The following is a 62081-nucleotide window of genomic DNA, read 5'->3' as shown; positions in this document are numbered from 1 at the left end:
GTGGGATTTGTTTCAGTAGCACGAGGGGTTCTGCCGAAATAAACTTCGACCATTTGTTTTTATATTCTGGGGGTTATGATTATGAAACGTCGATAAAACATGACAGTAGCTAATGGATTCTATTACAATACTTTTCTAACTTACGCCCCGAAAGTAAACTTACAGCTTTATTGTAAACTAAATGGAGCACTTTATGTTTTGAAAATACTTTTAAATTATAGCTCTATTAGACTGTGTTGAAGAATTTTTTCTACAGTCTACAGCGAATGTTTAATTTTCCGCCCTTTGACCCTTGGAACACCCCTATGAATCTATTTTACATGACCATTTTGGCACAAATGGTGAATTCTGTGTTGTCATTATGTGTCGAAAAATAAAATATTTTGGAAATCCCTACATATTTAAATCGAGTTTTCTAATTTTTTTGGCGAATTGTATGTAAAATTCATATTTCCTTATTTATCCACACAGCGCGAAAATTATGTTCTGCTAATGAACAATGTTGCAGTATTTTAATTAAGATTCATTTACTGTACGATGGATAGATGAATAAAAACTCTGCAAAAAATGTCTAATAGATAAGGTGACGGTTAGAACTTTTTGTTCATTTTTCGTGTTACGCAAAGGAGTTCAGTCGCAGTCGGTTTTTACTGACGTTGTGTGCGCTCCGTAATTTAGTTTGTTTAAGTGATTTCTTTTTGTTAAAAATAATTTGGTTTCGGGCTTAAAGTCAAAGGTGAGTGCTGTGATGTGCCCATGAGAAAGGAGTCTGCAACAAGCGGCGCCGAAGGAAAGAACATCAGGATAAGTCTTGCTATGAGGCTTTATGTATCGGCCTATTATTCAATGTATTGTGCATTACTTCTTCAGTTCTTTAATTTTAAATTGATAAAAAAATACGGATGCCACGAGAGAAGTAATACAAATCGATACTTAACGACTTAATAAATATGATTGTTTCAAGAAGAACTCACTCGTCAGATATTTATCGTTTAAAACTCACCTTTTCGGCTGAAATAATTTGGAATATCTAACAGGTTTTTACAAATCTTAATTATTATTTAAAAATTAAATCCATTTTTGATTTTTATCTCATTACGGACCTTCTTTACGTTTATTGTTTTTTTTTTTAATTTCAGAATTGTTTTGAAAATATTTTTGTGTTTGGGACATACTTAACTACAAGTAAAAGAAGTTTACTAAATTAATAAAACATTGCAGACAATCACTTTAATTGAAAACAGTGGTCTTCAGTGTTTGAATTTATTGGGAAATGTTTATTGAAGTTTCGGTTAAATTAACTTTAGAATGTTCTTAATTCTAAACATAATCTAGCAGGGTTATTTTTAGTAAATTTTCTTTTCTTGTTTTCTAAACATTCCCCAGTTTTTGGAGTGAGAATATGAATTTTCCGTTTCCGCCGATCTGTTTGTTAGCAAATGTTTAGGCAAATATTTTCCGAAACTCGTTTTTTGGGTATTTTTGAATCAGTTATTTAGATTTTTTTTTTGATTAGTATTTTTTAAATCTTGTCCATTTATTAAACCTGTCTAATGTTGAATTCCACTGTTATTAAAAACTAGTGATGATAACTTCGATGGTATTTTCTTAGTGTATACAAAAATTGTATGTGTTTTTTTATTGCAGTGAGTTCGTAAATGAAGATGAGGGAATTCGCTAAATTGTAGCAGAAAGATGAAGCCTAAGGGTTAGAATTTTGCATTAATTTTAAATTGCGTGTTATTTTTTTTAACATTTTTTATCTTTTAGGAAAGTTATTTTGAACGGTAATTTTGCCTTATTCTTATTTTATTAATTTTTTTTTGACGTCTTTTTGTTACATACTTCGTAAGTATTTTATTGTATTTTTTATGTACTCTTTTCCTCATGTGCGCATGTTCAGACAATTTATTCCTTTGATTTTTCGTGCAGGAGAAAAAATGACGTTTTTTTATTTTTTTTTTCACAAAAGTATTGAAGTTATATTTTATTAATTCTGTATAAACCGTTTTATTTAGTGTTTGATTTTGTTCACAATCTATTTTAAACCAAGCGACTGGCCGGTCGAATTGACGGTAGGTTGCAACAGGTCTTTGCTGCGTATCAACAATACAGCTTCATTTAACCTCTATTTTTAGAATGACATGTAGGCATGAAGTTTTTTAAAGTTTCGGTGTTCTAAGTGATCAATTTCCATTCATGTATACAAAAATTGATAACAGAATACTGAATACATATTTCCTTCACACTAAATATTATCGTTTTTTTGTTATTTTACTTCATCTGCTGCATCTTTAACACACGTTATTGTCAGTAGCGGCTCGTGGTAATTTTTGATGGGTGGGCAAAGCATGAAAAAATATGTATAATGTATACATATATATATATATTAGGGTGATTCAAAAAAAAAAATAATTTTTTTTTTTCGTGCAAAGAGGTTCAAAAGTTTCTTTTCAACGTAAAAAAATACCAGTTAAAATTTGAGCTCTTAATATTAATATTAAGATCGTCCGCATCGCGTTTTTCTATTTCCCATAAGAATAACATGGGAAAATTTTTGTTTGCACCTTCTGATTTTTATTGCTAGCCCGTCGTGTGTCTTGAAAAAAATTCAATCACATATTTTTATAGAGAATTGAACGCTCTACAAAAAGTGTCTCCTATGATTGTGCGAGAAACCTGATAGTTGAAGAGTTATTTTAGGCTAAAGTTAAATTTATCCAAATTTTGACGTTTTTGATGCATTACAATAAATTTGATGGTCTTATTGGAATAAATCACCACAAAAATTTATACACATTTTAAATTTAGTTTTTTAAACAGTAATTGTTTATAATTGTATGCTATAATAAGGCCAGTAAAACTCTTTCCGAACATTTTCAGCATCAGTGGGTTAAAAAATCATAGTCAGGTTTCTCGCAAAATCATAGGAGACACTTTTTGTAGAGCGTTCAATTCTCTATAAAAATATGTGATTGAATTTTTTTCACGACACACGACGGGCTAGCAATAAAAATCAGAAGGTGCAAACAAAAATTTTCCCATGTTATTCTTATGGGAAATAGAAAAACGCGATGCGGACGGTCTTAATATTAATATTAAGAGCTCAACTTTTAACTGGTATTTTTTTACGAAGAAACTTTTGAACCTCTTTGACACGAAAAAAAAAATTATTTTTTTTTTTGAATCACCCTAATATATATATAATTAATCATTTTTGTGAGAACGTGTTTTTGTTTTGGTGCTGCATGTCAATCAATATAATATAACAAATAATTTATGTATATTACATATATGTATATTATTTTATAAATGTTACTTACAATGTCGTTCAGCAAGAACCAACGAGAACGTCGAAGACTGTTGCTAGAAGAGGAAAGAGGAGCAAAAAAAAAGGTTCAGCACATAAATGGATTTGTTAGGAGTTTATAGAACTATAAACTCAAATAATGATCCCAACATGTAAAGATTTTGAAATAACATGACGAGAAAACGTTAAATTTTAAACCTTTGAGATAAGCTACACTTAAAAAAAGCAGCAATTTAGAAAATTATTGTAAACACAAAATTAAAAATGCCAAATGAAACAAAAAATAAATTCTCAAAATACTAACAAAGTTAACAATAACAAATAAAATAAAAATAATTCCAAAATAATCGTTCTGAAGACCACTAATTACCAAAGACTCCTCCAAAAACTTTTTAAATTTATCATCGAATTTACTTTAAGAGAAAGTTGCGATTCATCTTGTCCCCGAAATGTATATTTTTGTGTAGCCAAGAAAATTATCATATCGAATAAACGCCGAATTTAAGAGAATTTTCTAGTTTCACTTCGTTTTCCAAGTAATTTTCGTTTATTCAGATTGGTCATGTTTTTGTAAACCAGTAGCGATATATTTTATATCGCTCTTCTTGTGGAATTATAAAGTGTTCGTAATTTAATTTTATGTTAAATAGCAGACAATTCCAACAGATTTTTTGTTTCACTACCGATCAGCCAATAGGTAATCTTTATTGTCTGAATTTTGATTAAAGCCTTTATTACTGCCACGAGAGTTTGTGATGACCAATTGTTTCATTTTGGGACATGATCTTAAATTATAAACAAATAATTCATAAACATGAAGTTCCATACTACTGAATTTATTTATTAAAAACATAAACTCAATGTCTTTAATACCTTCTTTACCACCTCTCTAATATTAAATATTTGCACAGCTTACAGTCGGATTTGCCATTAAAAAAAATTGCTAAAAAGTAAAAAAGTACCTACTTTGGTACCCGCCTAACCAGGGCCGGCTTAACACGGTAAGCGAAAGATGCACCGCATCGGGGCGCCCATGACAAGGGGCACCGGGCAGCGGGCGGCGCTTATGCTTTTGTGTTAACTCCATAGAAATAAATTAATAGGAGTATTAGATCTGCATTGAATCACTACGTACAAAATATTATAGCAGGAACAGACCAAGGCGCCCATCGAAAACTTTTCAGAAAAAGCTACATTTTAACATTCCACTATGGGGAGTGGTTCACCAAAATAGGTCATAAGAACTCAATTCCTGGCACTTTCTGACTGTAATAATTGAAAAAAAGTGCGCCTTTGGGTTGGGTGATTGACCTTTAGATCAATACCGTCAAAAAATACCAGATTTATGCTTGTCATTATCTGGGTAACAATTTGACGAGACAGAGGTACTACCAAAACCAGGTGTTTTTCTAACATTTGTCACGTTTGTTGGTACCATAAAACTTCTTGTCGGCACAAACTTAAAAATTTTATTTTCCAAGTCTAGTCGGCTGGTTGTGGTGGTTGTTCAGTTTTGTTATATTTTTCACTGTTCCGATTCGTAGTCGAATTTGGTTCTGTGTATTATTTCGTGGCTCTTTGTCATCAGTAATTTTAAATTTTAATTTTGAATAACATTGAGGTAAGTCTAAATTAAAAATAACTTTGAAATTGTTTCAATATTACAAGTGGATTAGGACACATCATTGTTCGTCCCTGGGAAACATATTTTGTTATCAATTTTGAACATAAATTAATATTTAAAATGTTATTTTATTTTGCACTATTTTGTTTGACTTTTGCTTACTTTTCTAATTTTCTCCTGAGATATTTTTAGGATATTAATGATATTATCAATATTGCATTTATTTATTTCTTGTTGTTATTATTGTATTTACATTTACAACTGAATGTTAAGTTTTAAATATACTATATCAAATATTTTATCTACTTTTTTTATACTGTTTGTGTTTTTTATATGTCAGCTTCAAAACGTATTTACACGTTTTGAAACTAACATAAAATACACAAACCATATTTTTCCCTTCAATTATAAAAAATTCACCTTAAAAATTCGCTTTCAAATTTAGCGCCAGTTTTAGTTCCCGACCAACTAGTAGATGCTGACATTGTGACCAACATAAAAGCATTAGAGATCGTGTTCTATAGAGAGGGTATTCTATGACAAAAACTTTTATATATTAAGGTTGATCTCTCTACAGAAATATGTGATTACAAAACTTTGTTTGTTTTTTTTTTAAACAATTTTAAAGGGCGTTGAACAGTAAGTTGCAGCGGGGCGCTTGGTCCCTTAGAGCCGGCCCTGCGCCTGACCGTTTGGTAATTTGAATAAGCTACATTTTATAATGAAATGCACTATCCATAATGCAGTTTCTGATCTGACTGAATTCAATTGAGTGGTGTCTCCGACGAGGACGAACCATGTCGAATGCTCCAGATTTTCAGGGTGGATTTGCCCACCCATATAAGAGCGAACGCGTAACAAACCTGTGCGGACAGTCTGAATTAAATAATAAATTAAGCGTATATTTAACTTTTGTTGACTCTGCTACAGTTATATTTATGAAACAAAAATGCATATGTAATAATAAAAAAATACACATGTCAAATACGTACTGCAATAATAAATGCATTACTTATTCGCATCATTGGTTATTCGGATTTTTAAATTTATAATTCATTATAAAGTTTACACGGTGTCATAATACAAGAATATGGTTATTACAAATTTTTATTTGATATGAAAAAGTATTTATTAATTATTATCGTGTTGCTCTTTGCTATAACAATAGTATTCAAGAATTTTCGCATAACATAATTTTCCTTACCACCTTACCCATATTTCAGTAGAGTCATAAAAATAATTACCTCTATACTGCGGGATGTAATGAAGAAAATCCGTTGGCTTAAATGATGTTTATGACGATAATTATTTGTGTATACATATAAAAGAATTTAAAAAAGAAAAAAAAATCTATATTTTACTTCGTATCGTAAACAATCAAATAAGGTGGGCATTGCCCACCCTGACCACCCCGAGAAGCCGCCACTGGTTATTGTTTTCTTTATTTAAACACCAACCTGCTATACTGTGTTAGGATAATTGGAATTAAATTTTCCAAAATTTTTCGATTCTTGCTTTATTCCATTTTTGTTTCCACATTAATACCTCCTCCCGGGTCCAAATTTTAACTCTTTAATTAAAATTCTTATTTCATAAATAAGATGTCTATAAGGTATAATAATAAAAGATAATTATGACTTCCCGAGCGTAAGCTAATCGAGTCCATCTGACAAATAGCTACTTTCACATTATCTCGACGTTTCACGATCCCTAGAGTACGAAAAAAGTAATCTCCCGTTTCCGTCTGTCTGTCTGGTGTTTTATTAGACACGTAATCTCCGAAACCACTGGACCGATTGTTGCCAAATTTTGTTCGTATATTAGGAATGCCATGTAGATGGTAAAATAGTAACCAAAATTTTTTTAATCATCCCTACCAACAACGTAATGACAACTTCTCAAAATTTTTCATAGTAAGTAGGGTTTAAATTTTCTACAATAATATACCTACTTGTTCTTTATGAATCCGTCTTCAGATTTTCCTCACAACATCCAGATTTTCTCAAAAAAATCGAAATTATACCGCAAACGGTTATACTATTATAAGCACTAGGCGGAAAAATATCTTACGGATGCAATTCCCCAGTTGAAGCAAGGTGTGTTTTACGGCGAGTAGCGGGGACGCTTTGATCTGGTCCACAAGGTCGTAGCCAGTGCGTCGCTAGGAGTGTTTACAGCTTGTTAAAAAACTACTTCTATATTACTATATTACTTCAAATAAAAATACTCGATGCCCTTTTTAATTTTTCAAACACATGACCACAGATTTCTGATCCTGAAATGTTATATTATGTTGATATAGTCCAAAAGAAAAATATATTTGTAATCAAACTATCGCCGCGACAGCACTGGATCGAGCGTATGAAACACAATTCCGCGCGTTGATTATAAGCGTCTGTCAAGTGTTGGGTTTCAAACATGTAACGCGAAAATGGTTTACCGTTCGAATATCGTATAGAATTTTTTGTTTTTTATGTTATTACTGCCATTATCTATTACTTTTTTTGTTGTTCAGATTTCAAGAACAGTACACTTCCATGTTTTATTATTACACTACTTGTCGGTACAGACAGATGTGTCCTTGCTGAAATAATGTTGATCGAAACATTTTCAAACGGGGAAACTCTCTACGCAGGGATAATAGGCCAATTGTCTATCGATGTTGTTAAAAATAAACCGCCAACCAGATTTACGAATTTAACCCGTGACTGTGAAAATTTGCAATTTGACACCTTTTAAATTTAACAAGTTTTTACAGAATTACACCTATAGACTTTATCTTTATCAACATATGTATTTATATTTTGGAGTTATTGTAAATCCGTTTCCTGTCTCGGTCACTCTAGAGGAAATATAAACAAGTGTGTTTTTGTTACATAACGCGTTCGAATGTGAAGTGGCAGGGCATGGGTAATTAAAATATAATACATTAATGAACTCAGAAAAACAGCCACTACAAAAATCAGGAAAAAAATGTACGAGAGAAGTCCTGTCGAAATAACTTTCGTCCATTTTTTTTTTCTAGTAGTTAACTGAAGAATTTTATAATCTATGTTTTCCTCTTTATCATGATTATTCCCTCGCCACTGAAGTGCAACAAAACATACCTACTAGCTTCTTCGAAAACTTATATAAAATTTGATTTTCGGAATTTTATTTTTGTTATAAGAACCCCTGTAAGTTAAAATAAAGATATGTATTGTATGCAGTGTTATTGTTTGAAGATTTGCTTTGAGTTACGAGGAAAATAAATTCAGACCAATTTTAAAGCTATTATAGAATTAATGTTGTTGTAAGAAAAAGTTTGTTTTGCTAGTAACTACTTTATTGGTTTGACAAACTGTGGTACAGCGATTATTATGTGTAGGTTACTTTTGCCCAAAAGGTTCGAATCTGCATCGGCGCCAAAGTTATGGCCAGGTCGGCAACATCCCTTTTGGTTGGAGAAACCTTATCATCAATAGCACTTCCGGGCCACTGCAATCTAACATTTTCTTCGAGCAGCATATTGGCCCCTAATGTTGTTTCTTGTAACTCTGTTATGGTGAACAGCGTGAACAACTCCTGTAGAATACAAACTTCAAAGATTGTCATTAATATATAAAAAAATTACCGAAACATCAACAGTCACTTCTTGGGACATGTTTTCATCTTCACCCTTCTCTAAAGTGTGCTCCAGTCTCAACAGCACAGTTCCATCATCCCACGGTTCCAAAGTCAAAATGTTGACATTATCAGGCACGTCACTTCTCAAGCCACTAAATTGTAGCGTGTTGAGGCTTCCAGATACATCTTTACTAGTGACGAAAGACCACGCTTGCACACTCTTTCGCTGGGCTACGTCTCTTTCAATAGCAGCCAGTGATTTCTCTCCTTAAAATTTAACCAAAACTGTTACACAAATATGGTAAACAAGATCAAAAATTACCGTTTCCAGAAGTAGGGCCCACGACTAAGAAATGTTTACCCCTGATTCGGTTTCCAGTTCCGTATTCTTGCTCATTCAAATTTTCTCCTACACCTCTGCCATCGTCGTGTTGACAAGCTCTGTGTACCATCAGTTCAATTTCGCCATCGTTGATGCTAGCTCCTCCTTCCGACCGGTCTGTTATAATCGCCAATTCTATGTCTTGACTGGCATCCCGTATAACGATTCTATTGTTTACGGGGTAGTAGTTACCGGAAACCGGCTGTTCATCGCTGTAGTCATAGTCGGGTCGTGAGTTTCTTGTTCTTTTCAGGAGTTCGCGACCGTTTGAGTCGGTATAGAATTCTCCATTAGTCGCCAAAGAAGTGGTGAATTTACTGATCACCTCTTTTCCAACTCCATCACTTATATCTAGTGGACCAATTATCCAGTCAAACTCGATGAAACTTCTGTCGTCGTTGTAAACTTTAATAAATTGCTTTCCCCAACTACCAAAGTCTTGTAAGACTCCTTGTGAAACACTACCGGTTACAAGAGTTGTACTGATGGGTCCGTTTGCAATTCTTGATATTTGATCATATACTGGGACAAAAATGTAAGCACCTGAACTATCCTGACTCGAATAGTATTGAAAATCTTGCGTTATTTCTAACCTCACACCGTTCATGGTCACAGCTTGTAATAAACCTGTTTCCTCACTAATTTCAAAACTGGTATCCTTGAAAAAACAAGCTTAAAGTGTGACATTTTAAAGTTTTGTATACTTACATCGTATCCCACCAACACGCGTGGATTAGGCGGTTTTTTAACTTTATGTTGCAAAGCATTCGCTTCTACGCGGTAGACTTTGAAACCCATAGCTGGTACGTCTTTTGCACTAAACTGAATAGTAGTTTTTGAAGTTTGAGCATCATCCACGTAACTGAAATCAATTAGTGAATTTTCAATTTGGTAATCAACTGTGTTATCATCCGGGTCCAAAATATGCCAGTTTGTCTTGTCGTATGATGGAAGACTAATGGGAGCCGTGACTTTATGGCTCAAGGGGTTGTAAACCACCACAGTAAACTTGTCGCCTTGAGTTTGACTGCAAGCGCTTACGTTGGCGGTGAGGCAAGAGTCAAATTCGAAGTTCTCGTCAGTTCCACTAATCAAAGTTCTGAAAAATAAAGTTATTTTTGTAATGGTTACAATCTGACTGAACAACTGGGTTAAATAAGTTGAAAATTCATTTGCAAACAAGGACGCTTTTCTATAACTCTTCAAATAATGACAATGTTCTATTTTGGCGACTAAATAGAAAGAAGTGGTATTTTTTCTAAATATAGTTTATCGTATAGCGAGCTCGTTTTTGTGACGTAGCGCAGCTACTTTTTTGTGTGACAGAGATAGCTATCGAACAAGAGAGTGTCTAGTGGGTTCTATATTTATTTTTCTTAGTAGAATTTAGCCATTATTATGTAAGATAGTAATACTCACGACAAAATTTGTCCAGCTTCATCATTGACATTTTTTACTGCCTTACTTAGAAGGAAATGATAGTTGTTGGCCACATGCTGTTTTTCGGTTCCAGTAATGGCATCATGATGTTGCATTACACCCATAATTTCCTTCAAAGAATTTATAGCTGCATTATCGTATGATTCTTGTACGTCAACAGCCAGTTGTTTTGCAACCTATAAATCATTAAGAACCATTTATCAGCAATTTATAAATCTTAAAACGTTATACTTGTAATAAAGTATTGCTTTGACGTTCGAAGTGCTTAGAAGCCGCTCTTGAGGTGAAGTATCCAGTCCAGTAGGTATTAGAACCGTCAGCATAAGGGAAAAAGTCGTCGGTCTTCAATTCTAAATTGTAATTATTAGTAGTCACATAGTCGTTTACAGCTTTAGTATAACAAGATGGTGAAGAATAAAACACTTTGATTCGTTGGTCATTATAAGTTTGTTCGAACTTCTCAAAACCCCTACAATTTAACCAAAGTCATAACAAATATTACAGCATAAAACAAACCTCACTTGATAAGCAAATCAAGATTCATATAGGTAGTCATTGCTGCTTCGTAACGAAAATCATCACCCATAGTAATTAAAACATTGTTAGTAGGATAGTGTTCAACTACACCTCTTATGTAATTAGCGAAGTCATCTACTCGACGTTCCAAATTATAGTCAGGGCTTTCTTCGTCGTCAATGATAACTTCATCGTTACACACAATGTCGAAACAAAAGCCCCCTGGTGCACTATAATGACTGTACAAAACCGACGTGAAAATATCTGAAGCGTTGCCCAAGTTAGCACTTCCTCTCCATAGCAAGTCCATGGTTTTGTCATTCAGACGACGGTTCTTGTCTCTGTAGTCCAAGCGGGCGAAGAACAAACCGTCGAAACCCATTTGTGCAGAGATGGATGCTTGTTCCCGACTGTGGCCGAAGGGATCGATTTGCCACGCAACTTTGGGACGAGCACATTTTCCGAAGTTGTCTTGTATGTAACGGAGACCTATTTTGGGGTGAAGTAAGCGGTAAAAGTATAAATACTGAACGAACTCGTACCAAGAGTAAATTGGTCGATGGTCGACTGGTAGTGGACAGCTCCTTCGTCGTTCATACTCCACGCAGCGTTGATGAATTCAAATTGACCATTGTTTACTAAGTTCTGGACAGCTTCTTTGACGCGGTCGTTTTGTTGAGCCCACCATTGCTTGAAGAAAGCTGTCTCTACTTGGACGAATCTAATGACAAATTATGTGTAAAAATATTTCTAACTGTAACAGAGTGTCTTTCTCACTTTCTGTCGGGATTTTGCTTCAAGGCATCAACCACAGAACTGATTACAAGCTGTACGTCTGAAATCGATCACAAAATAGAGAAAACTATAAAACTGATAAATAATAATAATGAAGCTTGAGATTTTAATTAGAAATAAATCGAATTTGAAAAAGTACAAATCCAGTAAATTTTCAACGACCCCGTTGCTTTCATGATAAAATTTCAAAGTAGAAAAAGTCGTCATACCTTGAAAATAGTATTGGTCTGGTGTTTTGAGCCATCCCACGTCATCATGCGAATGTGGTATAAGATGTACATTCAAAGTATCCAATCCTGCCTCCGGACAAGCCTTCCAAAAACGTTTTCAAATTTTCAAAGCCCTTTTCCACACTGTATACTTACATCATAGCCGCAAACCGGATCGTCGTCAACCACTGGTTTACCACCAGCGCTTAACACACAAAAAAGTAAAAACAAGAGCACTGCCAACGTCATCTGTATCAAGAAAAAAGCGAAACCTCGAAGATTCTTCTCTGTCCGTGTGGACGGCACTTTCATTATGGGACAACAAAACAACGAAGTTTTATTTATACGTTTATTGTTAAAACTTCACACCTAGTAACAGTTTAGATATCTCTAGCTTATCGTTTAGAGTAGGTATTTTCAAGTGTACACAAACAATCAATTCTTCTGAATCTCAATCACAAAAGTTCTGATTTGCATCGGATTCAAGGTGATCTGATAATCGTCGAGTGCTTGAATTACAGCTGCTCGTTTTCCGCTTTTCCGTCCGCTATCGTCAACAGTTTGGAACTCTAATCTCTCATTTTGGTCCAACCACTGATTGCCGGCTAAAGTGGTCTCTCGAATGTCCAAAATTTCAAAAGGACCGAATAAATTGCGTAGATCAATGACGGCCGGTTGCGATAGTTTAGGGTCTTCTCCTTTTTCTAAAATATGTTCAAGTCGCAGTAGGAAGCTGAAACCTTTCCAGGGCTCGAGGGTTAAGATTTGGACGTTGTTGGGTAGAGATCGCTTCAGTCCCGAATACTGCAATACATACGATGTTTTTCTAGAAAATGTCTATAAATGAGCCATCTTCTGGACCTACCTGTTTTAGGTACTTGGTGTCGTTGTAAGGCGACGAAATGAGTACCCAAGAATCTAGGATTTTTCTCTGGGCTATGTCACGTTCTTGGGCGCTTGTACTAACGTCACCTGTTGTATTTGCATGAGGACCCAAAACCAGATAATGTGATCCCCTGGCAACTAAACCTGCACCAAATGCTGTTTCTACGAGAGCTTCAGCTACTCCAAAAGCGTCATCGTGGAGGCAGTTACGGTGTACCATGAGCTCCAGCTCACCATCTCTTAAACTAGAAAACATATGTCTCGTTTGTCATATTAAAGGATTTATTTTGAAAATACCTGCTGCCTCCTTGAGCACGATCTGTCAAAACTGACAACTGCAAATCTTTAGCTTCATCCACCAGAGTTATCTTGGAGGTAATGGGGTAGTAGTTTCCAGCAACGGGTTCTTGAAGGTTAAGAGTCCACGTTGGACGTGAGTTACGCACGCGTTTTAATATTTCTCGTCCATTTGAATCCGTGTAGAAGACTGAGTTAGTGGAAAGTTCTGTTGTAAAGCGGGTAATAATCTCTTTTCCGTTGACATCTCTAAAAAGAACCGAATAATATCTGATTGTTCACAAAACTGTGACTTACTTGTCAGGAATCGGACCGACCAACCAATCGAATTCTATAAGCTTCTCTTTATTATAAATCCTGATAATCTGACTAACCCAGTCGTCAAAGACCTGATGAACTTCCGATAAAATGTTACCTCTATACACCGAAAAATCTACTTTATCAGCTACAGCAGTAGCGTTTTTGCCCGGAATTGGCCGGAAAATATATGCCCCAGATGATCTATTTGTAGGAACCTCATTATTTCCAACATTTCCTTCATAAAACAGAAATTCTTGGCTGATTGGAATTGCTTGTTCGTTCATTATAACTCTGTTTAGTAGTCCTGTTTGAGGATCAAGGCCGAATCCTACCACCCCGTCACCACTTGTGATTTCTGTGATATCTTCCGGTTTACTGATCATATTTCCGTCTTGTTTAGTTACTGAGTATGATTTGAACCCAAGAGGGGGAATTTCCTCGGCTACAAAAATTAGGTCAACTGTGGCTTTGCTCTCCCGTCCTGGGATTTTCAAAATGGGATCGGCAATAGGAATTAACTGAACCTCTATATCATTTCCTTTTGGATCTGAAACCGAATAGGCTTCTCCTAATACAGGAAGGCGCACGTACTTGATGACAGGTCGGCTTAAGGGGTTATACACCGTCACTACAAAATTGTCTTGACTTTCAGTATAAGGACAAGAACTTATGTTGGTGAACCAGCATGAATTGATGGCGATTTTGGGGGCTGGTTCCGGATCTGTATTGTTTTCACCCGTAATAATTTCACTAGAAAAGAAACAAATTTAGTGATATTGGAATTTAGGTGTGGTAATTGCTACCTTAACGCACTGTTTACAATAAATTGGCACTCGTTAATCCCCTCCTGTAAAATTCTGGCATAATCGTCTGCCACGTGTTGTTTTTCTGTACCAGTAATAGCGTCATGGTGCTGCATGATACCCATGGCTTCCCTCAGAGAGTTTAAGTCGACCCAATCTTCAGGTCCCAAATCATCCAAAGCATAAACTTGTTTACACACTTGTAGGAAATTGTTAGCTTGACGTTCAAAGCGTTTCAAAGTGGGTCTTGATGTAAAATACCCAGTCCAGAAGGAGTTACCATCAGAAGAGTACGGGAAAAAGTCGTCTGTTTTTTCAACAAACTTTTGATTAGCGTCGTGAACAGCTTTAAGGTAGCAAGAAGGCGTTGAATAGATGAGGTTGTATTTTGAACCATTTGCTTGTCTCAGGTTTGCATAGCTGCAAAAATCAATGGCGTGAGTATTAGTTCGTACTGAACTACAACACTCACTAGATGAGTTTGTCCAAATTTTTGAACCAAGTGTGTGCATCTTGATAATTAAAATCTTCTCCCATGGTGAGAAGAACATTAGGTGTGGTGTAAGTTTCAGACGCATTTTTTAGGTATGCAAAGAAATCGTCAACCTAAAAAATCAAAATACAGATTTGTTTACACAAAAAAGGTAATTCACCTTTCGTTCGATATTATAAAGTGGGCTTCTCTTATCGTCAACTAAAGGTTCGTCTTCACATAGAATATCAAAGCAGAAACCTCTTGGGGGTGCGTAATTATTGTACAAGACTCCGGTAAATATGTCAGCTTTTTCTAAATTGGCACTGCCCTTCCAAACCATCTCGGGGGTTTTGCTGGTAAACCTTTTTTCCTTATCTTGGTAATCTATGCGACCCAAGAATAACCCATCGAAGCCCAGTTGGGCAAAGATTGACGCCATTTCACGACTGTGGCCGAAGGGATCAATTTGCCATCCAATTTTGGGACGACCGCATTCACCAAATGTGTCGTTAAGTTTCCTGAGAGAAGCGAAACAAAGTAGATATATTTCGTACAAGCAAAAACAAGTACCTTAAGCCCCATGTCATTTGATCAATAGTGGATTGATAATGGGTTGCAGCTTCATCATTCATGGTCCAGCCGCCTCCGATAAACTCCAACTGGCCATTATTGATAAAAGTTTTGACTTGATGTTTAACGTAATCGTCTTGGTGGATCCACCATTTCCAGAAGAACGCCGTCTCCACATAAATAAATCTTCTGTTGGTGTCTTTTTTGAGTTCGTCAATAACAGAATCGATAATGTATTGAACGCCGGCATTTTGGATGGAATTGTTGGCACCGTAGTAGTATTCGTCTACGGTTTTTAGCCAACCAACATCATCGTGGGTGTGCGGGACGAGATGGATGTTGATGAAACCATCTTTTAGTGGATGACAAGACTAAAAATTATTATACTAATTGAAAAAAAAAAACTACACTAATAAATAATAACTCACTTGGTAACCACACTGCGGTGCCTCGTCTCTAATTGCCGCACAAAAATAACAATTAATACAAAATCCCGAGAGGAATAATACGGTGAGTAGTATCATCTTAAACATGGTGAACGAGTGAATACATTTGCGCTGTGAAAATATTTTTCTAATCAGCGTAGCAACATATCTGTTATCACACTAATGAAAACATTTTGATGGATTGTAATGAGTCTATTCTTAGATTAGTACAAACAACGCACTGACCACTTCTTTGTTGTCAGTGGTTAAATGATAAATGGTGTACAGTTGCCGTCAAAATAAATGTAATGAAAGGTTCGTAGGGTCAGTGAGCAGTAGACAAGGCAATAGTCAGCATGCTTGGATTGTATTTGTTTGAAGTATTCACTGATGTCGAAGAGTAAATGACTGGCAAATATATATCTCCAGTTTATCTTGACTTTGAATGATGGTCACTGACTTATTTAGCTGAAAATTTACGGGTATTTAGTTTTAAATTGTAAAAAATGTAATTTTTGACAAAACTGGACTTGGTTGGACATAGTCTGGTGGAAAAATATTGGAAACCGAAAATTTATAAATTGTGTAAAAAAAGAGACTAGAGAAAAACAATTTTAATTTTCGTCTTGCAAATTATCGTCAAATAAAAAAATTTGAGTTGAAAATGCAACGATCAAAGATAAACTGTCAAAAATCCAGGGTTGCCTTTGATCATATATTTTATTGCTATTTACTACTGTAAACTTAATCTGCATGAGGTAGTAAGGTTGGAAAATCGTAAAAAAATTTATAAATCTAAGTGAATTCAGAGCACACACCTCCGCTAACACTGAAAATATTTTCATATTGATTTATGTGTGTCAGAGGAATATGAATGTATTGGAGTATTGGAAAGCAGCAAGCAGTACGTGTTTTTGTTCAATAAGTGCCAGGATGTAGAAAAAAGAAGTTTTTATTTTTCTGTTACGCTACTGTCCTCTACCCGATTTTATTGCACATTATGTTTTCACGACATCTTATCTGCAATTATTGCAAGTGGAAAAATGTAAAATTTAGCCACTTGTTGTAACAACAAATTTTCTTTTAAAATAACAGAATGATGGGGGCATTTACCGTCATCATAGGATTTTTTTCTATAATTTACTTTTAAAATATAAATTTGTATACAGGAAAATCTAACTGTTGAACTGTAAAAGGTGTACAAGAGGTTCTTAAATACGTTCAAGCCGAAATTCCTATTATAAGGAAATAAGTACAAAAATTTGCAGTGGCGAAATTTACCAGAACGTAATTTTGGCAGAAAGTCGTCTCAGAAAGTATACAAGCTGATCAAAAATTGTCTACATTTATGAAGATTTAAACGAGTAATAGTTTAGGTAAAACAAAAATAAAAAAGAACTTAATTCGACCCGGTTTAAAAGAAAATCTAGATCAAATAGAATGCAAAAGGATGAAAAAGAACTAGTAGAAGGATAAAAAGCTCAAATGAGGAACAAAATGAACATGAATGCGTAATGGTGCTAATACTCGTAGAAACTGTAGTTCAAAGCTATGTCAAAAACTGCTCCATTTTCATGTCATTTTAGTTTTTCTCTTTTTTTTTTTTAAATTAACTTTTTGTATCCCCGCTGTTTGATTTACCTGACTGACCTACTTATAAACAACGTAAAAATAGCACAAATTACACATTTCGGCAAAAACTGGCGAAAACCGAATACTTAAATGTTCAAAAACAATCAAACAGCATTTAGGACTGAAAGAAAAAGTGATTTTGTAAAATCGATTTTAAATGTGGTATTATTCTGAAATCTGTGATTTTATTTAACAACGGGATTACAGAGACAATCATGTTGATTACTAATTTAGCGATTGGGGTAGAATTTATTCATAAAATTTATACTCTGATATTGATCTGCGCAAGGAAAATACGTTTCTATCTTTATAACTGCGTTGTAAAACGTAGTTACATTATTAATCTTTGTTGTGTTTACGCTTCATTTATTTATGCTCCTATTTTTTTTTTAATTATGAATAGATTTACTACTATTTGTGTCATTTTTACGACTTGAATTTTCAGTAATTTATGTCCATTTGATAAACATGTATGCTCCTGACTCATTTGCTGCTTGTAATACAGCTGTCGGACAAAAGAGAATAATTAAAAATGTATAGTTCTCGTTTATGATATAAAAAGCGTGCTATTAGGTGTTGAAAACGTTTAAGGTAGACTTAAAGCTTGTATAGTTGGTTTTAAAGAAACACAATTGTTTGTAGAAATACAGAATTGTTTTTTTTTCTATGTTATTCTTAATACCACAGACTTAAGAATAACAAAAATGTTCATAGTATAAACTTCTACTCCAACCAATTTAATCTCTCGAAAGTTGGAAGTTGTATTGTGTGTTGCATATACTAACCGAACTCAATAGTAGCTGCTTCTGTTGCTTTCGTTTATGCAGGTCTGTATGAGAATTTTCAACGAAAAAGGGCAAACAATTTGTAAAAGATGCTAAGGAAAACTATGCTCAGAAAACTTTTCTTTACATAATTTGATCAAGATAAGCCACTCATTCGTCTAAAATTATTTCGGCAGAGATTCCCCCTCCGTTAAAGCACAATCTAACCAGTGTTGAAATGTTGTAAGTAAACATTTAAAATACTGAAGCTTGAATTATGCAAGTGGTTTAGTAGTTTCTACGATAAATTGTACAACTTAATTGTAAAATTTTGAATATTTTACAAAAAGGTAAATACTCGAAGTTCACCGTGTATTTACTAAAAGTTCATTTTCTAGTTTAAATTTACTTTGGTTTCTGGTTTTATTATACATATAAGTTAGACGGAACATCCTATATGTTTGAAAATATTTTTAAATTGTAGTTCTGTCAGACTGTGTTGAAGAATTTTATCTACAGTCTACAGCAGATGTTTAATTTTTTGTCCTTTAACCGTCGGAACATCCGGTATGAATCTCTTTTAAATCAGTATTTTGGCAAATATGGTGAAAAAAATTTGAATTCTGTGCTGTCATCATTATCCATCGAGAAACATATTTTCGAAAGAAGTATTTAAATCTAGTTTTGTAGTTTGTTTTTGATGAATTGTATGTAAAATTCGTAATTTCTTATTCATCCACACAGCGCGAAAATTATGTTCTGCTAATGAATAATGTTGCAGTAGGTATTTTAAATAGGATTCATGTGCTGTGCGATGCATCGATGAATAAAAACTCTGCAAAAAACATCTAATTTGGTATCGGCGACAATTTTTTGTTCATTTTTCGTGTTACGAAGAATTTAGTCGCAGTCGGTTTTGACTTTGAGGTTGTGTGCGGTGTACTTGGTTTATGTGATTTATTTGTGTTAAAAATAATTTAGTTTCGGTTTTAGTGAAAGGTGACTGTTATGATGTGCCCGTGAGGAAGGAATCTGCAAGGATTGGCACAGAAGGACATTAAATCAGGATTTAAAGGGTATAAGTATTGTAATGGAGTCCGTCGGCCGACTCTCTACTTTACGTTTTCTCGATCTTTCTTGACCCCTAGAATATGAAGAAAAATAGGTCTCCCTTTTCCATCTGTCTGACTGTCTGTCTGTCCGTCTGTCTGTCTGTCTGTCTGCCTGCCGTCACGGATTTTTATTAGACAGACAATCTCCGAAAGTACTGGGCCGATTATTGTCAAATGTTGTATTTATGTTAGGAATATCATGTAGATGGCAAAACGCTAACCAAAATTTGTCTAATCATCCCCAACCAATAATGTGATGACGTCACTTCAAAATTGTACATAGTAAATGTGTTTTAAATTGTATAAAACAACATACACAAACACATGTAGTTTATTACTACGTGTCCACGTGTCGAGTTTTTACCCGAAACTTAAAAAACAACATTTTGCATGATAAATTTTTAATCAATATATATTTACCTATCGCCTCTGAAAAATTGATGACGTCAGCTCAAAATTTTGCCGAATAAATCATATCTAAAATGTGGAAAATATGACGAGCATATACTTACTTGCGATTTATTATTCCATTATTATTTTTTGGCTCTGCTTATACAGGGTGACCAAAAAAATGAATGCGTGAATTTATTTTATTGATTTAATCAGGAACTACGAAATCGAATACTTTGAAATCTTGGAGATGTTTTAAAGTTATGAAAAGTATCATAAATTTTTGATCAATACATATTTGCTCATCCTACTGCATTAATAGTTTTTAGATTTGCTTATACAAGGTGTCTTAAAAAAATTAATGACTGAGTCAGTTTATTTTATTGTTTAAATCAAGAATTGCGAAACTGAATATTTTCAAATCTTGCAGACGTTTTGCAGTTATTGTAAGCATGGTAACTTTTTAATTAATCTGTTTATTAACCCCAAAAAATTGATTACGTCATCTAAAAATTTTGCCGAATAAATCATATCTAAAATGTGCAAAATATGATCATTCTATAGGTACTTGTAATGTATCACTGCATTCATATTTTTTAGATTTGCTTATACAGGGTGACAAAAAAATTAATAAATCAATCAGTTTATTTTATTGAATAAATCAAGAATTGTAATACTGAAAGCTTTGAAATCTTGCAGACGTTTAAAAATAAGCATGGTACTTTGTTGATCAAAATAAATCTGTTTATTCTCCCCAAAAAATGTATGACGTTATCGGAAAATTTTGCTAATTAAATTCTACCCAAAATGTGCAAAATATGATGAGTTTCTACTTGTGATTCATGATTGCATTCACATATTTTATTGATCAAATTAAAAACGAGTCGCCCCATTTTCCCTAAAATGTAAAAATACAAACGTCTTTATTTAATAAGAATTATAATAATGTAGCGGAGCTTTCAAAGCGCTCCGCTAGTACCCTTTCGAGGGCGCTGTCCTCGGCAGCGCCGATATCAACCCCACCAAGCTCACCCCCACTGGAACGCACCCCACCTGAAGTTACTTCATTGTGCAGGTACTCCCACGCATTTCAACCCTGCCTATAAAAGGGCAACTCGGACGCTTTCCAGGCAGATGGAACTCCACCATCTCCACCTTAAGGGCTGCACTGTCTCGGTCCCCTTCTGGTGATCACCAGGGCTGCACTGTGTTACGGTCCCCTGCGCCGCTTCGATATTATTACCAGGGCTGCACTGTGTTACGGTCCCCTGCGCTGCTTCGAGATCTTCACCAGGGCTGCACTGTTTTACGGTCCCCTGCGCCGCTTCGAGATCTTCACCAGGGCTGCACTGTTTTACGGTCCCCCTGCGCCGCTTCTACGACGTCATCTCCAGGGTCGCACTGTCTAGGTCCCCTGTGCCGCATCGCCGACGTCGTCATCTCCAGGGTCGCACTCTCTAGGTCCCCTGTGCCGCATCGCCGACGTCGTCATCTCCAGGGTCGCATTCTCTAGGTCTCCTGTGCCGCACCGCCGACGTCGTCATCTCCAGGGTCGCACTGTCCAGGTGCCCTGTGCTACATACATCGCCGCCGTCATCCCCTACGACGCTCTGAGTCCCAGGAGCCGCCACCATCCCCGACGAGAATTGCCACCACTTCGATAACCCATACCCATATTTTGCTTTGTATTGTTCTTATTATCAATAAACCGCTGAGCTACCACAAACTGGCGCCCAACGTGGGGCCTCGAACAAGGAAGGATACCACAATAATGATATTCGAACATTTTGTCGATTGTAACTAGCTACTTAATAGTTTTGATCCTTTGTTTTGAGGGGACGAATTTATTCAAATCAAACTAATTTCGACGTGACATTCTTCCAATGTATAAACATAAACACTTTCAAGTTGTTTTTCTTATCGAAGATAACTTAAGCACGTACAATAATGGAGTACATCGGGCAATTTGGTACTTTCATATTTTCTCGATATTTCATAATCTTTAGACAAGGCCGTAGTTTAGGGGAAGGCTAGGGGATGCTGAGCCGAAGTCAGAGCAATAAAAAAGTCTGGACCGTCGGCATTGTGATCAAAGGAAATCAAAAGGAAATCAAGAGGAAATCAATGAGAAATTAACGAGAAATCAACAAGAAAACGCGGCTTCTCAAAGCGATGCGTTTAAATTCTCGCCTATCTATTTCATCCGACGAAAATCATTTGAATAATTGGGAATGGTACCAAATGGGTTTCAGTGACAGCGATCTGACATTGTATGTCCAAGACACTGTACATATTATCACAAAGTTAAGAACAAAGTTTTTAAAATCAGACTCAATATTACCTCTATGGAATTACGTTGCTACAGTTGCTCACCTTAAAATATTAGTAAAAAATTACACCAAAGATCAACATATGCTAACAATAACGGATTTGAAAGCAGAAGACAAAATGAACTATGCAGCGGCAGAAAAAATGTGTAGCCCGGAAGTAAGAAAAATGATAGCCGACAACATTGACAATAGTGCAGGAACAACAGCTTATTTGAACCTAATTTATCTTATATCGGCAGCATTCCTGGACAAAACGTTATCTATTGTAGAAAGGATATATAACATTTGGTATTGCATATTTTTCCTACGAATATGGAAAAAATGGATTAAGGACCAAAGACAGTATACAGTAAAAGATAACTTTTTATTTTCCAATTGCTACACATGCGTTGAACTCAATGGACACGCATTAATAAAAATAATAAAAATTTTTCAAAAAAGTAATCTTACTGATGATATGTTCTTGCCTTGGAAGTTTAGCTCTCAAACTTGTGAGAATATGTTTAGAAGCCTTAGATCAATGACCTCAACTTTTAGCACAATTGTTAATTTTAGTATAAGAGATATGTTGCATTGAAGTGACAGACTGCAAACTATAAACAACATTAAAAACGATTTGGATAAAAAATTCGTTTTTCCTAGAGAAATCAGGAAAAAAAGTTCAATCATGAAGAGAGATTTTGTGAAAAATGATGACTTAGGAAACATTTCAGATAAAGATATACAAAGCACCGTAGAATCAGCTTTACGGGATTGTCTGCGTGACACTGAAAATTTAGGAATGAAAGTGATAGATTTCAACTATGTATTTTTGCCTCCATGTAAAGACAATGAATGCAATGACGAAGTTGAAGATGAAATGTTTAGTGAAGAACAGTGCGATCACATTGAAAATTACAACAATTCTCAAATAGCCATGAAATGTAACTGCTTTCAAAGTTTGGAAAACGATCCAGTTGACCAAGATGAAGATTTACTGAATGATCTTTGAACAATTTCGTACGAATCTAAGAAATTTGACAGAGACATACACCCTAGAAGTTTTGATAGTGACGATATTTTTGTTGAGAAAGGTGATCTAGTCAGAATACGCTTAGATAAGACAACAAAAGTTATAAAAAAGTCTTCACTTTGCTGGCTGTTAGACAATGAAAAGGATCGCGCCAGTGTGGATCGTTTCAAAAGATTTATTCAAAATAAGAAATGTAATAGTAGAAGAGTCAACTCAGAAACAGATACCTGCTTTCAACATAAAGATGCATCTCAAATTCAAAAACCAGTCCAAATTGGAAAACAAAAAAGACGCTATAACATATCAAGTGACTCATCTGATTTAGACAACCCAAGTAGTATCGAATATGATGACAGCACGGACATCGAAAGTTTGAATTCTTCCAATCATTCTGATGATTTGAATCCTCGTTTGAATCTCAAGGCTGAAAATAGTCAGACTGATCGTTCTAAACCAGACTTAAATATAGACGATTATATTATAGTACAATTAACAACTCAAAAACAAAACAAAAAATGTTACATTGGTAAAGTGTTATCACTTAACCCTATTTTTTGTGATTTTTTGAAAAGGAATCCAAAAATTCCGGATGCTTTTATGTTTCCGGACATTAAAGATCAGGGGGAGATCCAAGAAAATTAATATATAATGAAACTACCTCCACCTCAGGTACTCAGAAGAGGCAGTTTAGTTTTTGAAAAAAAATTACTGAAAAAATATTTGATTTAATTCTAGTTTTTTTTAAATGATGTGATTAAAATTTGTGATAATGTAACCTCAACCTGGGTCGATATTTGTACAAGTATATATCGTAGAGAATACTAAAGTAAAAAACTGTGCAAAATTCTAGGTGCCCATGAACACTTTTAAAGGGGAAAATTACCACTGAAAATTTATCAAGTGGTGTTATCCACTCCTTTATTGTGCAAAAAAAAATTCTTACGTGTTAAATTTTGCATTTCAAAAGTTTTTTTCTAATATTTTGTTATGATCCAACAGAAATGCTTTACTTTTATGTTTAGAGTTACCGTTTTTTTTAACATTTAATAAAATAAATGAAACTACTTGGTTTTTCTGTGTATGCTACCATAATAAATGAATAAACCCAATTTTTAAAAAGTAATGACTTAAATTATTATTCTAAGTTTGATTTAAATAGGTCAAACTTTAACATGATCTTGTATGCACAACACAGAGATGAACCTAATATGGACTATTTGGTATTCATTAATTACCTCTGTGAACGTATGAGCCAGTCGTTGTTGCCTTATGAGTATGAGTCACTGATAAGTAAAAACTGCTGACGTAACTAGAAATATCCTTGGCCTTATGTACTTTTAATTTCGTAAAGTCAAAAGCAAAATTTCATAATATAATTTATTAAATCTTTGAGTGATTTAAACGAACTAATTTGTACACACCAGACATCTAAAGCCTCGATTTCAGAGTAGCGTTCTTTTTGTAAGTAAAATCAGATTTTTTTTCTTAAACATGTCAGTTTGTTGCTTAGCAGCACAATACATTTTATTTATTTATTTTTTTCGTCTAAAGGGAAATCACTCCAGCTTACCTAGTCACCGTACGTTAGTAAACACTTGGTAAAAAAAAGGTTTAAATTCAACATCATTATCGGCAAAACAAAAAAGTCAAGTTAAAAAAAAGTTAACAATCGCCCTGTAGTACATTATGTAAACAAATTTTGAGGAAATCATAGAAAATCCAGAGGAAATCAAACGAAATCACAGGAAATCAGAGGAAATCAAAAGAAATCGGGGGAAATCAACAGGAAATCATTGTCAAAAGGAAATCAATTGTACACTTGATGATCGGCGGTTTACCCCTCGACGTAAACTCTTTTTTGTAGTAACTCATATTTACACATTATGACATAACATACTGCTATATTTATGTTTTAGAGTTTGCCTTGATTTTTATCGCAGGTACTTTACAAAAATTTGTATGGGCATAGCCAATATTTGGATTACGTACAGAAGTGAGAAAATTGGTCATTTCACGAGGATGAGAGTTTCCGGAACGAACCAAAGGCGAGTGGAGGAACTTATCGGAGTGGAATGACCAATTTCTCACGAGTTTAACACTATACTTTTTCTGCTCATATAATCAAGAAAATAAAGACAAAAAAAATCAAGAATTATTAATTTTTGAAAAAATGATGACATGTAAACAAAACATAGCCAAGGTAACGCATGGACGAGTTCAGTAATTTTTATTAGGGGTGATAGTGGGGACTTATGAGAAAAGGAAATGTCGCGTTCTGATTGTACAAAAGCTGTTTAGAAAAGTGATCATTCTTGAATAGATTGAAGAATGGTCAATTTTTACAATCCAAAATGCAGTAAAAACTCAATATTTTTCTGGTTTCAACTCGGAAAGCACAATGTTTTGGATATGCAGGATGAAAAAATGTATTAAAACTGTTATATGAAACAAAAACTTAGATTATTTGATGGATTTATGTGTAACTAGTGCTCAATATACTTAGTACTTTAGTAGATGGGGCTCATTTGAGAGAGGCTAAGTTTTTATTATGTAATTTTTTTGAGTGAAGTTAACCTAGGTGACCCAAGTAACATATGGAGTTACAGTAATATCTAATTACTTATCAGTGAATCTATAACTAAATGGAATGAAATAAACATACACATCCATACACACATTTTTTTTTGTCTTTAAATAATAAAAGCAGTGAGATAGATATAATTCATTATACGAGTATTGATTTACTAATGGTAATTGTATTTCCTCATTGTGTAGTTTATTGGTTTTCTGTTTCTGTTTGTCTTATGTTAGCATTTTTAACCAATCTATATGACTGTTTTGAAACTATTATTTAGCTGTACAAAGTTAATAAAAATGTGTCTATTCATCCTCTCGAAAAAATGCTGATGTTATCACAAAATATTGTTTAGAAAACTGCAGCGTAACTTGACCTGTGCTTTTTAAGACACATGTATATATTAACCCTAAATTCATTGCCTTTCCCTCCAGAAAGTTGATGACATCATGTCAAAAAATTGTTAAATAATGTGCTTTTATTTTGCAATTGTCGATGCTTTTAGTGCGATGTAAGCGGATAATGCAAATGTTTGTTTATAAGTTACTTTTTTGGAACTACGAATACATATATGTATAGACTTTGTTTATGGAACAAAAACGACCTGGTTTGTACAGACTTAATCTTATGATAAATGGTTTCCTATGCTCAAAGTGATAAATATCTGGACAGAGGAATCACGGTTTTTAGTCATCGGGCTCAGGTGTTTAAGTAACGTAAATACAAATTAATTACATAACAAAAAAAGTGAATCATTTTAGATAATTTAAATGATAATTTAGTGAGTCAGCCTTCATTCCAGATGTCCCCCAAGAGAAGGAAAAAATGATAAGAAGTCGTAAAATAATCCCGATACAATTTATATAAATCAATCGGCGCTTTGTTATCAAACAGAACAAAATAACTGCAATCTAGAGATAATCTACCGAAACACCTGAATCGCAAAAACATAAAACACCAGGTATGTATTCAACTTAATCACAGTTTAAATGTAAACATCCAACCTCCGAATATCTGTTTCAGAGGCCGTTACCACTAATCAATGAGAGCATTTACGGAATCATAAAATATTAAAGAAGCAGCAGCTTTCCCACATCAATAATAAACAAAACCTTCTCTTCATAAATAAAAACTTCGACATTTCGACATAATTCCAATCGATACATCGAGCAACAGGCTAATTTTCCATCACAGTCGCCACTTCACTCCACAATAACGTACGAAAACCTTATCTTATCTCAGAAAATTGTGATAAAACCAGCTACGTGTATGTAAATCAATCCATTACGCAAACATTGCAGCAGACTGTCGGCGAGCAGCAGAGCATCGTCCATGACTTACCTTGAGATGCTACAAGCCTAGAGTAACGAAGAATGCAATGTCGAAGGACAAGGATACCCTCCAGGTGCCGGTGCCAGACATCAGCGACGAATCGCGGGACCACAGCTACAGACATAGCTTACAGCCGAAAGGGGTGGCTGAAGGACCGATCTTGAGACACACGCGCTCGCACAACTATGGAGCGAAAAAGAAAAAAGTGAAAGTGCCACCCATTCCTGAAGTGGAAAGTGAAATTAAAGTGGAGGTGATTAACGAACAGGTGAAGGCTGGGAAGAAGGAGAGGAGACATAGGGATAGCAGAGGCTCGCGGAAGAGCAGCCAAGCGAGCAGTAGGTTAGGGATCGACAATGTGGCTTTCGAACTTGAAGACGGGACGAAGATTTCCAGGGGAAATAGTGCCGCGAGCAGTGTGAGGTCGTCGATGAGGGATCCCAGTGTGCAGAGTTTAACGTAAGTAAAGTTGGTGTTAATTTTTCAAATCATCATGTAGTTGACAATTATCTATCACAAGTAACCTCCCAAAAATTTTGTTCCGATACTTTTTCAAATTTTCGGTGCACTTATAATAGTATGTTAGAATTGACGAGAATTGTTTATGCCGGTATACATTTCTACACAGATTTGCAAAAGGATGGTACAAATAGATACACATTTTTAGTAGGCGTTTTTTATTCAACTTACTTTTACACTGGTATGTTATCATTACAACGACAAAGTTAAGTCGACTAACTAATAATAATAATATATTCACTATATTTTAAAGTCCCGCCTCCATAGATGCTGTACTTTGGCGCGTGTTATACAAGTGAATTGTGTATTCAGGTATATTAAAGTGGTGATGGAACAGTCGATTCTTTTGGAAAAAGAATTGAACTTGTCAGTAGAGTCTAAAACTGAAACATCCAAAATATGTTAAAATACAAGCAACACAGCATTTCAAAGTTTATATGATATTAATGTAATTAATCAATCAATAAAATAAATTCCATCACTTATATTGTTTTCGCACCCCGCATAAGTGACTTAAAATATAATATGTTATTAAAACATAAATACTTTTCTATAAACATGTTTTAGGTTTTTTTTTTTCAAATGACGTCATCGTCTTTTTGAAGGGAATGAATACATTTAAAAAAAAAATTGGTCTAAAGAGTTTAGACAGTACTTCCCTCGTTGTCGGAAACTTGACGACTGCATGCCTATTGTGTTTTTTTTCTCATTACATTTTTGTAGTGGGAATTTAAAAAAAAATTGCGATGACGTCATCAACATTTTTGCAAGGACACGTATATCAGTTGGGATAGATGTAGTGTAATACTAAGAATAAAATTATTATATTCTCAAATTTTCGGGAAAATGAATTGGGTCGTTTGAATATTGATTTGTAATAATCAATAAAATAACGAAACAATTTACTCACGTATACCTACGTATCAGAGGCAACTGAAAATCGTGTATGTATAAACATTGTTAATTTAAGATGACAGGCGTAACAGCATACGTGAGAGCCAAACACAGAAACTGTAAACAAAACGACCGTCGGTTTTATTGCTTCGACTTCCGCTTATTATATAAAACATTGGGTTTTATTTTAATTCTTGACGGTGAAATTCACAATTGGTTGATTATAAACATGTCTATTTCACATTCGCGGAATCAAGTGAACGCATAAAACAAATGCAGGTCTGTAATGTTAAAGTCGATGTAAATAAGCGTGCTACCCTTATGTTTCAACCGAGTTTTTCCTTTAACAAATTTTGTGTCTACCAAATTGGGTTGGTTGGGGTGTAATACTAATAATAAGTGTTGCCTTTAATTTAATCAATAAAATAAATTGACTTCATTAATTTTTTTGAACCACCTCTTAAGAAAATCTAAAAAATATGAATGGAATGATAAATCACAAGTACAAACTCATCATATTTTTTGCATTTTAGATAGGATTTATTCAGCAAAATTTAAGGGTGACGTCATCAATTTTTTTAGGAGGGATGAACAAAAACATTTTGAATAAAAGTTTACCATGCTTATAATAACTTTAAAATATTCCCAAGATTTCAAAGCATTCGGTTTTGTAATTCCTGATTAAATCGATAAAATAAATTCACGCCTTCATTAATTTTTTTGAGTCACCCTGCATATGCAAATCCAAAAATATGAATGGAATGATAAATCACAAGTACAGACTCATCATATTTTGTACATTTTAGATACGATTTATTCGGAAAACTTTTGAGCTGACGTCATCAGTTTTTTGTAGAAGATAACCAAATATATTTTGACTAAAAATTTATTATGCTCTTTATAACCTTAAAACATCTGCAAGACTTCAAAGCATTCGGTTTTGTAGTTCCTGATTAAATCAATAAAATAAATTTACGCATTCATTAATTTTTTTTAGTCACTCTGTATATGCAAATCCAAAAACTATGAATGGAGTGATAAATGACAAGTACAGGCTCATCATATTTTGTACATTTTAGATATGATTTATTCGGCAAACTTTCGAGCTGACGTCATCAAGTTTTTGGAGGGGATAAGCAAATATATTTTGACTAAACATTTATTATGCTCTTTATGACCTTAAAACATCTGCAAGATTTCAGAGCATTCGGTTTTGTAGTTCCTGATTAAATCAATAAAATATATTTACGCATTCATTAATTTTTTTGAGTCACCCTGTATATGGAAATCCAAAAAATATGAATGGAGTGATAAATTAATTACAAGTACAGACTCATCATATTTTGTACATTTTAGATATGATTTATTCCACAAACTTTTGAGCTGACGTCATCAAGTTTTTGGAGGGGATAAGCAAATATTTTTTGACTAAAGATTTATGATGCTCTTTATAGCCTTAAAACATCTGCAACATTTCAAAGCATTCTGGTTAGCAGATTAAAAATTAAATTTCAAAATGTTGTTTTATAATTTTGATTTTTTTTCCAAAAATCTGGACGTTTCGGGTGAAAAGTCGATTCAGAGTTGTAAACTACATGTGTAGGACTATGTTATTTTATACAATTGAAAACCCATTTACTATGTACAATTTTGAAGTGACGTCATCGCTTTAGTGGTGGGGATGATTCGACAAATTTTGGTTAGCGTTTTACCATCTACATGATATTCTTAATATAAGTACAAAATTTCACAACAATCGGTCGAGTACTTTCGGAGATTATCTGTCTAATAAAAATCCGTGACAACAGACGGACAGACGGACAAACGGACAGACGGACGGACAGACGGACAGACGGACAGACGGACAGACGGACAGACGGACAGACAGACGGAAATGGGAGACCTATTTCTTCGTCTTCTAGGGGTCATGAAAGATCGAGAAAACGTAAAAGTAGAGAGTCGGCCGACGGACTCGATTACAATACTTCCTTTGCTTACGCTCGGGAAGTAATAATAATAAAACATCAAAGAAGTTGTAAGAATAATCATATAACTTCAGTTTACGATTTCTGTGTATGCATAAATTTAAAAAACTAGTAGGTACCATTAATATTGGTATAACGGGCGACAATTAATATAATAAGTTTTCAAAAAACCAAGGTGGTTCCTGTCAATCTTTGTATGTATGTCTTCTCACTAAGATAATAATAATTATAACTCTAGAGTTTAATTTTGGCACGTGCTGTCTGGATTTTTACAGTTTCGAGCCTGATTTCCTTAATTTCAACAAAAATGCGGCTTAGTAGTAAAAACGTCAAAATGTAAGTGAATAATTAATTCCTAATTTGAAGGAACAAATAATTTTAAGACTCAGACTTGACCTGATCTATTGCCCCAGAAATAGATTAGCAGCTGATAAACAAATTCGAAAAAACACCTACTTAGGAGAGGGGAGTATTCAGTTATGAAAGGCCATAGGAGGCTTGACATCATCGAAGTTTGAATGTTTCAATAATTTGAAACTGTTACCTTTTTACTTTCTGAGTTTAAGCTAAGCTATATATTTAGTTTATCGGATGAATGCCCATTTTTACGTTTTCTCGACGTTTCATGACCGCTAGAGTACGAAAAAAGTAGTCTCGCCTTTCCGTCTGTCTGTCGTCTGTTTGTCTGTTTTGTAACGCTTAACAAAATCCCCCCCCCCCACCAATGAAATGACGTCATCTCCAAAATTTACAACAGTAAATTTTCTTTTATTCCATAAAATAAGATGCTCCTGCACATGTGGTGTATGAATCCGTCTTAAGTTTTCATCCTCGACGTCCAGATGTTTGGAAAAAAAAATCAAAATTGTATAAGAACATTTTGATAATTAACTTTGAAACTGCAAGTAAAACCTTTATATCATACTCATGGTAAATTGTTATTCAAAACTTATTTGTTTATTCCCTTTCAAAGAATTGATGATATCATATCAAAATTTTGCCGGATAAATCGTGTCTGAATTATGCCACATATTATGTATGTGCTCTTCTGGTTTATCAATACACTCATAGTTTTTAGAATTACTTATATAGAGTGACTTAAAAAAATAAGGAATGAGTCAGTTTATTATATTGAGTAAATCAAGAAGAATTGACTGTATTTACGTGAAAATTTGGAAATACAATACTGTTATTTTATTCGCGTCATTACCCTTACTTTAACATTACATACCTATTTTAACTTATAAGGGGTATCATAAAAAAATAAAACTCCCTAAATCAATCTTATAATTTTTCGAAAAATCTGAATTTATTGTACTGTACTTCACAGGCTCTATATTTTTGGTATAATTTGTCGTTCAATTATCGGTTAAATTATTAGAATTAACCTGTTAAATTGTTTCTTGCCCTTTCGGTATTATGTAGTACAGAACTATTGTAATCGAGTCCATCGGGCGACTGTCCATTTTCATGTTTTTTTGACGTTCCATGACTCCTAGAGTACGAAGAAATAGGTTTTCGGTGCGTGTCTTTTTGTCGTTTATCAATTTTTAGTAGACTAGAGGCCCGATTATTATCAAATTTGATATAGTATGTTAGGAAAATCGGGCAGATGGTAAAATGGTAACCAAAATTTGTCTAATCATTCCGACCAACAGTGGAATGACGTCATATCCAAAACTTACAACAGTACATAAATAGAATTTAAATTTTATAAAATCGCATTGTGATTTATGAATCCGTTTTCACACCAGACGTTCAGACTTTGTAAAAAAAAAGCAAAAATGAAATATCCTTCGATCAATTGGTTTTTTATTTAAAGTATATAGGTATAAAGTTTCAAAAAAATGACTTCTTTAATTTGGGGCAGTATCTGTCTAAGAAAATCTCTAATAGAATGGCAAATATAGAACAGGCATCCGGAAGCAAAAAACCGACATTCTTGTATTCTATGAACTCTGAAAAATAAAAAAGCTACACGTATAAAGAGTTTTTGTCTGACGATCTGTAGAGAAAATGAAATGAATTACTTATAATACGTCTTAACGTTAAGAAGAACCACCAGTTATTTGATGATTTTTTTTCGTTTCTTTATTTCCTTTCTGCCTTTTCCTTGTTATTAAAGTAAAAGTTTAAATAAGAAAATAATTTCGAAAGATTTCTGGACTTACGACTTAATTTTCGGCCATTAACTTCACTTTTTCGTATGGATTTCAATTAAAATTTTTACAGACTTACTTAAAAAAAAAAACAAAAAACAAATGTTTTTGAATATTGTGATAAGGTTTCATTTCAGTTGATTAAAAAAAAATAAGACTAATTGTATAAGAGTGTAACATATATATGAATATCAAATAAAAGAAACACGTGGTATATACCACGTGTTTCTTTTAGTTTATACAACCCCTGTAACTTTTTACTTCCTGAGCGTAAGCAAAGGAAGTATCATAATCGAGTCCGTTGGTCGACTCTCTACTTTTACGTTTTCTCGGCCTTTCATGACCCCTAGAAGACGAAGAAATAAGTCTCCCATTTCCGTCTCTCTCTCCGTCTGTCCGTCTGTCCGTAGATGGTAAAACACTAACCAAAATTTGTCTAATCATCATGCGATGACGTGAGTTCAAAATTGTACATAGTAAATGAATGGGTTTTAAATCGTATAAAATAACATAGTTCCACACATGTAGTTTATGACTTCGAATTGAGTTTTTACCCGAAATGTCCAGATTTTTGAAAAAAAATCAAAATTTTGAAACAACATTTTGCAATTTAATTTTGAATCTGCAAAACCGAATGCTTTGAAATCTTGAAGATGGTTTGCAGTTATGACAAGCATGATAAATTTTTAATCAAAATATATTTACCTATCCCCTCCAAAAAATTGATGACGTCAGCTCAAAAGTTTGCCGAACAAATCCTATCTAAAATGTACAAAATATGATGAGTCTGTACTTATGATTTATCATTCCATTCATATTTTTTGGATTTGCATATACAGGGTGACTCAAAAAAATTAATGAATGCGTGAATATATTTTATTGGTTTAATCAGGAACTAGAAAACCGAATTCTTTGAAATCTTGGAGATGTTTTAAAGTTATCATAGGCATGATAAATTTATAGTCAAAATGTATTTGCTCATCCCCCCCTAAAAAATTGATGACGTCACCTCGAAATTTTGCTGAATAAATGCTTAAATGTGTAAAGAATGATGAGTCTATACTTGTGATTTATCACTAGATTAATATTTTTTAGATTTGCTTATACAGGGTGTCTAAAAAAAATAATGACTGAGTCAATTAATTTTATTGATTAAATCAAGAAATACAAATATGTAATACGAAAAAAGACATAATAAGTTTGCAGTCGTCACGTTCCCGACAACGAGGGAAGTACTATCTAAACTCCTTAGACCAATTTTTTATTTTTAAAGATAAACATATAGTTCTTTGAGCAAATTTGTATCATTTTAAAAGATCAGTTATGTGAATAAATGACATGAGTGTCAATTTTTCAACCTACTAGATTGTCATCTACTCATCAATAAATTTAATTTTTCGTCTACTTTATTGAATAACTTTTTAAATATTGATTTTAGAATATTGGTTGCTTTTGACTTTTTAAATAAAGTTGACGTCATTTCCAGTTCTACCGGAAGTGATAAAAAAAATGTGAGTTTGCTATCACATAGATCTTTTAAAATGATACAAATTTGCCAAACAACAACTGCAGATTTATTTTTAAGAATAAAAAAGTTACAGGGGTTGTATCAAATAAAAGAAACACCCTGTATATATAAGCTGCCCCAACACTTTGAGGGTGGAACATTTGAAGATTTCGCACTTCTGAAAAAAATTCTTTGATGCTGTATTACAAAACTCATAATATATTTGTATAGATTTAGGATTCAACCTAAAAAGAAAGAATAACGATACCACATACAGCAACATTTTTTGACCAACAATTGCCAACATTCAAAATTATGAAAAAAATAGTCGTAGTTAAAAATTCTCGACTTAACCATATTTGATGGAGGTCTAACGTTTTTTATAAAACTTTTTAATTATCTTGCCTTGACAACGGTATAAAAATTAAAAAGTCATATTAACTTATTTACATAAAGTGATTGAATTTCCAAATTGTCAATTTTCTCATACACAATATTCAAATGGGACATCCAGATCTTATTAAGATTTCCAAACCTATTTCTAACGCTGTTTTTTTTAACATTGGTCTAAAGTTATTTACACAAACTTCCCTCGTAGCTGAAGTCCAACGTTCAGACAAATTTAATGTCACAGAAAAAAATTCACTCGCGCACGTGAACGAGACATAAGTTATTCGAAACACCCAGCGAATATTGCATAATTTTTGTAAAGTAATTGTAATTAATACTCAAGGCGGATTCATTAACCACAAGTGTAGTAATATATTATTTTTTAACATTTAAATAATGTATCCTCTACAAAATTTTTGGGGGGATGTTATCAAATTGTTGGTGGGGATCATTGAAGAAATTTGTTTAGCCTTTTGCCATCTACATGACATGCTTAATTCACACATAAAATTTGACAACAATCGGTACAGTAGTTTGGGAGATTATCCGTCTAATATAAATTGACACAGACGACAGATGGAAATGTTAGACTTATTTTTTCAATGGACCCTACTACACTTACGCTCGGGAATAAAAACATAAGAAAATCTATATTTAAAGTTACTCCGATTTTCTTGTGTGTTAAGAGAAGGTGCAAAGTTCTAAACCGGCACTTTTAAAAATAATGCATCTGAGAACTTTTAAGTGTTTTTACTTCCCGAGCGTTCCTTAATATGGTTTATCGAATTACTGGCTACCTTCATGTTTTGCCCACGTTCCATGCCTCTAGAGTTCGACAAAAGTGATCTCTCGTTTCCCTCTGTTTATCGTGCGTCGATTTTTATTAGACATATTATATTATAATCTCCGAATCTACTAGACCGATTGTTGTTAAATTGTATGTATATATTAGGAATATTCAGTAGATGGTAAAACGCTAACCAAAATTTGGCTAATCATCCTCATCAACAATTTGATGACGTCATCTCAAAAGTGTCTACATTAAAATTATTTAAATCTTATACAGTAATATTTTCTACATTCTACACTTGTTTCAATTCGTAAATAATTTGATGATGTCTTCTCATTCTAACATTCTTACTGTCCAAGTTTTATATTTTTATGGTATATTTGACATTTAGACATACCTACAACCGTACGGCAGTCATTTTTATTAAACTATAATGCTATCGAAAACAATAAAAGCCAGATGGAGGTGTGTAAATACTATAATTGGAATCATTAAGTCTAAAAGCGTCTATGTTAAGTCATCATTATAGATTAGCCGACCTAGAAATAAATTATACGATGGGAAAAAAACAAATAAACAACAAAAGTTTTATGTTGAACAGAAACGTATTTAAACGCAAAACGTTGAAAAGATCAACTCTTTATTAGTGTTCACTCTAGCATTAGATATATATGTTTTGGGCTAACTGAACTTTAGCCGATTGTAGGTATACACCAGTAATCACATTCCTTGCGACATTTAACTATTCACGTATTAATAAAATTTTTAGTTTTCTCATTTTCCTTCATAAACACAGAACAATGAGAAAAGCAGCTTCGTCGTTCAGTGCCAACTTGAGGACGTCTATTATTGATCGTAGTATACCGTGTTTTTATTATTTTACTGTTTATGTTTTATATAGGTATTATCCAAAATAATTTTCTTATCTATGCTATCATTTTTTTATAACTTCTCAATAAAAGTTTACTGTAGTTTGTGGCATAATTTCCGAGTTTTCACAGAACCACAACATTGTAAGGTGTGGTCGCTATTCTAGTCCAAGTTTTTTTTTTTTGGAGTTTTAAATCTATTTATCTACTGCATCATTACATTTACTGAATTTTTGTCGAAATTTTTCTGGTAACATATCGTTAATAAAAAAAAATAAATAAAAGGTCAACGACGTGAGAACCCTGAAGTACACCGGATGTATTTGTGAAAGCACAGGTTTAAGAACAGAAGCCACGTTGCTTCAATAAACTTGATAACAAGATAACAATTATTTAACGTCAACAAAAATAAATAAAGATTAAATTTTAGAAACAATTAAACATAAACAAGTCGTTTAATAGGCTTAAAGGTAACGTTACAAAAATATATCTAATTTACGGCCATAGTTTATGGAAACTTTAAAAATTCACTAAAAGATGTGACCAACAAATTTTTGTGTGATATGTCAAATTTGCCTATGTAATTCGATTCATGTTGTAATATTAATTTCGCCCAAGCACTACTTCATACGAATCATGAATTTTATCACATTTATTATCGGCCATCTGGCGTTGCTATGCATATTCGTTTGCAATTCATAGCTTATAAAAATAATCGTCTTTTATAAATTCGCAATTGGTTTTGATTGTTTTTGGTAGTAAAAAACTGTCAATTTATACAGTAATTTTTTTTACAAGTTGTACTAGTTTTGTGTCGTGCACATTTATACCAGTTTGATAAATTATCAGTATTTCATAACCCCGATCACTAATCCCACTTCGAATTGAATTGAAAAAACGTAAACACTCTAATCCAAGTTGATGGACAATACTTATTTGATACTGTTTTTAAGAAACCAAAAAAATTTTTTGAAAAACGAAATTTGCACTGTGAAATCCCATCACAACCATCATGCACCAGTATCATTATGAACATCGACAGTGACGAGAAAGCAACTTTGAAAAAGTTACTGTCCTTGTTTTCTCTGATTTAAACTCTACTAATTCATTGTCTTTCTTCAGGGTGGTGCGCGAGCAATACTGCTGCTATGCAAGATGGACGCCTTGTGAAAGAGCCTTATTCGCAGCTGTTTGTGTTCTAAGTTTCATCGTCATCGTTCTAATCGTAGTTGTAGTATTGGTAGCTGTAAACCCTGCTAAAGATGACGACAGTGCTACCAACAGCACCCAATCGTTTTTCTCAATACTAGACTTCATAAAAGATTAAACTTGTAGACTACAGTAGCCTGAAGATAGTTCAAAAGGCTTATATTTCATTTTTATGGAGGTGTAAGCTTGTGAAAGATTTCACAATGCAAATTAGCTGTAGCAATATCTTTCATTTGAAAGAGATTTGTATAACAAATAGAATAGTGAAAATTTGTAAGTATATACAAATTCATTGTTTGTGATATATTCTTCGTATTTGTAAGAATAATAACGTATTGTAGCGAATACAATCAGGATATTGTACGTACGTAATTTGTGCAAGTATGTAACAGATTATGAATATGACGAACTGATTAGAGAAGTATTACGTCAATTATTTATATGGACATTAATATTAGAGTGACATGTAATTATACTTGAATTTGATTCTTTGCGTCAGTAAGAATAATATACAATTTGAGAATATAAATGCTTTCAAGTTTGATTTTGTAAAATTCGTACTTTAGTTTAATTGCCTTTCCCTTGAGTGGAACGTCGGGATGACGCAGCAAAATATTCCGTCGAACTTGGTAAAATCTTGGTTGGTGGATCAATATTGCTGACATGTATATGGTATCAATATAACTGAGTACATCACCTGTGTACCTCTGGATAGATCCTGTTACGCTTTTTTCTAGACTTTCCGTGCATCCCACTGTCTTAAACTGGAAACGAAGTATTGCGCAATGACACATTTGTGCAAATTTAACGATTGTGTGACCAAAATGACCCCAGGTATGTATTGATGAATGAAAGTAAAACTTCATAGTTCTCATAGTTGTAGTTGGAATCAATATCACGTATACCTAAACACCTTCCTGTACATACAAATAATCAATACTGCCTTATTTCGCTTAATCTGCACTACACGTTCACTTTATGGCAAACTATTATCGAACTATTTAGAAACTGACAGGCATGTTGTTGTCAGTATGTAGCTATTTCTGCACCCTCATTTAGCTACAGCGGAAGGCAGATAATGCGATCCTCTCTTCTCTGTATCAATTCACACCATTCCAGTTATTCTCTAAATGGTAAACGGCTTATATTCGTACAATTGCGTAATAAGGCTTTTATTGAGTTCCATAAAGCTCTGCCTTCTATAAACAGGAAAGACTAAGCAAAGAGAACCAGTGAAGTTTAATTAATGCTTTGCATTTCTCATAATTCCGTAGAGTGATACTCCTACACACGGAATTAAGTTTTCTGACGAGGCGCTGGCCGAGTTTATAAATCATTCCGAGAGCGGAGCAGGATGAGATGGGTTTGCGCATTTTAAGTGCAAGAGAATTTTGTGACATTAAATTTTAATCAAAAGCTAATCTTACTGAAGTTATTGATCTAATTTTGCTGTTTTGAATTTCAAATTAATAAAATTAGTTGCAAAACTGTAACAGGTGCAAAATTTTTATGAAACAAGACAGCAGGCTGAGCATATTTAACATTATCACAGTTGGGTAAACATTATAGATAGTCGTAGCCATTTTATTTCAAAATATTGTTTAGTATAAACTAATGTCGGTACCGTATCTTATCATTTGTACGAATTCGTCACTTCAAATTCTGTGTCGTGAAAACCCACATTTTGTTTGAAATTCTAAAAGTTGCTGGGAAAGCTCACGTATTACGATGGGGTAAATGGTCATAGGTTCTTCAGGCACATTGATCAGGAATTACAAGTCGTTAAAAATTAAGTAGATAAAAAAAGTGTCTAAAACATGGAAATTTATTTCAAAAAAATAAACTTTCTTGGAAAAACAAAACAAATATTAGTACCTACAATTTGACATTTCGCAATCCGTTTTTTAAGCTTTTGATTTGTCGAAATAAATTTAACATATACATAGATTGATTAGAAGTAGCCAGTTGGAAAGCAAATTTCATTCAATTAAAAAATGTATCTCTTATTTATATATCGTTATTTCTTTTGTTCATCACACTTTATTTCGTGTTTAGTACACACATTATGTCTACTGCTTTTTTAAATAATTTTCGGAGAGAAATACGAATTTTAAATCTTTGGATTTTATCTGCTACAGTGTCATATAGGGCCTCTTTACTCAGTTATTACCGTGTTTAACTGCACAAGGAAATGAAGTCTTAATGGATATAAAAATAACTTTACTTTTAAAATTTATTTTAAAAATGTTTCAAAGATATGTAATAATCATAAGTGTTTGTTATTATTTTCCAAGCACAAGCTAAGGAAGTATTGTAATAGGGTCCATCCGGTGAATGACTATCTACTTTCATGTTTTCTTGACGTTCCATGGCCCTTACAGTAGGAAAAAATAGGTCTTTCGTTTCCGTTTGCCTATAATTTCATCCGAAACTGCCAGATCCATTGTTGCCAAATTTTATATGTATTTTAGGAATATCGTGTAAAACGCGAATTTGTCTAATTATCTCCACAAACAATTTAATGACGTCGCCTCAAAATTTTCCATGGTAAATTCTATTTAAAGTTTATAAAATAACATACTTTTGTACTTGTAGTTTATGAATCCGCCTCAAGTTCTTACTCTAGGCATCTATATTTTTTTGACTTATAGAATTGGGGTCACAAATAAAAAATAAATAAAATTTCGCAAAATCATGTTTTATAATTTTTTGAAGAACAAGGAACAAGGAACGAGGGAAGTTATATCTAAATAACCTTAGACCAATTGTTGTTATTAACGATTATTTCGTATATTTATGTGTTGTGGTTAGTGTAGCCATTAGATGAATATCTAACGAGAATATATTTTTTGGTAAAATATATTTCCTAACTTTAAAAAATTTTCCAACCTTTGAGTTGCAGTTTATGGTGGTCTACAACAGTCCACACTAATCTATTAAAACCCTAAATTTTAATAAATTTTTTGATCAGGTTTTTCTTTGATTCTTTGTTATTAAGTGCTGCTCGAAATTTTCGGAGTTGTTTAATTAAAGTTCGATTATTGGGTTTAAACCTTGGCTGTAATACAAATTAGTTTTCATTACCTGCTTAACAAGCATCAGAATGCCAGATTTGAACTAAAACCGGTTGCAATCGAGTCCATCGGGCGACTTGCAAGTTTCATGTTTTCTGAGGGTTTCATGATACTTAGAGTACGGAAACATAGGTCTCTCGTTTCCGTCTGTCTGTCTGCCGTCTATCGTCTGTCCGCGTCTGGATCGACTTTTATTACATATTCTTCTAAACCACCAGACCAATTGTTGCCAAATTTTATATGTATATTAGGAATATTGTGTACATGATAAAACGCTAACCAAAATTTGTCAGATCATCCCCACCAACAACGATATGACGAATAATATAAAAATAAAAATTGGTCTAAAGAGTTTAGACAGTACTTCCCTCGCTGTCGGAAACTTGACGACTGCATGCCTATTGTATTTTTTTCTCATTACATTTTTGTAGTGGGAATTTAAAAAAAATTGCGATGACGTCATCAAAATTTTTGCAAGGACACGTATATCAGTTGGGATAGATGTAGTGTAATACTAACAATAAAATTATTATATTCTCAAATTTTCGGGAAAATGAATTGGATCGTTTTGAATATTGATTTGTAATAATCAATAAAATAACGAAACAATTTACTCACGTATACGTATCAGAGGCAACTGAAAATCGTGTATGTATAAACATTCTTAATTTAAGATGACAGGCGTAACAGCATACGTGAGAGTCAAACAGAGAAACTGTAAACAAAACGACCATCGGTTTTATTGCTTCGACTTCCGCTTATTATATAAAACATTGGGTTTTATTTTAATTCTTGACGGTGAAATTCACAATTGGTTGATTATATACATGTCTATTTCACATTCGCGGAACCAAGTGAACGCATAAAACAAATGCAGGTCTGTAATGTTAAAGTCGATGTAAATAAGCCTGCTACCCTTATGTTTCAACCGAGTTTTTCCTTTAACAAATTTTGTGTCTATCAAATTGGGTTGGTTGGGGTGTAATACTAATAATAAGTGTTGCCTTTAATTTAATCAATAAAATAAATTGACTTCATTAATTTTTTTGAACCACCTCTTAAGAAAATCTAAAAAATATGAATGGAATGATAAATCACAAGTACAAACTCATCATATTTTTTGCATTTTAGATAGGATTTATTCAGCAAAATTTAAGGGTGACGTCATCAATTTTTTTAGGAGGGATGAACAAATACATTTTGAACAAAAGTTTACCATGCTTATAATAACTTTAAAATATTTCCAAGATTTCAAAGCATTCGGTTTTGTAATTCCTGATTAAATCGATAAAATATATTCACGCCTTCATTAATTTTTTTGAGTCACCCTGCATATGCAAATCCAAAAATATGAATGGAATGATAAATCACAAGTACAGACTCATCATATTTTGTACATTTTAGATACGATTTATTCGGCAAACTTTTGAGCTGACGTCATCAGTTTTTTGTAGAATATAACCAAATATATTTTGACTAAACATTTATTATGCTCTTTATGACCTTAAAACATCTGCAAGATTTCAGAGCAATCGGTTTTGTAGTTCCTGATTAAATCAATAAAATATATTTACGCATTCATTAATTTTTTTGAGTCACCCTGTATATGCAAATCCAAAAAATATGAATGGAGTGATAGATCACAAGTACAGACTCATCATATTTTGTACATTTTAGATATGATTTATTCCACAAACTTTTGAGCTGACGTCATCAAGTTTTTGGAGGGGATAAGCAAATATTTTTTGACTAAAGATTTATGATGCTCTTTATAGCCTTAAAACATCTGCAACATTTCAAAGCATTCTGGTTAGCAGATTAAAAATTAAATTTCAAAATGTTGTTTTATAATTTTGATTTTTATTCCAAAAATCTGGACGTTTCGGGTGAAAAGTCGATTCAGAGTTGTAAACTACATGTGTAGGACTATGTTATTTTATACAATTGAAAACCCATTTACTATGTACAATTTTGAAGTGACGTCATCGCATTGGTGGTGGGGATGATTAGACAAATTTTGGTTAGCGTTTTACCATTGTTTAATTCTTTTTAAGAATTCGTTTGTGTGGAAATTAAACGCTGTTTAACAGAACTACATTTATTTCCCGAAACACGTCTGTTCGTCCAGACGACTGCAGTACAACTCTTAGTGCCGTTTACACATGTTCGGCACTGCTAAGCACTGCTAAGATACAAGCCTCCCCTTTCGGCACTGTCGGCCGGCACCTCAAATGGTGCCGCCGCAGCTGGCCTAGGCGGCGGAGACATATAATAAACTCAAACATCCCGACAATATTTATTGGCGTTAACATTGCTCCCCGGGTTGAAATGTTCACTGTTTCAACGAATATGTTACAATAGTATTGTTCTAATGTCTATGAATAAGAGAAAAACAACAATAACAGTTACAAGGTGTTCAAAATGGTTTGAAATACTGTCACTCACGCACTCCACCTTCGATAGGAATCGCACATATTTTTGTGACAGGCCTTTTAAATGCACCGCGCACTGTTCGCACAGTCACCACCCGGGTTAAACCATCTTTCCCAGGATGAAGTTCTTCAATGCGACCCAATGGCCACTGGAGTGGTGGCGCGTCGTCTTCTTTCAGGAGTACTAGGGCTCCCAATTTGGGTTGATCGGAGATGGTAGCCCATTTATAACGTTGTTGCAAATTATTGCGATATTCGGCAGCCCATCGTTTCCAAAAATGTTGCCTCATTTGCTCCAACCTCTGGTACTGAGACAACCTTGTTGGCGCCACTTCCGTTAAATCTGCTTCCGCTGATGCCAATAACGAGTCGCCAACCAAGAAGTGACCTGGTGTTAATGCTTGTAGGTCTGTTGGATCGGAGGAAAGGGGAGACAAGGGTCTGGAATTCATGCAAGCTTCCAGCATCGTTAACAGCGTGTACATGCTTTCAAAATCAAGTACGGCATTTTTTACCACCCTTCGTAAATGGTTTTTGGCCGATTTGACCGCGGATTCGTGTAAACCGCCAAAATGTGGAGCTCGTGGTGGCATAAATTTCCAACAAATTTTTTGGTTTATTAAATGATCTATTACCTTTTTCTGAAAATTTGGTGATTGTAATAAATTGTACAGCGATTTTAATTCTCGGTCAGCTCCTACAAAATTTTTAGCATTATCCGAGTAAATTGTGTCAACCTTCCCCCGGCGCGCGACGAATCTCTTAAGTGCGTTTAGAAACGATTCGGTGGTGCAATCACACACCAATTCAATATGAGTGGCCTTAGTTGCGAAACAAACAAAAATTGCAATGTAACCCTTAATTCTTTTAGTGGTTCTACCACGACCATTCTTTAATAATATTGGGCCTGCATAATCGATACTTGAGTACTGAAATGGTCTTGATGGTCGGACCCGTGACTCAGGCAAATCTCCCATAAATTGTTGGTAAGACTTAGGTTTAGCTCTAAAACAAATTATGCATTGATGTATAATTTTTCGCACCGCGTTTCGTCCTGAAATTAGCCAATAACGTTGACGTATTGCGTAAAGTGTTGCAAGACACCCGGCATGCAAATGTGTGATATGTGTCAATGTAATTATCAATTTTGTTACACTGTGACTTTTTGCTAATATTAATTGATGTTTTTGATCGTACTGAATGGGTGCATGTCTCAATCTTCCTCCTACCCTCAATAGTCCTTTTTGGTCTAAAAACGGGTTTAAGTTTATTATTTTACTGTGATGTGATAATGGTTTACCTTTTTTCAAAGATTCAATATCATTATGAAACGATTCCCGCTGACTTATTTTGATTATAATGTCGTGTGCATTATTGAGTTCGTTACGGGATAAAGTTAAACTACTAGGCTCTTTACGCGAGGAATCAGAAGTCGAATTATTTCCAATTCCGACCATAGGTAATGTAATGTTGTTTGTTTGTAGACCTAACTTTCTCGCTGCGTTTTCGCTAATAACGTGAGAAGTTGATGCGCTATCAAGCAATGCCCTTAATTGATGCTCTTTACCGTTTTTATCAAAAACTTTGATTAATGCTGTGGAGAGAATGACAGTTTGAGAAATCAGAGACACACAATGACTACTAATGGGCGTTAATGTTTCAACATTTTGCGGAGTATGTTCAATGTGGAGTAACGTGTTGTGTTTTCTGTTACACTTACGACACTGACTGTGGGTACAAGTGTCTGCTTTATGATTAGCTTTAAAACAATTCTGGCATAGTTTATGTTTTTTAATTTCATTGATGCGTTGTGCGACTGTCATTTCTAAAAAGTTTTTACAACGAAATAATTGATGATTTTGATTGCAAATACTACATTGTATTGAACTTGTGGAGACATGAGTTGCAGATCGTGTCATGTAACCTTTCTGAATAGGTTTTGCACTTTGGTTCACATTTGTATTAAACTTATTATTGGTACTGAATGAAGGTAAATTTATGTCTGGTGGTTTGACATTGCAATTTTCACCGTCCGGCAAACTAACCGCTTCACCGGTTTTTTCTAAAAGTTTTTCGGCGTCGATAATAATTTTGTAATAATCGTTTTCAAACTCAATCAAATCCGTGTCCCGCACCTGAGAAGGGTCTAATTCTGCAATTTGAAAATGATAATCTTCATATTCACGCATACATGGTTCGACATCCTTTAATAGCCTACTAATTTCTAGTTTTTGATCAACATTTCTAGGATTAGTGATGAATGTCTGAAATCGCGTAAGACGTTGTTTTACACCTGCTCGTTTGCTTTTTAAACTTTTAACCGTATTTGGCATGGTAGTTGTTTTGTAATTTATCGAAAGTTATAAAGATTTTAAAGAAAATAACACCGATTTGATAATTAAAACATACAACGCCACACAGATACCGAAAGCTTGCAAAATTCACAGGAATACGAATAGGAATAATTGGAACGACCTGACCTTTCGATGTGTTCACTCTTGGAGGAATTGTTGTAATTTGTTGTGTCGTGAAGGGTGGCGAATCCGTGCGCGGGAATCTTCTACCACAGCTGCATCACGTCACTTTTTGCGATATGCTCAGTGTTGAGCTCGTAATCACTATCACGGTTCGAAGGACCAAAATGTTTAATTCTTTTTAAGAATTCGTTTGTGTGGAAATTAAACGCTGTTTAACAGAACTACATTTATTTCCCGAAACACGTCTGTTCGTCCAGACGACTGCAGTACAACTCTTAGTGCCGTTTACACATGTTCGGCACTGCTGAGATACAAGCCGCCCCTTTCGGCACTGTCGGCCGGCACCTCAAATGGTGCCGCCGCAGCTGGCCTAGGCGGCGGAGACATATAATAAACTCAAACATCCCGACAATATTTATTGGCGTTAACAACCATCTACATGATATTCTTAATATAAATACAAAATTTCACAACAATCGGTCGAGTACTTTCGGAGATTATCTGTCTAATAAAAATCCGGGACGGCAGACGGACAGACGGACGGACAGACGGACAGACGGACAGACGGACAGACGGACAGACAGACGGAAATGGGAGACCTATTTCTTCGTCTTCTAGGGGTCATGAAAGATCGAGAAAACGTAAAAGTAGAGAGTCGGCCGACGGACTACAATACTTCCTTTGCTTACGCTCGGGAAGTAAAAAGTTTATGAATCCGTGTCGAGTTTTTATGCTGAGTATCCAGATTTTTGTAAAAAAATAAAAATAAAATTGTGTAACAACATTTTACTTCCCGAGCGTAAGTAAAGGAAGTATTGTAATCAAGTGCGTCGGCCGACTCTCTACTTTTGCATTTTCTTGACCTATCAGGACCCCTAGAGGACGAACAAATAGGTTTCACATTTCCGTCTGTCTGTCCGTCTATCTGTCCGTCTGTCTATCCGTCTGTCCGTCTGTCTGCTGTCCCGGATTTTTATTAGACAGATAATCTCCGAAAGTACTGGGCCGATTGTTGTAAAATTTTGTATATATATTAGGTATATCATGTAGATGGTAAAACGCTAACCAAAATTTGTCTAATCATCCCCGCCACTAATATGATGACGTCACTTGAAAATTGTACATAGTAATTGACTTTTAAATTGTATCAAATAACATAGTCTTACACATGTAATTTATGACTCCGAATTGAGATTTTATCCGAATGCTTTGAAATCTTGCAGATGGTTTACAGTTATGATAACCCTGACAAAATTTTAATCACAATATATTTACTTATCCCCTCCAAAAAATTGATGACGTCAGCTCAAAAGTTTGCCGAATAAATCTTATCTAAAATGTACAAAATATAATGAGTCTGTACTTGTAATTTATCATTCCATTAATATTTTTTGGATTTGCATATACAAGGTGACTCAAAAAAATTAATGAATGCATAAATTTACTTTATTGATTTAATCAGAAACTACAAAACCGAATGCTTTGAAGTCTTGGGATGTTTTAAAGCCATCCACAAGCATGGTAAATTTTTGATCAAAATATATTTGCCCACCCTCCCTAAAAAATTGATGACGTCACCCAAAAATTTTGCTGAATAAATACTATCTAAAATGTACAAAATATGATGACTTGGTGCTTGTGATTTACCATTCCATTAATATTTTTTCGATTTGCGTATACAGGGTGACCCAAAAAAAATATCATTGTATTTCAGGAGCGAGGGAAGTTCTGTCGAAACAACTTTCGACCAAGTTTTACAATTTAACTTTCTCTTCTGAAACATTTTTAAGGTTATCCTTAATCTTAAATTAAATTTTTTTAAATTGTTTATACAGGGTGACTCAATTCATTTTATTGATTAAATCAGAAACTGCAAAACCCAGCGCTTTGAAATGTGACAGACGTTTTAACGTTATCGTAACATGGCAAATATAGGTTCCTTACAAAAAATTATTGGCGTCATCTTAAAATTTTGTCGAATGTGTGAAGTATGATGAGTCTACACTTGAGATTTATCACTGCATTTATATTTTTTAGAATTGCTTATACAGGATGACTCAAATGAATCAGTTAATTTATTTTATTGATTAAATCGGGAACGATTCACTCCATTTTCCCGAAAATGTTGGAAAAGCACTATTATTATTCGTATCCAAATTGACACACATGTCCTTGCAGGAATGTTGGTGACGTCATCACAAAATTTGGTAAATTAAAACTCATTTGACACATACGCGTAGCACGCTTTTTTCGTTTACTTCTCATAAAAAAATTGGTCTAAAGAGTTTAGACAGTACTTCCCCGCTGTCGGAAACTTGACGACTGCATGGCTATTGTGTTTTTTCTCATTACATTTTTGTAGTGGGAATTTAAAAAAAATTGCGATGACGTCATCAACATTTTTGCAAGGACACGTATATCAGTTGGGATAGATGTAGTGTAATACTAAGAATAAAATTATTGTATTCCCAAATTTTCGGGAAAATGAATTGGGTCGTTTTGAATATTGATTTTTTATAATCAATAAAATAACGAAACAATTAACTCGCGTATACGGCAACTGAAAATCGTTTATGTATAAACATTCTTAATTTAAGATGACAAGCGTAACAGCATGCGTGAAAGTCAAACAGAGAAACTGTAAACAAAACGACCATCGGTTTTATTGCTTCGACTTCCGCTTATTATATAAAACATTGGGTTTTATTTTAATTCTTGACGGTGAAATTCACAATTGGTTGATTATAAACATGTCTATTTCACATTCGCGGAACCAAGTGATCGCATAAAACAAATGCAGGTCTGTAATGTTAAAGTCGATATAAATAAGCGATGCTACCCTTATGTTTCAACCGAGTTTTTTCTTTAACAAATTTTGTGTCTACCAAATTGGGTTGGTTGGGGTGTAATACTAATAATAAGAGTTGCCTTTAATTTAATCAATAAAATAAATTGACTTCATTAATTTTTTTGAACCACCTCTTAAGAAAATCTAAAAAATATGAATGGAATGATAAATCACAAGTACAAACTCATCATATTTTTTGCATTTTAGATAGGATTTATTCAGCAAAATTTAAGGGTGACGTCATCAATTTTTTTAGGAGGGATGAACAAATACATTTTGAACAAAAGTTTACCATGCTTATAATAACATTAAAATATTCCCAAGATTTCAAAGCATTCGGTTTTGTAGTTCCTGATTAAATCGATAAAATAAATTCACGCCTTCATTAATTTTTTTGAGTCACCCTGCATATGCAAATCCAAAAATATGAATGGAATGATAAATCACAAGTACAGGCTCATCATATTTTGTACATTTTAGATACGATTTATTCGGCAAACTTTTGAGCTGACGTCATCAGTTTTTTGTAGAAGATAACCAAATATATTTTGACTAAAAATTTATTATGCTCTTTATAACCTTAAAACATCTGCAAGATTTCAAAGCATTCGGTTTTGTAGTTCCTGATTAAATCAATAAAATTAATTTACGCATTCATTAATTTTTTTGAGTCACCCTGTATATGCAAATCGAAAAAATTTGAATGGAATGATAAATCACAAGAAGAGACTCACCATATTTTGTACATTTTAGATATGATTTATTCGGCAAACTTTCGAGCTGACGTCATCAAGTTTTTGGAGGGGATAAGCAAATATATTTTGACTAAACATTTATTATGCTCTTTATGACCTTAAAACATCTGCAAGATTTCAGAGCATTCGGTTTTGTAGTTCCTGATTAAATCAATAAAATATATTTACGCATTCATTAATTTTTTTGAGTCACCCTGTATATGCAAATCCAAAAAATATGAATGGAGTGATAGATCACAAGTACAGACTCATCATATTTTGTACATTTTAGATATGATTTATTCCACAAACTTTTGAGCTGACGTCATCAAGTTTTTGGAGGGGGTAAGCAAATATTTTTTGACTAAAGATTTATGATGCTCTTTATAGCCTTAAAACATCTGCAACATTTCAAAGCATTCTGGTTAGCAGATTAAAAATTAAATTTCAAAATGTTGTTTTATAATTTTGATTTTTTTTCCAAAAATCTGGACGTTTCGGGTGAAAAGTCGATTCGGAGTTGTAAACTACATGTGTAGGACTATGTTATTTTATACAATTGAAAACCCATTTACTATGTACAATTTTGAAGTGACGTCATCGCATTAGTGGTGGGGATGATTAGACAAATTTTGGTTAGCGTTTTACCATCTACATGATATTCTTAATATAAGTACAAAATTTCACAACAATCGGTCGAGTACTTTCGGAGATTATCTGTCTAATAAAAATCCGGGACAACAGACGGACAGACGGACGGACAGACGGACAGACGGACGGACAGACGGACAGACGGACAGACGGACGGACAGACGGATAGACGGACAGACGGACGGACAGACGGACAGACGGACAGACGGACAGACAGACGGAAATGGGAGACCTATTTCTTCGTCTTCTAGGGGTCATGAAAGATCGAAAAAACGTAAAAGTAGAGAGTCGGCCGACGGACTCGATTACAATACTTCCTTTGCTTACGCTCGGGAAGTAAAAAGTAAAATTCGCAGAATCAAATTGCATAATTTTTCGAAAAAGCTGGAATACACTCCAGGGCCGAGGGAAATTGCCTTTGAGCAATTTTTTAATCTAAACTTAGAATTAAATCCGAGTATAGTCTGTGTAGAACCTTAGTTTTTTTTTTTTAATTCGTTGCTCTTTTTAATGGTAAATGAAAATTAAGTATATTCATTTCCAGAGATAGTTAATTTCCTTGTTCTTCAACTAATAATAGATAAAATGAAACTCCAATGAAATTTATTAGAACTTTAAACATAATTCTCTACTGTTAATCTCTAACTTCAATGCATTTTTGACTTTCTGTTTAAGTTCACACCAGGGGCGGCTGGTCAGGGGCGGCAGGGTCGGCCACGCCGTACCAGTCATTTTAAAATACTTAGTAAGCGTTGAAATTAGAAAATAAAAAAAGAAATAAAGTTTGAATGTACGTTAGGATAGACCATATATATTAAAAATATATTTTATTATATTGTAGGTACAAAATAAAGCATTTGTTGCTAATTTTAAATGCTGATAAACACGCTTTGCCGGCGAGATTTCGGCAAGCCGTACCCAGGAATGCATTATGCTCGATGTTTCGACTTCGTAGCAGCTTACGGTTTCATCGTTCTCTTTGTCTAGTACACTGTAGTAGACAAAGACCTGGCGGAACGTATGTTGTGCCAGGTCCGGCGAAATCCTCCTTCGCCGTACCCAGCAACGCGAATTTAGTTTTTAAAACGCTTAATATTTAAGATAGCTAACCAAATTACAAAACAATAACGGCTTCGATGTTCTTCAGTGCATACTATTTTTTTTTAATAATAATTGTCGATTTAATACATTTTTCTGTGTATGAATAATAAACGAAAAAAATTACATTAAATTATCTAAAATTTTATTTTTCGTACATAACTTAGCTACAACATAAATGCGCTTTTTCTGTATTTTTAGCATCTAAGCGTTTTCAGATATTTCAGAAACGAATTTAAAGTTTTAAATCATTTTAATTTTTCAATTATTCAATTAATTTATTTGACAATTTGTCATATACATTAAAAAAAATAAATGTAAATGAAGATAGTTAACAGTTGGTACTTTTATTATTACTTTTTTTATATTTTTTAACTGCATGTCATTATTTAATTATTATTATTTAATTGTGGATGTCCGGGGTCGGCAAGCCGTATGTATAGCCGCCGGTCGACGGGGAACTCAGTAAAAATAATGTTTGGGTGGTTCTCAATTAATGATAAAGCAGAACAAGTAGAATTAAGGATTAATAGTATTTGGAATCAAACTGACATTGTCAATTTCCTATAAAAAATTATTTTAACAGGTCGAAACATTTGAGATGTTTTGTACATCCTGGCACGTAAAATGTCAGTGGTTAATGAGTAGTAGCCATACATTACAAAAATATATAACACCAAGGTGTAGACTCAAAATATTTGGCCGACCCGAAATTTTGACCCACCAGCCGCCACTGGTTCACACTGTACTAAGGTTGCCAAAGATTTGATATCGGCACTGCAACTGTGTAGACTTATTTATAATGATTTGTTCCTTGTAATCAATAACTTATGTTTGAATGTTTCAGAGTGGTTCGTGAACAGTATTGGTGTTGTGGAAAATGGACTCCTTTCGAGAGAGCGCTTTTAGCAGCAATTGGTGTTTTGGCAGTTATTATAATCATTCTAATAACAGTTGTTGCCGTAATGGCTACAAAAACTGGTGACAAAAATGGTGCCAAAAGTTTATTTTTTCCGTACTTTAATTAAAGTAATTAGTAACAAAGTGTTTTGTAAGTAAAGTGCCAATGAGTTTGCGCGTTGTCTGGGTTGTGCAACCAAAACATAAAGAAATATTTTTTACTCAAATACGTAGTTATACATGAAAGATTAAAGATTAAAGAATTTGTTTAACGAAATGGATAATAATAATCTACGGTCCAGTTACTATCCTTAGATGAATGAAATACTTATATCATATCTGTTATGTAGTTTAGTCTTCCAGCATTGTAATTTTCAAGTAGGTAACTTGTATGAAGGAAAGTGGTGCTTTGTAAAAAAAAAAACAGAATCTGTGATTCAGATTACTGCAATACATTAATACCGTAATTTAGATAATGTTTACAAACAGTTACGAATTATCTAGTAAGTATATAATTACACATACTAAATATATTTGAAAAAATAAATAGGCGTTGAAAGAATGTTGAAATATTTACACGAATATAGTGTTGAAATTTTTTTACAATTACTACTGATGGATAGTGATAAAAACGACGTATTTATGAATAACAGAAAATTGTTCATAAATGGGTAAGTCTCATGAATGTGGATAAACAAATTTCTTATCTATTGTAATTTAGTATACGAAAAGTATACTATACTTAACTAATAATAAAACTTTTTCCTTGTTGGACATCTTTAGATATCGCGTTACCATATAAATAATGTAAACAGTATTATATTGTAATTTACACAAGTATTTGTATATGTTAATGAAATTTTAATAAAACGGTGTTAATAAATTTTTTATACTCTAACCCTACTTTCTAAGTAATAATGCAATAATCATTCGGAACTCCTGTGTGCATGTAGTTGAATAAAGAAAAAACGGCGGGATTATATTTAAAAATGTTCCTCAAAAATTTACATATTTACGACGTTTTTAAGTTATAATTAAATTAAAAGTTTCATTCAAGATTTTAGAGGTAGAACTAGTTTTAAATATTAAAATAGTCAAGTGTTGTAAAAAAAATTTAAGTATGTCGACCCATTCTGCAGAGACGGCTCAATTTACTGCAATAATATTATATAACCGATTAAACAATTGCTACGATTAACAACACTACAATTAAAATGAAAATTACCGGGAGTTGAGAATGGTGCCCAGATGTGTACTGGTTTCAAGATTATACTGTTATCTTATCATTACCTCTGTCATAAAAAATGTCAAATGTTGCTAAATGAAAATTCCTGTTATAAATCCTAGAAGTTGCATAATTTAAGGTGGATCTGAGTTTAAGACAAAAATAAAAGTCTGTAGCTGCCATAACTGGATTGAAAATAATTTTCATCACACTACATTAGATATACAACGTTGCTAAAAGTATGGAAGCAGTTGAATACCTCTAGAACGGTCAGTTGGATCTTTTTGAAATTGAGCTATATGTAAAAATATTCAAGCTCTATTTTATGCAATTTTTTTAAACTCTAAAGTTCATCAGTTTTCAAAATGTAAGGCTAACATTATTATTTTAAATAACACCACTAGTTAAATCGTCAATTTTTAAATAGAAGATTTTTTTCTGAATTCAGAACTGTAACACATGCATATACTTTTTTAACTGAAACGGCAAATAAAATGATAAATTATTTATATGAGCACACTTTAAAATAGAAAATTGTAGTTAGCTTTGAAAATACTGTCATCGACTTGTCAGTGTGAACGAATAGAAATCTTGATGATGATATGCTATGGCGATAGACGTCGAAGCAATACCAAAGTAGCAGCACTTTAAAGAAAACCATCCCAATCGAGAACAAGTCTCTAAGTTGACGGTTTCAAAAACATTGCGCAGAAGAAAATACGTATGACGAGAACTCTTTTTAATATCATGTTAGATATCAACTATGAAAACCCTAGTTTACCTGTAGTTCTGGTTCCAACAAGATGGAGCACCACCTCACTTCGGACGTCAGGTACGTCATTACTTGAATTAAACTGTTCCTAGAAGGTGGATAGGACGAAGAGGAGTAGTTGAGTGGCCAGCTAGGTCACCCGATTTAACCACACTTGACTTCTTTCTGAAGGATTATGTAAAAACTGAGTTTATGTTGATAGCCCACAAAGCATCGAAAAACTCCAAGAAAGAATATTAAATATATTGATACACCTCCTAATATTCTAACAAATTCGTTTGAAAAGTTTGTGCAACGTTTTTACTATTGCCAGGAAGTAAAGAGAGAACATTTCGAATATTTGTTGTAAAATTATTGTTTTTTTTAATGTTAATTTGATCTATTGTCAGTAATATATTATTTTTTTTTAGTTTTTTCAGAGGTTTCATAACAATGTATTCACTATTTACGGTCATTAAACCAGAGTTGTGTTATTTCTAGAATATTTTGTGAATTATTTGGAAACAGCATTTAAATCAATCTGTTACGCTGGCATCTTTATTTCAGTTTATGTACCCTCAGTTCTAAAATTTTTACAATGATACGCACAAGTACAATTTTTGAATAAAGGAATAAAGTCCTACCCCAGGACTATGACAAAGGTATTATCAAAGCTAGCTACGATTATCTGATTTTCGGCATTTTTATTTTTTGACAATTTATTTTACCATGTTGGCAAAAAATAAAATAATGCATGCGTTACATATCTGAATTTAAACAAAAATGCAGTATTTAAAAACGGGACATCCGACTACTAGTGCTATTTAAAAAAAATTAACTTAGTCCTGCATCTTAAAAACAAATGAAGTATAAAATTTTAAAAAATTGCGGAAAATAGAATTCTCGCGATATTCAACTGCTTCCATATTTTTTAGTGACTTTGTATATAGTAACCACTCTTCGGCATAACGGAAGTGGTGCTCATTGCCGTTTGATTACCAACGCTATTGCAGTTGTAGCCTATTTGTCTGATTGATTCCCCATCACTTCGGCTATGCCTAACTCTGATAATAACATTACTACTTTCGAGATTTTCATATATTTATTTACACTAAAAAACTAAAAATGTCTTTAATGAATTTAATTATACAATAAAAATGTTAAAAATAGTAAAACAATAACTTTAAGACTAGAAACAGTAGGTATTTAATGCCGAACTATATTAAAATATAAGAAATGAGCCGAATCTAGTACAAATTAAGAAAAATTGGAACAGCAGGGATACAATGTAAGTCCTCTATTAGACTAAGTATAACCTACTATTTTTATAAAAGTGAAAATTTATTCAACACTCTTTTTATAAAATTTGTAAATATAATTTACTAGAAATTACTTTCTTTCATGAGAATGTAGTCTTCGATAACAACAAATGTAAGTTTTCAGTGCAATAGTTCCTCACTTTCTTTTGTTAAATTCTAACCTCCTACGCAATTATTTAGTTTCGTTTGAGAACATAATTTTGGCCGCAATTTATCTTTACAATTGCCAGCACCACATTCTGTCCTCTACGTCTCCATAAAATGTCTGCAATTTAGGTGACGGACGAGGTTCCTGAATATTCCACAACGTAGGCACGGGTAAGTAATAACTCTGAAAACGAGGTCTTGGAAATAAAAAAAACACTATTAAGGTACTGAAACCTCAGTTTATTTGGAGCAGTCTCTTAAGTATATAAACAAAGAAATGCGAGCTTTTAATATAAAAATGTGGTTTCCTCCAAAGCATCGGGAATCGAGAAGGAGTCCGGTTCTGGTCAAAGTTGCGAATTTGTTACTTTTACTTCAAGGTCATAAGCTAGGATCCAATTGGCGAATGACTAGTTCCATGTTTTCCAGTGTAAGCGGAATTTTTAGTGCAAGTCCTTAAGAGATATGTGTCTTAATCCAATGTCGGCGACAAACCAATCACTTTTAATAATTAACTCCCACTTAAGACACATATCTCAGATGCAGAGGGTGCACTTTGAGGGCAGTTTAGTCGGGTTGGTCAGAGTCCGATAGAATCAGTGTAAAATAGTGGTGGGCGTGAAGGCCCAGCTGACAGGGCCGGACTGGGGTTGAGTGTTAAGAGCAAAGGGTTGGGTGTTAAAATAATAATAATAATAATAATAATAATAATAATATTTATTGATTCCAACAGGATACACCCACTTACCGGAATCAAGTAAACACAACAGTTACATTGTACTAAGTACATAAAAGAATTAGAAGAATTAAATAACATAACATTGATTGTAATAATGATAACAACTACTTAAATTATACCATAAATTAATTAACTAAATGACTTAAATTAATAACTAATAATATATAATGCAATAACTACGACTACATCTGGATGCTGTATTTGAATGAACTGAATACACGCAAATCGTTTAAAGTTCTACACTACTACAAGTCTTTCATACATGAACAAACATAATTTACAGAATCAAAAAATATATCACAACTGCTAGCAATATCATTGAAAAGAGAGCACATTAAGGCAACAGGAGATCTAGCTAGTGCGTTGGTACGAGAAGCAGAAATGTAAAATAACACATGTTGGCGAACTGCAGAAGAACGAGGCATTAAAAAATTTATTTTGCCAAGAACTAAAGGGCAGTCTAATTTATTATTGAGTAGGTTGTACAAAAATCTTATTGTTAAAATATTGCGACGTGTATAAAGAGATAAAATATTAAACCTATCTAGCAGAGTAGAGTGATTGAAACCCTGAGGAGGATATACAGCATCTTGTTTAAAAGCCAACCATTTAAGAAATTTTCTTTGAACGGCCTCTAGACTACTACGATGAACTGCGTAAATTGGAGACCAGATAACAGCTCCATATTCCAGCCTCGAACGCAATAGGGAACAAAAAAGTAATTTCAAAGTGCTTTCGTTATGAAAGTCACTGCAGTTTCGGTAAATAAATCCATAAGTTTTATATGCCTTAGTGATAATCTCAGTAATATGTTTTACAAAAGTGAATCTATTATCAAATACAACACCCAAGTCCTTAAAGCTGTCTACGCGTTCCAAAACAGATCCATTTATGTTGTAATCAAAGTAAGTAGTCTGATTTCTTCGTGTGTATGAAACAACTTTGCATTTTGCGATGTTCAGGTTCAAGCGATTCTCCGTACATGCAAGATCTAGACACATTTGTAAAACAACACAATCTTGTATACCATTTATCTTAGTGAAAAGCTTAAAGTCATCCGCAAACATTAATTTCTGACAAGTAATATTATTAACTAGATCATTAATAAAAAGTAAGAATAGCAGAGGCCCCAAATTTGATCCTTGTGGTACACCCGACGTTGGAACAAAAGGCTTAGAAGTGAAATTTCTATACTTGACACAAAATTGTCTCTGACGCAAATATGAACAGAAAAGTTTAATTAAGGATTGAGAGAAGCCAAAGTGATTTAATTTTTCCATCAATATAAAATGATCTATTTGATCAAAAGCCTTTGTAAAATCGGTATATATCACATCGCATTGCCCTTTATTATCTATGACTTCTGATACATACTGAGAAAAAATGGCCAAATTCGTAATCGTCGATCTTTTCTGAGTAAAGCCATGTTGATGTATAGAAATTGACTGCTTAGTTTGATTATAAATATCAGAATATAAAGTTGTTTCAAATACTTTGGCGAAATTGCAGAGTAGAGAAATACCTCTGTAATTGGTAACATCACTTGGATTTCCTTTTTTTAGAATCGGACATATATACGCATGTTTCCATAAAGAAGGGAAAACTGAGTGCTTAAGTATAAGATTAAATAATACACTTAACGGATGCACTAGCGACCATGCACAGTCTTTAAGTATGAAAGAAGGAACGCCATCAATTCCCATTGTGAGGGAGTCCTTTGATCGTTTCAGAATTTCCAACACCTCCTGTGATGAGATTGGAGAAGCGATAATTTGTGCAGAAGATCTAATTTTAGAGGGTGGTTGTGTGTGGTCCCTAGGAGTAGAACAAATAAAGACACTGTTGAAATATTCGCCAAAAGCATTAACGATGTCTGAGGGGGTAGAGAGTTCGGTACCGTCATACACCATAAGACCAGGAATTCTGGTAGTCCCTTTTTTGGATTGAATAAAAGCCCAAAACTTTTTCGGGTCTGCAGAAATAGACTTCTCAGTGTTTGATATGTACCTTGTGTACGCTTCCTCTATAAGATATTTAGATCTTGATCGATGGAGCTTAAACAACTCCTCATACTGGATCGTTCTGTATTTTTTGTAATTTTTATAGGCTAAAGTTTTTTGTCGAACGCAACGTATTATTTCACTCGTGAACCACGGAGGATAGTGTTCTCTATGCTTAGAAGAAGAGTATTTTGGTATAGCTAAATTAAACACTTCGTAAAGCTTGTTATAAAAATGAAAACAAGCTTTTTCAACGTCGTCTATATTCTGTAGAGGAGTCCAATCGATGGACGAAAGACTTTCATAAAGTAAAGGGTAGTTGGCTCGTTTAAAATTATATCCATTGTTACAATTCATCATGTTGAAACGAGGGTGTGCCTTGAGTGAAGATATTAGAACAATTAATGCAGACCGGCGGATGGTGTGGATCATCCTTGACTAAATAATATTTGGCTCTATCGACAACACAATAAAAGTTAGAAAAAATTAGATCTAGACAACGACCATTGGAATTTTCAATATGATTGTATTGTTGCAATGAATGTAATTCTTTAAAAAAATTTAATATTGAACAAAATTTATCGTTTAAATTGGAGGAGAAGCCCGGAGCATTGAAATCGCCTATAATCAACGTTTGGTAATTTTCCATTAGTATTTCAAGAGACGTAAAAGCATCGAAGAATAATTCATAATTCTGAGAAGAAGTGTTAGGTGGAATATATAAGACGAAAACTGGTAATTTACGGTTGTTACGATTAGTAATTTTGACACCAACAATATCTATGCAAGGAACAACGTCATTGATGCTCGATAGATCCAATTCAGTGGCAGTGATAGAGTTCCTCACAGCAAGAAGCACCCCACCACCTCTTGCTACCCCTAGAGATTCTAAGGCGCGGTCTTTTCGATAAATAGTAAATATATCTGTGGATAATTCACTGTTCAGGATATCATTGGTTAACCATGATTCGCTTATAGCTACAAGATCAAATTCACACTGTGTAATTGTATTGTAAAAGTTAGCAACTTTAGACCGCAAACCCCTTACATTTTGGTAAAGGATGTTTAAAGACTTGCAAGTGGGTGTTGGTGTTAGTTTAAAGACTTGACTATTTTTGGAATGCCATTAACATGTCGAATTCTCAAGTTGGTTTCACCATTGTTCAACCTAATAATCATGTCGTTTTTGACTTGCTTATAATAGTCAATTTGTCGTGGGGTTTTGTCAAAAGAAATCGATACCTTTTTGTGCTCAGGTGAATTCCGTAAAGTCTTGGCATTCTTTATAAAACTTAGAACTTCCAGGTCATTACGTAGAATGATTTTTATAGGTCTGGCCTTAGTATCGGATCGTCGACCCAATCGTTGAATTTTAATATTATCGTCATCAAAGCTGGGGTTAATACATTTTAAAATATCCTTTACTGACGATTGATCACGCTCAGACGAATGAACTTGGTCGAGCTCGACTTGTTGTTCGTCAACACCGAACATAATCAAATTTTGCTTCCTATTTTGACGCTCCGTTACTTCCGTAACAATATCTTCAAAGCGATCTGACTGTTTGTTGATAGATATTTGTAAATCGTTCAATTTAGCTTCAAAATCAGCTCTTAAGTTGGTGATAGAAGTGGCGATCTCATTTTGAAGCGCGGCAATTGTAGATTTTAGATCTTTAAATTGTGATATATTGTTGTTACAATTGCTGCAGACAACTTTGACAGCTTTGGATTTTGATCTTGTCCATTTCACGTCGTTTTCGGATAAACCGATACATTTTAAGTGTAGAGGTTTCTGACATGCATCGCATGGTAAGGATGATGAGTTAGATACATCTAAGCTACAATTAGGACAAATAAGCATAATGATAAGCAAGACAGGGACACAGAGCTTCACACCCAGGGGCCTATCAGGGTGATTATCTATAAACGTACAGGAAGGCCACGGTTCAGGTGACAAAGAGGTGTGGGTGTGGAAAAAGATTAGCAAAAACAGCAAAAACCCTGTCAGCTGATTTTTACAATTCAATAGCAGTTACAATGTAAATTAATGTTTTATACGACAAGACAATAATACGTTTATGAAACTTTACCATGTGTAGAATGAAGAGACACGCTATCAGATGTGCCAAATTCAATAATTAACATCGATTATACTCGCAGTTAAAATCACAAAATACGCACAACGAAACACTCGCTACATTCAGCTCGAAAATAATCCGAGTATAATATATAGTATAATAGCTCGAAAATGTTGATAAGAGAAAGTGGCAGGTTCAGGTGAGCCTGAAGCATCAAGACTAGTGTGAACGCGTAAAATCTCCGGCAGATATGATATGTTCCTGAGCCTTAGGGCGTACTCGGGTGCGCCTGTAAGGACAAAATATAAAGACATGCGTTTTCGTAATATAATACGCTTGAATGAAAAGTGGCGTGGTGTGGGTAAATAAAGTATAATAAATTAAAGGCACGCTAAAATTAAAATTGCCTTCAATTTATTAATTATTACTCTAAGTAGGGAAGTTTATCGGATAGGAATATTTTGGAAACAACTCTAGGTAAATTGCCCAAATTGTTGGCTCATTTTCTCCCACTTTGTTGCTTTTTTGACATTTTGTTGTTGTTTTGTTTTGCTGTCAGTTTTTGTTGTCTTTTTTGTTTCGTTTTGGACCCCTTGGTTGCCTGGTCTGCCTGCCTGATGTTCCTCCTCTGCCTGCTGTTTGCCTGCTTGCGGGCCGGGTCTGCCTGGTCTGCCTGTCTGCCTGCCTGCCTGCCTGCCTACCTGCCTGGTCTGCCGCTTCCTTTGCTCGCCCGAATAGCCAGAACAGCTAGAATCGACAAAGCAGACAGCTGGCCAGCGGGCAAGGCAGACCCGCCAGACCAGCCAGACACACTAGGCAGCCGGCCAGGAAGACCAGGCAAACCGTCTGGTTTACCAGCCAAACAGGCAAAGCAGCCAGAACATGCAGAGCAGCTAGACCAGAGGGTAGAGCAGCCAAACTAGATAGATATGTGCCCTGTGTCCTGTGCCCTATGATCAAAATGCTTCGTAAACCACTGAACTTGGTTTCACTTTATGTTTGCTTTCTTATATTCGAATAAAAATGATGTAAACACTTTCACTTTCAATTGAAGGTAAAACCGACTTTTTGCTCGTTATAAACCCGACTTTTTGCTGATGATAGTTCATTCATGCATTCATTCATCGTTACATTAATTCGTTGGAAAAACCGAACCAGTCAAGCAGCCCGTATAGAGTATGTGGTCAAGTGCTCGCCTGGTAGGTGAGAAGACGTGGGTTCGATTCCCACGGCGGGACTGAGGATTTTTCTTCGCTTATCCATTCATTGTTAAATTAATTCGATGTAGTAATCTAACAAGTCATGCAGCCCGTATAGAGTATGTGGTCGAGGTGCGCTCACCTGGTAGATGGGGAAGACGTGGGTTCCGACTCCCACTGCGAGACTGGAGGGTTTTACCTTCGCTTACAAGCGATACTACGAAACCACGATACTACTAATATAAACAAGGGACAAGGGACAAGGGACAAGGGACAAGGGACAAGGGACAAGGGACAAGGGACAAGGGACAAGGGACAAGGGACAAGGGACAAGGGACAAGGGACAAGGGACAAGGGACAAGGGACAAGGGACAAGGGACAAGGGACAAGGGACAAGGGACAAGGGACAAGGGACAAGGGACAAGGGACAAGGGACAAGGGACAAGGGACAAGGGACAAGGGACAAGGGACAAGGGACAAGGGACAAGGGACAAGGGACAAGGGACAAGGGACAAGGGACAAGGGACAAGGGACAAGGGACAAGGGACAAGGGACAAGGGACAAGGGACAAGGGACAAGGGACAAGGGACAAGGGACAAGGGACAAGGGACAAGGGACAAGGGACAAGGGACAAGGGACAAGGGACAAGGGACAAGGGACAAGGGACAAGGGACAAGGGACAAGGGACAAGGGACAAGGGACAAGGGACAAGGGACAAGGGACAAGGGACAAGGGACAAGGGACAAGGGACAAGGGACAAGGGACAAGGGACAAGGGACAAGGGACAAGGGACAAGGGACAAGGGACAAGGGACAAGGGACAAGGGACAAGGGACAAGGGACAAGGGACAAGGGACAAGGGACAAGGGACAAGGGACAAGGGACAAGGGACAAGGGACAAGGGACAAGGGACAAGGGACAAGGGACAAGGGACAAGGGACAAGGGACAAGGGACAAGGGACAAGGGACAAGGGACAAGGGACAAGGGACAAGGGACAAGGGACAAGGGACAAGGGACAAGGGACAAGGGACAAGGGACAAGGGACAAGGGACAAGGGACAAGGGACAAGGGACACCCGAGGTCCGAGTGGTTTTTTTCATAGGCAGAAGCGAAAGGACAAAGGACCCCTTTCATAGGCAGAAGCGAGTTTTATTTTTTCAAATTTTTTTATTTTTTTATATTTTTTTTTAAATTTTTTCAATGCTTTTTAGCAACTAGGCTTATGAGGTAACCTTCAGGCCTCTGGGATGCTCGGGCATGCAAATGGTCAAATGAGCGCTGCGGAAACAGGAGATAAAATA

At 34.3% G+C, this 62081-nt stretch overlaps 3 protein-coding genes and 1 long non-coding RNA gene across 6 annotated transcripts in view; 2 read left to right on the top strand and 2 right to left on the bottom strand.

The window, feature by feature from the left end:
- Positions 1 to 8237: 8237 nt before the first annotated feature.
- Positions 8238 to 12297, bottom strand: LOC135127980 (lysosomal alpha-mannosidase-like). Its single transcript, XM_064054722.1, has 11 exons — positions 12039 to 12297; positions 11883 to 11985; positions 11656 to 11713; positions 11421 to 11599; positions 10884 to 11367; positions 10594 to 10831; positions 10342 to 10538; positions 9631 to 10021; positions 8863 to 9580; positions 8548 to 8807; positions 8238 to 8498 (listed from the first exon to the last, which is right to left on the bottom strand). Exons 1-11 carry the CDS (start codon positions 12192 to 12194, stop codon positions 8292 to 8294), a joined length of 2991 nt encoding a protein of 996 aa, XP_063910792.1. The 5' UTR covers positions 12195 to 12297; the 3' UTR covers positions 8238 to 8291.
- On the bottom strand, positions 12218 to 15889 carry LOC135127979 (lysosomal alpha-mannosidase-like). The gene is made up of 9 exons (XM_064054721.1): positions 15641 to 15889; positions 15213 to 15583; positions 14821 to 15160; positions 14640 to 14773; positions 14168 to 14587; positions 13362 to 14114; positions 13065 to 13313; positions 12748 to 13012; positions 12218 to 12686 (listed from the first exon to the last, which is right to left on the bottom strand). The coding sequence occupies exons 1-9, from the start codon at positions 15743 to 15745 to the stop codon at positions 12318 to 12320; spliced, it is 3006 nt and encodes a 1001-aa protein (XP_063910791.1). The 5' UTR covers positions 15746 to 15889; the 3' UTR covers positions 12218 to 12317.
- Positions 15890 to 26294: 10405 nt separating this feature from the next.
- On the top strand, positions 26295 to 52203 carry LOC135127978 (uncharacterized). 3 transcript variants are annotated; one of them, XM_064054719.1, is made up of 4 exons: positions 26307 to 26413; positions 26476 to 26669; positions 26754 to 27243; positions 37020 to 37635. In XM_064054719.1, exons 3-4 carry the CDS (start codon positions 26831 to 26833, stop codon positions 37222 to 37224), a joined length of 618 nt encoding a protein of 205 aa, XP_063910789.1. In that variant the 5' UTR covers positions 26307 to 26413; positions 26476 to 26669; positions 26754 to 26830; the 3' UTR covers positions 37225 to 37635. The 3 variants fall into 3 exon arrangements, with proteins under 3 accessions (XP_063910790.1, XP_063910789.1, XP_063910788.1); XM_064054720.1 differs by lacking the exon at positions 37020 to 37635 and adding an exon at positions 51268 to 52203 and having other exon boundaries at positions 26295 to 26413; positions 26476 to 27243; XM_064054718.1 differs by having other exon boundaries at positions 26308 to 26413; positions 26476 to 27243.
- A 9603-nt stretch (positions 52204 to 61806) lies between these two features.
- LOC135128416 (uncharacterized) overlaps positions 61807 to 62081 on the top strand; it is a 1513-nt gene continuing 1238 nt past the window's right edge. Inside the window, exon 1 of the long non-coding RNA XR_010280397.1 lies at positions 61807 to 62081. This exon is cut by the window's right edge and continues 854 nt beyond it. This is a non-coding gene — a long non-coding RNA (uncharacterized LOC135128416).

Source organism: Zophobas morio, unplaced genomic scaffold (genome assembly GCF_036711695.1).
Source record: "Zophobas morio isolate AGI-343-1 ecotype UQ-CSIRO unplaced genomic scaffold, CSIRO_AGI_Zmor_V1 ptg000012l, whole genome shotgun sequence".
NCBI classification, from domain to species: Eukaryota; Metazoa; Arthropoda; class Insecta; order Coleoptera; family Tenebrionidae; genus Zophobas; species Zophobas morio.
Note: the sequence above shows the minus strand (reverse complement) of the source record. Positions and strands in the feature narration are given on the sequence as shown.

Coding starts and splice junctions, on each gene's coding strand:
- LOC135127980 (XM_064054722.1), bottom strand. CDS start 12,194: ATGAAAGTGCCGTCCACACGGACAGAGAAGAATCTTCGAGGTTTCGCT. Junction 11,714..11,882: donor AGACCAATACTATTTTCAAG/GTATGACGACTT, acceptor GATCGATTTCAG/ACGTACAGCTTGTAATCAGT. Junction 9,581..9,630: donor GCGTGTTGGTGGGATACGAT/GTAAGTATACAA, acceptor TGTTTTTTCAAG/GATACCAGTTTTGAAATTAG.
- LOC135127979 (XM_064054721.1), bottom strand. CDS start 15,745: ATGTTTAAGATGATACTACTCACCGTATTATTCCTCTCGGGATTTTGT. Junction 14,588..14,639: donor AATTTGGACAAACTCATCTA/GTGAGTGTTGTA, acceptor TGATTTTTGCAG/CTATGCAAACCTGAGACAAG. Junction 13,314..13,361: donor GTCGGTCCGATTCCTGACAA/GTAAGTCACAGT, acceptor GGTTCTTTTTAG/AGATGTCAACGGAAAAGAGA.
- LOC135127978 (XM_064054719.1), top strand. CDS start 26,831: ATGTCGAAGGACAAGGATACCCTCCAGGTGCCGGTGCCAGACATCAGC. Junction 27,244..37,019: donor CCCAGTGTGCAGAGTTTAAC/GTAAGTAAAGTT, acceptor GTCTTTCTTCAG/GGTGGTGCGCGAGCAATACT.